The sequence below is a fragment of the Cricetulus griseus genome, chromosome 7 (genome assembly GCF_003668045.3).
Source record: "Cricetulus griseus strain 17A/GY chromosome 7, alternate assembly CriGri-PICRH-1.0, whole genome shotgun sequence".
NCBI classification, from domain to species: domain Eukaryota; kingdom Metazoa; phylum Chordata; class Mammalia; order Rodentia; family Cricetidae; genus Cricetulus; species Cricetulus griseus.
The window spans coordinates 30,038,512-30,110,600 of NC_048600.1; positions in this window are offsets into that span (position 1 = coordinate 30,038,512).

The window sequence follows — 72,089 nt, forward strand, 5'->3', positions numbered from 1 at the left end:
CCTCTCCAGCTAGACAAGCCTTCTCCAAAGAGAAAGCTGAACACAGAGGCTCCATTCAAACCCCGCAGAGACTCCAAGACCCCAAGATGAAGTCAGTCTCCTTAATGCAGCTGTCTGGGGCCCACTAAACAGAGGCTGTCTGCTGCCCACTGGCCCTTAAGCCATCTTTTCACAGTTCCCTGTGCTTCCGAGCAGAATTTAGTCTGAGTGACCAGCTGCAAAATGGATTTCATGAGATTACCAGATACACAAATAGCATATGTTCTGCAAGTCTGAGACTACAACAAACACAGCATCCTTTGGTGGGAGAGGACTGAGGCCAGGCATCAGTGAGAAGACCTTAGAGAATCATTTGGTTTTTATGTGCCTTAGAGCTCCTTGTGTGCTATAGAAGGAGTCATGTATGAAATAACTCCTCAGATATTGGAAGAAGCCATGCCTCAAAGCTCCGTGGCTGCTGTGGTTCAACTGTGAAATATGCCCCATAGGCTCATGTGTGTGAACATTTGGTCCCTAGCTAGTGGCAGTGTTCTGGAAGATTATGGAAACTTTTGAAAATGAAGTGGGTCATTGAGGGTGGGCTTGAGGGTTGACAGCCTTGTTCTACTTCCTGTTTTTCTCTCCAATTCTGGACCGCTGACAGAACATGGTGACTTGCTTGCCTTGTGACCCTGCCACTGTATCATCTTCGATAGACTGTATCCACTCTGGAACTATGAGCCAAGACAAACAATTTTCCCTTAAGTTGCTTTCATCAGGACATCCTATCACAACAATAGAAACCTAACCAAGAAAGGACTGTGCATCCATACGGTGCATTGTCACTGAACACACATATTTGTGTCACACATGTCTTGTGCACTTATTTCTGCATGCGTGTGAGCACATACTCCACCAAGGCAAGCAGTACACTATTGGGGGCAGGGATCAGAGGTGCACAGGCCAGCACTGCCCCTCTGGAGCTCCTACTGCCCCCCCCCCATACCAGATGCTCTCACAGGATCTGTTTCCTGAGCACCATTGCCAAGTTCAATCCTGCCTTCATATTGTGGTAGAAGAAAAATAGCCCATCTCTTCCGAGTGGTTACCTCAATTTAATGTAGGAAATTATAGTCACAACGAGGATTCAGAAACATAATGAGGACTTGAAAATTAAGAAAGAGGGGCCTGTGAGCTGAGCCAGGATCCTGGAGGTGCCTTGGCCTGGGGCAGCTGAAATCAAGGGGACTTGAGAGACACTGTCAGTAGACTCATAGAAGCCCTTTACACTGCAAGTAGAAGGGAGATTCATTTCTCACAGGCTGTCAGTATGCCAGGAGAGAGAGTCAGCATGTTTCTTTGATTCATGGTGACACCATACTGTGTTGTGACAGGTGGTGACACAATCAGTAAACAAATGACATGCAGGTCCCTTGGGGGTGGTGATGTCATGGAGACCCATGGAGGGGCCTGGGAGTTAGTCAGAGAAGAGGTGAGATGGTGTCATAGGAGTGGAGGGAAGTTTTACACTTCAGCCTGACATTGTTTTTACGTGTTTCCTAGGGCATTTGTCTGCACTCTTTGTAGAACCAGGTCGCTCACCTCCTGAAATTCTTAAAAAATGAAGGGGCATCCAACAGGAAGTAGCCTAACTACTAGTTCTTCATTGCATGTCATCATTTCAATCCTTAGGGCTTTTCTCTCTCCTTTCTCCAGGTCAGTACCACTTCTTCGGCTTGCAAATGAATTATTATGTTCTTTTCAGTGATCACCTCCAGAAAAATAATGCCCCTCATGTTCCTAATTTCTTAGGTTTTGTTTTAGGCATCGCTGTTGCACCAACAATTTCTCTTAATCACATTCAGCACCTACTGTCTGCTGCACCCAGATAGGGTGTCTCATGCGCCTGTTATTACTCAGAGCTTGCTCTTCCTGTGAGCACCTCTGTCTCTTCACAGGCATGGAAGTGAAGCAGAAGAGATGGATCTTGCCTCATCCCACACCACTACAAAGCAGGAGAGCTAGAGTCCTATAAGCAACACAGGCATGGGAGATAAAGACAGTCCAGGCTGAGGCTCCTGACCAGGGAAAGACAGGGATGGTAGAGGGTGCTTGGAACTGGCCCATAGCAGGGAAGAGCCCTTCAGAGTGTCTGGAACCCATTGGGACCTTTGGATGCCTCCTAACCTTTAGCTATGCACACTGTGTTAGGCTGAGAGGGATCTACTCTACATGGAAGGGTCTCACTTCACGTCCTTCCTGCTGCAGCCTTGGGGAGAACAAAGGTGAAAGTGGGGTGAGGGATGTTCCTCTGTGCACATTACAATTTAGCAACAATGCCAAAATGAGGGACAGCTGAAGTGAAGCCATGCACCCAGAGGAGGTCATGTCAGATAAGCCTCTCTGAGCTCTTCTTTCAACTCCAAGCATCCTCTGCCCAAGGCCCATGCTCCATAGTGCCACCAACAGAGTGAAGCTGAACTTGAAATCTCCCATATTGACTTTGTAATTGTTTGCATGTATGTATGTGTTTCAGTTTGTGTGCACTTATATGTATGTGCACATGTATGTAAAAGTCAGAGGTCCATGTTGGGTGATTTCCTCAACCTCCACCTTTGTTTCCATTTAACCTAATTTGTCTGGACTGTTAAGCCCCAGGGATGATCTTGTCTCAGTGCTATAAAAGACACTATTGCTGTTCCTGGATCTTTTAGCTGGGTGCTGACGATCAAACTGATGAACCAAATCCCACTTGTGTCACAACACTCTACACAAAGGTAAGATTAGATCCCACAAGGGCAGAAGAAGGGCCTTTAAGTGCCACTATGATGGGCACAGGAATCTTGAAAGCTGTTCATGTGCAACTATACGAAGAAAAGAGGTGTATTTATCTCAAAATTATGGAAGTACAAGCTCATGGGACAGACAGGTTTTTTTTTTTCACACTGGCAAGACCTTATGGTGGATGGTGTCACTATGGTGGGAAATCCTGCAAGATGAAGGAGAATATGAGAAGCCAGAGAGACTATTAATAACCAGGGTTTCTACTTTAATCCCTGCTAAGAGTATACTGCCAGATACCAAGGACTTGTTTCTGTCCCTTCCTTTAGTATCACTATACTGAGTACCAAACTTCTAAGGCATGGAACCTTCCAGGCAGTCTCAAGTAATATCCTAGCTGTAGTCTTGGTTCCCAGTCATCATTGTATTCTGCCTCTGTACTCCTCTTGTTTGGCATACACTATGGAGCTAAGTGAGTAGAAATCTGTTTGTCAGTTTCTTAAACAACATTAACTGGAGCAACTCTCAAGTGTCTGGACCACCTAAAGACCACGTTGGTACCCTATCCGGTCTCTACTTCCTGTTCTACTAGGGTGGGAGGAAGTGAAGACCATAAGCTGCCTGCTGTCGCTCGTGCTTCCTCACCATGACAGACTGGGCTATTAAGCTGTGATTCCCAAGTGAGTCCTTCCTTCCTGAAGTTGCTTCTGTGAAAACTTTGCTCACTTACGCCCTGTGGAAATAGAGAAGAGAGACAGAAGGGTGGGACATGGAGGGCAGTCAGTACAGAACTGATGCCCTCAGAGGGAAGAAAAGAATGTGGAGAGGAGAGAGAGAGAGAAGAAAGAAAGAAGCAACTGGAAATGGGCCTCTACTGCAGGGCACACTGTTTTTTGCAAGACTTTCTGGAATATATTTCTACAATTAAACATTTCCTCATCTGGACCCAGCATATTTCAAAAAGTTCAGGTTAGTAGGAGTGGGTTTTTTTTCCTTATTTGTTTTTTGGGACAACAATACAGTCAAAACATAAGTAAATATCAGAAAGACACTGTAAGTCCAATTATATTTAAAGATTAAATACCTTTAAGCAACCCACTAACCAATGTAGAAATTATAATGGAAATAAAATATTATGAGTAGAATTGTAATGAAAACACCGTATATCACAATTTTGCCTTGCCATTGAAACACAGCCCAGAAAGGAAATTTTATACTTAAAATAAAAGTCAGAAAATAATGAGGCAGGCTTTATCTCAAAAATCAGGACCCACAAAACTTACAGTAACAGCAGAAGAAAAGACTGGCATAGTAATAACAAAGGGGAGAGAATATGAAGGTGAGATATAAGCTCAGAGACCATGACAGTTTCTCAGAATTAGCAGTAAAGCAAAAGGCCCTGAGCCATCGAGAAGGATTAGTCATCTGGACCAAGCAGATGTCACAAGTTAGGGGACAGGGATCAGAACATCTCTAAGCTAACAGGTCAGAAAATTACTTAGATAGACAAAACATCCTAGAAAATGTACTTGGCAAAATTGCATCCCCCACAGAGAATGTCATTGTTAGAGAGGTGGTCAGATTTCTAAACAAACAGAAACATCCATGAAGAAAAAAAATCTCAGCTCTAAATAGTTTTACTTACAATATAACTGCCGTAGTTCATGAATTGCCTTCACACAAGGCAGTCCCTGTCCCTGTTAAACCTCCATCAAAGTGGTGGTCAGCACTATGAGAACTGTGACAGCATGAGTGGAAATCACTGCATATTCTCAGACAAAACAGGAAACAACCCCTTCCCCCAATTACTGTTGAGCTACGAAGCAGTAGGAGCACACTTTCTGATGTTGGCATCTGGGGAGCCTCACTAGTGTGTAAACTTGTACATAGCTCAGCAATAAACGCACTTTGTAGAAAAATCCCCAAGCAAGTAGAAGTTGGAAGGTGGGGGTGGGGTGTTGGTGGATAAGACCATATTTAATTGTGTACACATATAAAATCCTCAAAGAATAAAAAGGGGAGAGATCCAGTGTAGGTATAAGCTGAAAAATGTACAAGGGCACTTATTGTGGGAATGTTCATAAATAGCCCCAAATTGGAAAAAGTCCAAATAACTGCCATCACTTCAATGGGCAAAAACTTTGCAAAAATCTCCAGACAATGGGGCATTGTTTACAATGCGTCCCATGAACGATGGGCTGACTAAAAATACATCCAGAAAATAAAGATATAATTCATGTTGGTTTGGCAGCTTAAATAAACTCTACATATGAGTGAAACTGTAACAGTAGGGCCCTGTACCTGGATGGTGACTTCAGGCTAAAGGACAAGGAGGATGCTAAACAGTGCATCATAGTCTTTTTAAATCAAGAGTTTTCTATATAAGAAATCTATTTTTCATTCTATCTTTTCTTTTTTTTTACTTACTATTTGACAGTGTCATACTTGTATACCATTCCTTGGTTGAAGTCGGAGTTTCTTTTCTGCCAGGTCACATAGTCATTTTGTCCCAAATAAACACACAGAGACATATTAATTATTAAACTGTTTGGCCAATGGCTTAGGCTTCTCATTGGCTAGCTTTCTCTTAATTATTAACCAATTTCTATTAATCTAAGTATGTCTACATGCTCTTGGCTTACCCAGCAATGCCCCGGCAGGTTACTCCCTTTGTCTCTACATTGCATCCATCTGTCTCAGGTGGCTCTCTCTGCCTTCCTCTCTCCAACCTTCTCCTGGTCTGGTAGCCCCGCCTATGCTTTCTGCCTGGCTATTGGACAATCAGTATTTACTCACCAATCAATAAAAGAAACATATATACAGAAGGACATCCCTCATCACTTGGTCTTCATATTTGCCCAACTGTTCTCTCCTATCATCCAGGCACTTCCAACGTTCCCCCACCCTTTCCCCTCCATTCATGTTCTCTCTCTTTTTTTTTTAAAAAAAAATCATTTTTCTTGGTAGCCTACTGAGGAGTCCAGTTAGTATTTTTGACTGGAATATTGAGTGATCTTGATATGGTCTTGTTCAGGTTTTCTGTAGATAATTACAGCTGCAGTGACTTCATGGACATGAAGGTCAAGTCCTGAGTGCAGAAGAAACACTTCAGCATACTTATCTCCATTCTCTATCCTTTAAGTCATTCCCTTCCTCCCTTCATGTGAAATTTTGGTTCTGGTACTTGGGTTTGCTGGATGAGTCCAAAAGTTCAGTTTCACCTCCCTTAAGCTGCCAATTTTCTCACCACTTTCAAGCAGGGTGGCATACACACTAGTTCTGTTGCCTTGCTGTGAAATGGAAGTACAGGGAAATCCCAAGGAGGGCTAGGACAGCCTTGCAACAGCCAGGGTTCCTGACTTCAACACACTGTTCTTACTCAGACACCTATGCCACAGACAGGGACTGAGGGCTGCAAGTGTTCAGGTTTTGTGGGGCTCTGAAGATGGTTGCTTGAAGGTTTTCTGCATCTGACACAGATACATATGATATGATTTTTATATAAGGGTCATAGGAATATCTAAAAATCAGTTGCTTTTGTGCGCGAAATACATCTTCCAAAGTTAGAATGCTTTCTTCTTTTAAGTTCTGCCTGGGTCCTTTGAACACATATGTACAGTGGTATTGATAAGAGTGGGGTAGGAAGTGTATGTGTCTGGAATGTACAAATCTTCTAGAAGTTTATTCCCAACCTTCACAATACCTACCCATCACTACTGTTGCCTAAACACGTGCATTTTTGGAATTTCTGACTGACTTTCCTTACTTTGTAATAGAAGGTGTATTTCACACAGATCCAGTAACTGTGGGAAGGATTCTGAGGGCTCAGGACTATGAGGGGCATGGTGTTGCCAGCCTGTGGCTGCAGGCTTTTCCACCCTCCCTTAGCATGAAAGCATTGCCGCATAGACATGGAAGGCTGTCTCTTCCTGGTGTAATGTAACCAGGTAGTTTGGCTCAGCTGTGTTCTTCTGTGCAGAAGAAAAAACTACAGCAAACATAGGTCAGGAACTTGTAACTTTAATATCATAGTCATGAGACTGTATGGTTCCTTTGAGATGATCAAATGTTTTATGTTGAAATCATTTCAAAAGATGAATAAAAATCTGACTTGTCATGTAGAGTTACTAGCTATGTTGATCACCATCAAATCTAGTGAAAAGATCAGAAAAGGTGTTGAAATTCACAAAACTCTAAAGCACCATTTTCTTCTTTTAAGGATATCACATTCAGAAAGCAAGCAAATTTAGTCACTGGGTTTAATGAATGGAGGTATCTGACTTAAAGAACAGTTACTTGTAGGTGGAGACCTGCTCGCAAAGGACATGCTTACTACCCCCAGTAAGAAATTCCTGGGCTGTGCTTGTTATTTGGGATCAAATAACTCCCTGAGCTTAGAAAGGAGTGCTATAAACTTGGAAACCATTGTCCAGAGCAGGTGTGTCCCTTAAGTGCCACCTACTTTAAGACGCAAAACATCATCAATGCCAGGATATCGTTTCTTTTCAAAATTTGTCTGCTTACCAATTCTGTTGGTGGGGATAGATATTTGAGCAACACCTCCCTAAATCGACTCACTTTTCTAAGCCAGCCTGTGTCTCCTGAGCCTCCCCAGTAACACCAAGGGGAAATGAGGAGGCTTGATGAACCTGTAAGAATCAGATCCAGTGTTGTCTGGAGAGATTTTGAAGGAATATATCTCCAAAGTCCTTTGGTGCCTCAGCTGAGACACTGAATCTGGGAAGGCTTTGCAAACGATGTCAGAAATGACCTGATTCCTTTTGCTCATTTGTATTTCCACAAATCTAATTGGCTTTTGTTGCACAGCACATATTTGTGAGTTCATATATACCCAAAGCTTGACCTAGAGAGAACACTACCTATGTCTGTGGTCATTAAATAGGTGATTTCTTTATGTCTCTAGGAAATTTAACTGTGATATGTTATGTGAATGTTTTATCATACTGCCTGCTACTGACTGGCACCCCTAGCCCATCAATGCTTGAAAGATCTAGAAAGCTCTATGAGCCAAATGTTCTCTGAGGTGTCTAATACTTATATTTTTCATGGAACGTTCTGAAGGTTGGAAGACAAAAGGTGATAAGCTCATAGTAAGACACAAGGAAGGTAGCAAGAGATATTTGTCTGGATCCTCTCCTTGGCCATAGATAGCAGTTCTTGCTCCAAAAGAAGACAGGGCAACAGCATCCCAGGCAGGAACAGGAGGAGGTGTGAGGATGTCTGTTCTGCTGCTTAGTGTTTTCCAACTTTCAGCTTGAGACAGTAACTTTGCCAGTCTGCCAGTGTGGGACATTCTGCACAAAGGTAGAGGTATCAACATGTACAGTGCTCACCAGGCATGGTAGCAAAGGCCTGTGATCCCTGCTTCTTGAGAACCTAAGGCAGAAGGGTGGCAAGTTCTCAAAGGTCTGTCAGACTGTGAGGTAAGAGTGAGTTAGTTCATGGTCAGTCTGTCATCTAGTCCAGACCCTCTCTCCAAATAATAAGACCTAGAAAGAAGTGGGATATGGCTAAGTGATGGAGGGTTGTCACAGCACATGTGAGTTGTGTCCCCCAGGGCCACCAAAAATATGTAAAATAAAAGTGATATAGTCGTCTGTAAAAGCAGAAATTCTGGTGTAGAGGAAAATAGAAAGTTTAAAGCCCCACTCAAAATAGCCATGGAAACTACTACCTACTATGTAGATAACACTGAGATAGTTAGAATTCCATCCTAATTTCAACCCACCAAGTATTATTTTTATGTCATAGTTTCACTATTGTTTTGTTTTATAGGCTTAGTATCATTGTTCATAGATGTTTGTCAGCCCCTTGACTTTTATTATCACTTCAATCTCAGAATGATTGATTAGGACAGGTGTTAACTGATTAAAGGTGAACATTAACCATGCATTCTTCCAAACTGAAAAAAAATAGGTATTTTGCTGAAATTTTTGAGGGACAATATACATTGGACTAAGCCATGTTACAACATATTCACTGATTCTGATACTATAAAAAATAGTATAGATTATTACTGATTGAAAAAATCACCAGGAGACATTGGAACATCACTTCCTATGCAGAAGGCACTGTTGATGCTTATGTTGTTGCTTTAAATAAAAACGTGTTTTTTTGTTCTACTCTGTGGACACAGTGGAAAACGTAACAAAAGCCCAGAGTATGTTTTGAATCTGCATATCAGTGCCAATCAGTAAAAAAAAATTAATAAAAATGTATATTTAATCAAGTAGAACCAAACTCCTCAAATCATGAATTTTTAAATTACCTTAAAGTCCCCTCCAACTCAACCCTGGCTCCCTCCCTGCACAGCTGGCTCTGATTTCCCTCTGGTCCAGGTACCCAGCATTTGTTCCTGATTAGCTGGCTTGTGGTAAACACCAAATCAGAGCTGTTCTCCTGCCTGGAGAGGCCCTTCTCCACAGAGGGAATTCATCTGACCACATGCTGTTTTTTTTTCCACAGTCACTTGTATTTAAATCATAGTCACAAGCCTTTTTCTTCAGCTCCTTCCATCCCCGCCCCCACCCCCCACCTCTGCAGGCCTGGTATATTTCCCTTACCATTCACAATGTTAATTGGAGTTACATGTGTGTGTTCAGAGCTGATGGAGCTTCCAGATGTGACTTTTGTAAGCAAGGCTTTGTGGACAGGACTCCCCACCCCCCATCCCATCATATTTCAAATGCTATTTCTTTCCTCTGCAAAAGGTATCTTCAATTAGGGGGATTCCAAAGGACCCAGGCATTTTTAGGATCAAACATAACATGAAATATAAAATTACATCCGTGTTCACTCAGATCATCTGAGTTTGGTTCTTAGTTTCCCCCTTATTTTCTGTTTAACAAATCCAGCGGAGTCTGAGGAGGTGATCTCAGAGAAGGTCTCTGCTCTTCTCTTTACAAACTACACAGTCCTGTTTGGCTTCACTGTAGATTGAGGACAGTGCTTGAAATCATGTAAGGGTGATAATGTGTTCTGAGTTGTGTGATCCGCCTGACATTAATTTTGTAACTTTACCCAGTGTGTGTGTGTGTGTGTGTGTGTGTGTGTGTGTGTGTATGCCTGTGTGTTTGTGAGTATGCATGTATATGTGTGTATATGTTTATGTGTATTCATAAGTGTGTATGCCTGTGTATATGTGTACATGTATATGCATGCATTTGGATGTATATGTGCCTTTGTGTATGTATATGTATGTGTATATGCACAAGTATATGTGTGTATGCCTTTGTGTGTGTGTGTGTGTGTTCTATGAGTGTCTGGGGAAGGAAACACAAATTAGACAGGAGACGGCTCTGTGAAAGGAATGTTGGTACAATTAAACCTCATTTACTCCAGGTCCATGCAATAGCACAGATGTATTTCTGTGGTCTGGGGCCAGGGCTCTTTTATTTGTCAAGAATTCTCTCATCTCTTAAGCCAATGGATCTTGAGTTTCTTTACTGGAATTTCACAAAGCCCCACTCTCAGTAACAAAGGGCACCCTTGGCTTTTCAGGACATGCATTTCTATGTCACGTGGCCCAAAAACAGATTTCAAATTCATCAGGTTTGGTGAAAGAAAATAGAATAAATAATATCACAAAACGAATCATGTCGTACTTACAATCCAATGAGACGCCAACAGGGGAGTCGTTCCTTTCATTCAGTCAGGGAGGCTGGGAGAGAATTCTCCATCAGGCACCAGACACCCTTTCCAATCATACTGTCAGCTCAGTTCTCAGCCATTTGTGGGCTCATCTGTAGCTCTGAGCCTGGTTCTACTTCACTGGCAAAGGCAGATGCCAAAACAAGTCATTACCACGATTATTTTGGTTCAAGATTAAATCCTCTTACGGAGGGCACACTTACTCTGTTTTTGGCCTGGGTTTTTATTCTACGTGTATGTTGGAATAAAATGTCTATAGTGCATGTTTACGAATACTTACAAATACTACCCAGATGCTGATTTGATATATTCTTACCCTCTTTTTGACCCTTTCCTCTTGTTTTTCGATCATTATCTTTCTTTACATTTCTGTGTGGAAATATACATCAAGTAACATGCAGATTATAACTTCACACATTTTAAAGAAAAGCAGTAAATTTTCTCCCCCCAGCATTTTAGTAAGAAAATATTCAGCCAGGAAAAATCCAGTTTGAAATCCAAAATTGAAACCAACTCTGTGATAGTATATTTTATTTTATGAGCTTGTTTTGATCCATTAATCAGCCCTAGACCAGAATTCTTCAGGTCCATATTTCAACTCTAATATTGGTGTGAGCTGTGAAATTCCAGGCTAAGACACTGAGAGGGGTGCCTATTCCATTCTTATTAACTGAAATACTTTAAAAACCAAAGTGGTTAGACGTAATAATTTTATTAGTCTGTAATAGTTATTTTATTAACATTTTCCTCCAAGGATTCCCCCACCCAGTGATGAAGGTTCTGCAATTTCAGACAGTATGATGGATGCTGCTTTTCTATGACAAGAATTTTAACAGCCCTTCTTCAGCACTCGGTGCACACCCAATTATGCATCTGAGCTGGTAACCTTGAATTTATGTTGCCATGGTGACAAACTGGTCATGCATTATGGATTATCATTGAAATTCTACACCCCTACCTAGCATAATGGGAGTTGGGGACTTAATCAAATCAGCCATTCTGTGCGGCACACACTGAAGAACTACCCTTATTGTTCGGGGGCCAGGCAAGGAAGCAGGCCTGATGAGATGGCAGCTGTAGCAGGCAGCCTGATAGATGGCCCCTTCTATACATCTGCGAACGTATAGACACATGGTGTTCAGTGCCTGCCATTTCCAGCTTAGGCAGCAGCTGGTCGGATAACCTCTGCCGTCTCACCCTGTTGTCACGGAGCACTGAACAGGGACTGAGGCTGTGCAGGGACGATGACACTGAATTTATACTGTGTAGTAGAGAGGGGAGGATGAATACAGACAGAGTTGGGGCAGGAGGGATGGTGAGGGGCTGGGAGGGGCTGGGAAGGGGTTGGGAGGGGCAGGTGTTCAGATGGGCAAGGGTGGCCGGAGCCTGGGACTGGACTAACACGGATTCCATTATGCAGGAAAGACAGATGCATGAGTGGGGTAAGCTTTGCCTTAGGCAAACCAGGTTGCTGCTTTTGTAAAATCCCAAAATTCCAGACAGAACTGATCTTATGTAGGCCAAGAATCCTCTTGTCCTGAAGGTAGGCATCATCACAGTCAGTCTCTGATTGTTTTGCACAAATACACACACACACACACACACACACACACACACACACACACACACACACACGAGATTGCACACACACAGAGCTACTCAAGGTCAAAGAAGCAAGTTGCCTATGAGCAGCATTGGACCAGGAAGGGCAGGTAGGTCCACATGGCTCATTTCTTTCCAGGACAGAGTGAGTGTAGACTAGTGACACACGGAGATAACAGGTTTTTGTTGTTGTTGTTGTTTTGAGGGAGGTGAATTGACTTATTAAATGTTACTTCTACTACAAATTATTGAATGAATGCAGTGGTTAAAAAAGACAGGGGTCTTTGAGCAGAATGTGAAGCTCCAGGAATCTCAGGGTCGGTGTGGATGTTTGGCAACCAAAGATGGAACAATTCGAATCATGCTATTCTTTTACCTGCCCCTTTGTCTTGCTACTTTATCCCATGCTTACCAGCAAGACAACTTAACACCCCTGGAAGCCCTGTCCTTGCATAAGCAAGTGCTCTAGCTATTTTTTCCTGGGACATTTTCTACCTCTTGGTTATATTATCCCATGATTTTATTTTGTTTGTTTGTTTGTTTGATTTTGCTATTTATTTTCCTTAAAAATAAAAACTGGCTTGGAAGGCTTCTTCATGTGTGCAGGCAGAGAGGTCTCTTTTCAATTTTTCATGAGACATTGGGTGACTCTCCTGGTGCAGTGGGGCTGGCTGACTGCAGAATAAGCAAAATGTCTTATCGAAGAAACATGTCTTGACCCAACAGATGAGAATGGCTCGGCAGAAGCTCTTGTACCTTCCAGGGTCATGATCAGCTGACTAGAAAGCAACCCTGTGAGGTCTGTGGATAGGAAAAAAAATCTCAGGAGCCAACCAGGTCTGTGGCCAGGAAGGGGCTGTCTCTTTAACAGTCTTAAAACCAGGTCAATATTACACATCTAAAATCCCTCAGGGATCAGTGATAGACAGGGTTTGATGCATAGAAAAATTTAAAACTTGATGGGTTGTTTAAAATTATTTTCTTAGTGCTCTCATAGGCTGCCTCTACCTTTATTCTCAACAGAGATATTTATTTGAGGATGCAAAATGTCATTAAATGATACATTAAAAATACAGGACATGAAATTATGTATCTGAATGGGAAAGACAGATGGGTAGTATGTGACTGCTAGGTGCCTTAAAGGGATAGAGGTTGTGTCTGGATAGGGAAGCTATTTATTTCAAATGAATGGAAAACAATGTTCTTTGGAAACCTCTCTCTCCACGCATGTACAGGCAACAGAATTAATAGATTATCACAGAATCTGCTATATTTCCTGTCTTCCCTCTGAGGTAGCGCTTAGTGATTCATTTTTTTTCCTTCAGAAGTGTAACAGCGGAGAAGCATGCGAGCATCTGTCTAGTGCTTCAAGTTCTAAACATGTATTTAAATTCCTGACAAAATGAGGCAATGAACTCAGTCATTTCCATAAACATATAATACCATTACGATGTAGGAGATCAAAAGAAACATGTTTTCTCCAGAAATAGTCTTCAAATGGTCCTCTTAACTCACAAAGGGTCTCTAAACCAGAATACTACTCATATTTTATGAAAAGTAAACTTGTAGTTTTTGTGAAATTTCAAGGAAATATTTTGTTTAATTATGTGATAAATAATCTATTTACTCTATATACAGAAGAAAACAAGCTAACCCAGAAATTTATAGAAGTTAATAGGGACACATTCCAACAAAGAAGGTGTGTATCACCACATGGCTTAAACCAAGTGTCTTGTCAATTGTGAAGATTGAAACACCGGCCTGACAGTCACTTAGGACCGAAGGAGCCGCTTCACTGGCTTATTACAGTCTTGGCTATGCCCATCCATCAACTCTGCTAGATGGTCCAATGAGAATTAACTACATTTTCCTTAGTTTAAAATTCATTTTTAACTGATACATAAAAATATAAAAATGTAAATTTGTGGGGCTCCATGTGGCATTTAGAGACATACACATATTCTGTGAAATTTAAATCTATTTCTACAAGTATTTATTGTTTACCTGTGGTGAAAAAAATTTAAAACCTTTTCTTCTAGTTTTACTTTTCCTAGATTTATTTGCATGTGCATGAGTGTTTTGCCTGCATGTATGTATTGTACCATGTGTGTTCAGTGCTAGCAGAACCAGAGGGCAGTGCTGGATCTCCTGGAACTAGAGCTGCAGATGGCTATGAGAGGCCATGTGGGTGCTGGGAACTGAACTTGGGATGGGCAGCAAGTGTTCTTAACTGCTGAGCCATCTCTCCAGCCACTCTTCTCATTTATTAATTTATGTTTTAATGTATATGACCTTAGTTTCTATCTACAGTCACTTGCTCTGCATAGCACCACCCCAGCTTCTTGATCCTGTGTGAGCATTGATTAGCACCCATTGACCAATATCTCCCTACCGCATCATCCACCTACCGCATTTGGTCTCCACCATTTTACTCTGAACTTTGATGAAGGCAAATGTTCAGATCCCCCACAGTTAGCCTATGTGGTACTTATATTCCCATGCCTAGGTTATTTCAGTTAGCATTACAACTTCCAGTTTCCATCTTGATGCCATAAATGACACAATCTCATGGTTGAGTAGTAGTCTACAGTTATCCAGCTATATGTTCCATCCTTTATTTATCTATCATCAGGCGATGGGCATTTAGGACATCTCTGTGTCTTGGGTATTTTAGGTGGTATTATCATTCTTTTGATGCCCTGGTTTTGCTTCCACTGATTGTACAGCAATGGAGTACCAGTGGTGGATCAAATAAAAATTTCATCTTTGACTCTGTGAGGAAAATGAGCTTTTTCCAAAATGACTGCAGGCATTTACTTTCTCTGGAGTTCTTGGGGTTCCCTCTCCATGTGCTTGCCAGCACTTATCTTTATCTTACTGGTAAAGCCCTTCAATCTGCATTGCAGTGATATCTGCTGCCTTGAGAGGATGTGTTTATGGAATAATTTTGAGTAGGTTATCACTGGAAAATATTAGTGATGAGCATACCTGCAGATGAAAATGTTTTTCGGCAAGTAGACTCTATTCTGTGTGACTTTGTTACTTCTCACAGCCAGGGTCATTGCAACAATTGCTTCAGTAAAGCAGATTTCTGGAATGCAAATATATGTAATACTAAACATTATTTACTTAAATTCAATAAGCCTGTAGGAATAGGATAAAGAAAGAAAACAAAAGAATCCTTAAATTAAATACACGAAAAAATTATTTTTCCTTAAGTGACATAAAATTTGGAGTTGTTGGGGAGATAAAAGGTGCCTTTCCAGATCTATGTTTGGTATCTTTGTATGTAATGGGAAACTGGAGAAAATACACTCAGAATGTCCACCATACACACCCCATTTCCAGAGCCCTGTGATCCCATTTAAATTCCGCTGCCAAGAAGGCATAAGCACCTGGTCACTGATCTCTAGCAGTTCTGGGACCAGAGTATTTGCCTGCACATCAGTTACATTTTTGAGTGACTGTTGGACAGTGACTAAGAATGCTTCCACATTCCCAGAACTCAGAGTTTCAGCAAGTATTCTTCTGCACAGGGCTCTGCATGCTGGCTGGATATAATCACCCAAGTCTTTGAGGGGCCTCCTTCTCACACGTCAAAGGCTTAACATTTTCCCCATGTGGTAAGGGAGTCACCACAGTTTCATAAACCGCTTCTTTTTAAAAAATATTTATTTTTTTTGTTTTAGAAGCACTCTTATTTACATATCCATCCCCTCATTCCCTTCCCCTCCCATCCTCTCATGCTCGCTACCAACCCCCCAACCCTTCCCCCACCCCCTCCCCAGGGATAGTGAGGCCCTCCACGGGGACATCAAAGTCCTCATCATTTGTGGGAGGGGGCCTTCTTTGCTGTATCTGGGTTGCAATAGTATCCCTCCATAGGGAATGGGCTCCCAAAGTCCATTTGTGCTCTAGGGTTAAAGACTGGCTCCACTGTTAGAGGTCCCATAGACTGTCTTGGCCTCCTAGCTGGCACCCACATTCCAAGGGCTTGGTTCAGTCCAATTCTGGTTCCCAAGCTTTACAACTAGGGTCTCCATGCTCACACTAGGTCAGCTCAACTGTTTCTGCCAGTTTATCCAGCATTGTCTTGGAGAAGGACATGAGCAAAGGATGAGCGTCTTTGCTCATCCCTCCTCCCTCTCCGCAACTGGATTTCAGGAGTATGGCTCAGTGCTTAGCTGTGTGTTTCTGCTTTGATCAGCTACTGGATGAAGGCTCTAGGAATGGTAACCAAGGTAGTCATCAATCTCATTATAGGGGAAGGGAATCAAAGGCAGCCTTTCCACCACTGCCTAGATTCTTAGTTGGGGTCATCCCTATGGATCCCATAACATTTTCCCTGTGCCAGACCTTTCTCCAAACCAGTACTGTCTCCCTCTATCAAGACATCTCTTTTCTTGCCCTCCCCTAATCCTCCCCTGTCTCAGTCCTCCTGTTCCCCTCCCCCTCTCCTCCCCCCTCCCCTACCCACCTCCTTCCTCTCTCCCCCAGTGCTCCAAATTTGCTCAGGGATTCTTCTTGGAGGACAGTTTTGTCCCCAAAGGATGGGGACCACCAACTTCATATTAGTCACCATTGGGCAGCCTAGGCTGCATCATTGTTACTGAAGATAGAGCTTAACTAAACCTTTTAATTCAGCTCCAGCTTCTACATTCCTATTTATTTTTGAACTTTTGAGACAGAGTTTGTCTATATAGCTGTGTCTGTCCTGGAACTCAATGTAGACCATATTGTCCTGAAACTCACAGAGATCTACCTGCCTCTGTCTCCTGAGTGCTGGGATTAAATGTGTATATTACCATGTCCTGGGTGTCTCCTGTCTTCTTTAAAACCTTCTGAACTGTGAGTTTCAACTTGAAGGTGATGGATTTGTCTACTATGCAAGATACCTCTTAGAAACCAGCATGCCACTGAGCAAGTAAGAAGACAAAGTAGAGACCCAGAATGCTCTGCAGCATCCTGTGGACCACACCAGAGTAGCCTGGCCCTCAGGTGGCTCCTTCTCATTCCCTGTTTATCACATTTACAACAACATGATGGAAACTGGAAAGTGTAATGGAGGGAGAAGGCAGGGGGTAGATGTGATCAAAACTCATTCTATGTATGATAAAATTTCAAAATAATAAAAATTATACCCTCAAGCCACCATGTTATACCAGGGGGAGATCAACTGTTTTCATTTATTTATTCATAGGAATTGTACTTGGTTTGCATCGATCAGCTTAATTGAAAATGATTGCCAAATACATAAAGCATAACTGTGGAGCAGGTTGATGTACCAAATTGATTTCTCATGGTACAGTTCATTTTCACGAACCTGGCAGGATTTTGCAAGTGTGCTTCAATAGCTGATGATACGACTGTAACTCCAGGTGTTTCCAGTTTCTGACAATGTTAGCGTTCAGAACCTGATAGGTTTCAGTCCTTGTAAAGAAGAAGCCGTTGTGGTGTAAGTGGGAAATGCCCCTTAAGCATTGAACACTTGGGCCACAGCCAGGGTTTGTAATTCAGGGAGAACATGGAAGAGTCCTAGAAGACACCTAGACACATGGCCTTATGGGTGTCATTTCAGGGTTGTAGCCTGGCTACATTCCTGGGCCAAACTCTGTTTGTCTGTTGAGATGTGAGCAGACCCATCATAAACACAGTCCCTTTCATGATGAGCTGTATTCCCTGTGCCATGAGCTAAATAAACTCTTCCCCTTAGGTGGATTTTGCCAGGTATTCAGTAACGGTGATGAGAAAAATGACTAGCAGAGATGTTACTTTAATTTTTGAGGAATGAATAGCAGAGAAACTGACAACCACATGTCTGGACTTTCAGAACTTCATCAGAGATGTCAATGAGTCTCTGAAAACACAAGTAGCATATTGAAGGGCCAGCAAATCAGGAGACTGTCTTGTTCATGGGTAGGAGGGCTGGGTATAAAACACTAAGCATAACTGATACCTTGCATAAATGATATGTCTTTATCCTTTCCCCACCGCGGTGTGTGTTTGTGTGTGTGTGTGTGTGTGTGTGTGTGTGTGTGTGTGTGTGTTTATAGGTAGAAGGGCTAGGTACAAAATGCTAAGCACAAATGGAACCTATATATATATTCATATATATGTATATACACATATATATGTATATATACGTATGTACATATACACACAGATGTGTGTGTGTGTGTGTGTGTGTGTGTGTGTGTGTGTGTGTGTGTGTGTGTGATGGAGGAGGCTGGAAGAACGGGTGTCAGATCTCCTGGAACTGGAGTTACAGGCAGTTGTGAGACACCCAGTAAAGGTCCAGGACCAGAACTTGAGTCCTCTGGGAAAGCATTACTGATTCTTAACAGCTGACCCATCATTCCAGCTTCTGTTTGCTCAATTTTTCATGTGTGGTTTTTACTTTTTTAGTAGAATTGAATTCACTGTGGGCACCAATCAGCAGTGATACTAGGAGGAGAGCCGTGCTCAAGCCACATCCCACTAACCTTGAGAGCAGCATCCAGTGTCACTGGCAAGGCTGCCTCCAGCTCTCTAACTATGTTGCTCCAGCTGGCAGGATGGCCCACACAGCTCAGCTTCTTGATCCTCTAGCAGGGGGAAGCACAACCATTGTCAAAGCCAGGGAAAGTTTACAAGCTTCCTCAGCCACGGCAAGTGCAGCTGGGGCAGTTAGAACACAATCCAGCCAATTGTGCTCTCTCCAACAATAACCTTCCTCATGAATAGGGTGGCCATATGGTGCCATTTCCCGGACGCGGTTCTGGTCTATTCCTAGTGACCCTGCATAGCTTCTGAGAGCATTTCTTTTCACCCCCAGACTATGCTGATCTGGATAATAAACATTACGGTCAACCTGCTCATAAACATTATTGTGTGCAGTAATTAATTTATATCATCATTGTAAGTCAAGATACAAGATAAGTGCCATTTAAGTAACTACCATTTGGTTCACTGCAAGAGCGATGCTAACTCCGTTTATGTTATTAATTATCACTGCCTAAATTAATTAAATATTCCTTATCTGAGCTACCCAGAAACAGCACTCTGCCTCCCAATACTCCTTCAAAGCCCTCCTTTCTCTCCAAGTCCCTCCAGGGATGCATGGCTTCTGGGTCACACTGAGGCAGGTGATGGCTTCGAGGCATGTCCCTGCAGCTTCTGGTAGCTGCCCTCAGCCATAGCCAGACAGCCACTGGCCTCAGGGTTTTCTGCTGTTATGGCACTAGCTGAATCCTGTTATTTCTTTCTCTGGAGTTGTAGAATAGACAACATACTGAGATACTGTTCAGGGGAAGTGAGAACAGAAGAAGCAGGGGTCTGGCTGTAGCAGTGTGGCTGAGGCTGTAGGAATGTTTTCTGAGCTGTGTACCCCAGCTCCTTTACAGCATGAACTTAACTCCCTAGAGAATGGCCAGGTTCTGGTAGGACACAGCATCCTAGAATGAAGGCTGAGACTATGTACTAGTTACTTAGTTGTACCATGTACCAGATAGCTGTGTCATGTACTACTCAGTTGCTGCTAACTGCCAGTTTGAGTTTGTTAAGAAAGGAAGAGTGGGGGAGGGAGGGAACTAGAACGAAGAAGGGGGGATGTAGGAGATGCCACCCACAATCCATGTTTGATTTGCTGATACTAACCAAATACAATTAAAATTTCATCATTGAACAAGGACATGTTTTGGGTTGCAATACATTTTTTTAAAATTACTTTTGGTTCCTACCAAGCCATGCATTTCCATGATCAGTTCTCTGAAGAGAATGTGTAGTGTGTTTAGGGTGAAGAACAAAGGCAGAAATGGCCCTCACAGGAGGAGAGAGGAGGAGAAGCCAAGGCTGAGGGTCTGGAGGTCACTGTGAGTTACTGAGGGGCACAATTAGTGACATCCAATAGCAACATACCCAGTGCACAAATGACTGTAAATAGGAGTGAGAGGAATCTGCCCCTGGTCAGATGACCCTATGACCTCAGAGCAGTTATGGCAGGGTCAGCTCAAGAACTGACATGGCTCTGGTGGGGCAGGGGTGGAGGCCAGGGAGCACAAAAGGAAAAATGAACATGAACAAAACCAGGACCATGGAACAGAGAGCTGAAAAGGCCCCGGCGCCCACCCCAGTGAAGCTGCCGGTGTGTCTAGTAGCAGACTCTGCAATTGTGGAATCCATTCTTCCTTCAAAAGACAACCCCACAAGGGGGAGGGGGGAGAAAAGGAAAAACAATAAGCTGGTTAAGTTTATGCATGGATTCTTGTTATTGAAACCAAGAGAAGGAGGCTTTTCTTTCATAGGTGTGGAAATATTAGGTTATCAGTCTGAAATTTTCACCCCCATGGGGTGTGTGTGTGTGTGTGTGTGTGTGTGTGTGTGTGTGTGTGTGTGTTCATGTGTGCATGCTTGCATGCTTGTTTGATGTTTTCATGCTGCCCATGATTGGGGAGGAAGGCATACACCTGTCCCTTTCATATGTGTCCTTCTCATGGGGTCAGGAGACATCACCCAGGACCTGTGGTCAGCCTCTGCTGTGACTCAGACCAAGGGTCTCCCCATTGGAGTGTGGTGGAGCTGGCCAGGCACACTTAGTCTGGATCAGGAGTCAACTATTCTGTCAGCTAGAAATGTCCAGTGTCCCATTTATTTTTTATAACTGAATCTCCTCATTGGAGGAAGCTACTGCCTGTTTATCTACATTCAGCCTAGCTGCTTTCTTTACAGTGTAGGTTTGAACAATTGCTGCAGAGGCTAGGGTCAGGGTGAGGGTGAGGGTCAGGGTCAGGGTCAGGGTTATAATTATGGTTAGGGTTGTGGTTGTAGTTGTGGTTGTGGTTAGGGTTAGGATTAAGGTTGGGGTTATGGTTATGGTTATTATAGTTGGGGTTAGAGTATGGGTTGGAGTTGGGGTTAGGGTTTGGGTCAGGATTGGGGTTAGGGTTAGGGTTGGGGTCAGGGTTGGGGTTAGGGTTAGGGTTAAGGTTGGGGTGAGGGTTAGGGTTAGTATTGTAGCTGTGGTTGTAGTTCGGGTTAGGGTTGGGGTTAGGATTAGGGTTAAGGTTAAGGTTAGGCTAAAGTGACTTGCCTCTCACCTCTAACTTCTCCCTGGATGTGAGACAAGGTCATAAAGCTCTCTCCTGGTTTGATAGGGTATCTCCCAGTTAGTGTTCATCAACTTGACATAAACTAGAGTCACCTGGGAGGAGTTGAGTGCTTGCCTCCATCTGACCTGCCTGTGGGCATGTCTGTGGAGTATTTCTGACTGGTGATTGATGTTGGAGGGCCCACTGCATTGTGAGTGGTGTCATCCTTGGGAAGGCCTGGTCTCCAGTTTCCTTGAGCTTCCACCTCAGCTTCTTTTGATGATGTACTGTGCCCAGCAAGTCAAACAAACTGTCTCAGCAACAGAAAGCAAACTAAGAGAAGGTGGTTATCAAAGACAATCCAGTATGTGACATGGTGATGCTAATAGTACAGGTAGGTCATTTGTCTTTATCCAAAAATCAGGCATAAGGCAAGTTAGGTGAGGCACTCCAGAGTGAAATTTGGTCATCTCTTAGTCACCCAGTTTTTGTGGAACCATATCAAGAAAGCAATCATGTGCAAAGTCAGACTAGTGGAGAGAAGGGTTACAATGTCAGAGGACTCCAAAGCACCACTACTTAGATACCAAAGGTACTGTAGAGAAAGGAAAAACGTTGAGATGGGTAAGTAACTTCCTGGAGTATTTTCAGGTCCTTGATGTTCTGGAGGGCTCCAATTCATCTTCTGCATCCTCACAGAGAAGATAGATGCTCAGTGGATGGAAGAGCTGGGAAATTAGATTGGAGGCAGCATTAGATGGAATTTCTAACAATACAAAATTTCCATGAGATTAGTGGCTTCCCTTCATTGAATATTCATGTGCTATGGTCCTTTTTAGCATGTGGGGCATGTTGTATTGTTCCCTCCTCCCATTACTTAGGGGTAGCATCTTCTAGGGATCACTAATCAAGAAATGAGTCCCAGAGTGACTTTTACTGATCATCAGATCTGATGGCAACCTTGTTCTCTGACTCAAGAGGATGACCTGTATTGCTTTTATCAATTCCATGGCTCCTGTCTTTTCTCTTGGAAGTGGGAGGGAAGGGATGTTTAGGGTGTGAGGTCATTGTAGACTGCCTTTATCCTTGAATGACCATCACTGTTACTACGAAGAAGTCTGTCCTGTCTAGGTTCCAGTTTGTTTTCATAGCTCCCCCTCTGCTTGTCCACCAGACCAGTGGTGGTCCTAGGTCCCTGCATTCTCCCATGTTTGTTCCTTGTAGCCTGCACTCTTCAAACCAGACCTCCTATCATTTCAACTTGAGCACAATTGGCAACTTCGGTTTCTGACTGCTGGGTGGATACTCAATGCTAAAGTACAATAGAGGTTTTCATATCATGGGGACTCAAAATGTGTGCACCCGTGTTTCAGAATCTTTTTATAGGTATGCCCTGGAGTGCTTCTGTGTTATTTGGAGGAGAAGATTAATATGAAGTGCTTGTGGTGTTTTCTGTGCCATTGACATGAACTGGCCCTTTGTTACCCGAGCTCCATTGCCCAATCTTAGTTACAGGATCTCTTCCACCAAAACAGCAGATGCAAGGGAAGCCTGGATGAGTGCTTAAAAGGAAGTTGGCTTTAGTGAGTGACCTGATGGGTGCTGAGTATGGGTGGAAGCAATCATTCACTTGGTCTGGTATGTGAGTCTGCTGGAATTACTGAATCTGATGGGGGCACCTGGAGCCTCCTGTCACTACATTCAGGTGTCATTGTGTTCCTTACCACTTAAAGAAAAAGTAGTCAAATTGGCAATCAGGCTTTTGTGAAAGGTTGATGCTGTGTCTGAACAGTTTCTTCATCACTGGATTCCCAGCTCCTCTTCCTCTCAATCAGTAGAACCAATTTGTGCCTTAATATTCAGGAGGAAAACACAGGCACTAGTTGTCAGGAAACTACTATTAATAATAAAAAAGGATCAGGCTTCATGTCTTGAAGCATCCTAAAGGATGTCCTTGCAAATATATAAGGTAGGCTTCTGAGAACAAAGATAAGAATGGTACCCACTGCAAAGCCATCACATCATGATGGAGAAGTTAAAAGTGTTTCTACATAGGGAGTAAGAACTGTGAAGAAATCGACCCATGTAAACCAATCCAGACATCTGACTGATGTAGAGCTAGTGTTGTGGTGACAGCTGGTCCTGCAGGAAACTCTGTTCCTGTAAGACAATGGTATGAGGCTTAGCCAAAAGATTCCTGGACAGCACCCCAATGCCCCACCAGGTACCATAAATCCAAACTCTTGGGTTAAGAAGAGAGTAATTCTTTTTCTTTCTCCATGCTGCAGAGGCTGTGTAGTATCAAACAAAGCTCACACTCACCAGGAAAGACAACTGTGTTCTAGATCCTGGCTCCCTCCAGTCTTTCCTGAAAGCAAGTCCTCAAGGAAGTATTGAATGAGGCTCTGCACCCAGGAACCAGGTCTATTGTAGCAAGATGCAAAGACTACAACAAAGGGAGTAATAGCAATCTGACAGAGACTCTACCCTCCACACCGCTCTACAACCATCACAGCTTATATAGTACAAGGTGTCCAGGGGTACCTTAGCATACCTTGCATGACCCTCATAGACAGTCCAAAATACCAGTGACCCTGGATGCAGTGGATTAGGGAGCTGGAACAGAATGGGTATTGTTGACTGTCAGCAAAACACCAATGTTAGGTTCACCTCAGATTATGTTGACTCTGATGACCCAACTCAGGAGAACGAGGTGTATTCTACTCAAAAGATAAGACAGGGAATGGAGAAATGTCCAGTGAATGAAGTGCCTGCTGTGTAAGCATGGGGGTGTGCATGATAGCCTACCTGTAATCCCTCTGCTCAGGAAGCAGAAGCAGTGATCCCTAAGGCAAGCTGGCTAAGCTAGACTAGTGAATCTATGAGACCTAGGTTCAGCAACAGACCCTACCTCATTAAAGAAAGTGGACAGAAGTCAAGGAAGATACCCACTGTCAACTTTGGTACTTCACATGCACCTGCACACACATGGAGGCACTTACATACTAGGCACACGTGTGTATACACAGAGAGGTAGGGCAGGTTGAGAGCAGCAGCTGGGCTGAGGGATGAGAGCAGTGAGCATCAGTTCACACATCATGTGCATCTCTGTGAAAGACCTTGGGATCCCACAGACATCAAGGAGAGCCGAGATCCCACTGCTGAGTGAGGGAAGGCTGTATTTCCAGGAAGATAGGAGCAAAAGCTGAATTTAACACCATGAGGACCCATGACACACAGGCTCATGTACATGATAAATAATGTGTGGGCAACTGGTGGATCATGTTGGAACCCCAATTTACCCTCTTGAGGCTTTGGAACTAAGTCAAATGCCTCTCTGTAGAGCAGACAGGAGTGAAGAAGATTCGGAACACACCCCTACCCCCAAGTGCTGATTTCCCATTGTCTCTGTTCAAAAATGAGCTAAATCCTGTTCACTTTCCCTGTGGGCCAGTGTTGCTCTAGGGCTTGAATTCCAACAAAGCAGGTAGCTCAAGCTTAAGGGCTGGGAGGTAATGAGCTGGAGGTGACAGTGAACTATGGGACACAAAACCATAGTGATTGAGTGCAACTACAGCACCGGCTCACTATATGCCATCCGGACCTTTCTTTTTAAAAATCTGTTTAAATATGAAGCAGTTCAACCACTTTACATGGTACAAGAGTGAAGGGAACCAGGTAACCATCTGTGAGTACTTCTTGTGTGGGATGTAAATGGATTTCTGTCCTTTTCCATTTTGGCAGAACTTCTGGGGTTAATCATGATATTGAGATGTGGTGAAATGGCAAAGGACTGATGATTGGACTGAAGCCATCCTTGCCCCATGCTGTGTATTAGGCTGGCTTGGTCAGCCTGTTCTGTCTCTGGAGGTTCAGAAAATCTGCATGTAAAACGAACTAAATCTAAAGGTTGCAGTGGGTAATTTTCAGTGTAATTTGCCATGACTGTGATATATCCAACTTGGCGGCTTGCATGCCAGCTACAGACATTTAAATGCACCCCATGCAAAGCCTGGTTGAGGGCTCAGAATACAACACTGCTCCCTTTTCCTTTCATTTCCCAGATTCAGTTTCACATGGGCAGGGTGTGCCCAGTGAGGGAAGTTCACTTGCTCAAGTGATCCAAAATTACGCTTAGGGTCTACACCCTAAGGGACTTGCACATTCTGAATGTGCTGGTCTCCCACCTCTACGCATCTATAAACTCCTTGAGAACACAGGATTTGACTGCTCCTTCAAACTTGTGATGGTTAGCCTTGAGGACAAGCTCAATTGGAGCTTGGATCTTGAGTCAGCTAAGAGGCATGCCTTTGAGTAGGACTATGAGATACCTAGAGAGGAACTGATGAGAAAGGGCAGAGTCTACGCAGAGCACCTTCTGGCTCGGGTTCAGATATGAAGGAGTCTGAAGGGAGAGCAGTGCCCTTCATCTGCCTGCCTCACTCCTTGCTGGTGGGTGCATCTGCTCCTGCTGCCTCAGCTGCTGCTTCTATCTTCCTCTGACTTCAGAATGCAGCTTCTTTTGCCTTCCACCAAAGACTTGCAGTTCTTCAGGAATGCTCCAGACCTCCATTACCAGGTTGGGACTGCTGAGGCATCTAGCCTTATGGGTTGAGAAAGTGACCAGGTTGTCAGCTTTGCCACCAAGTAGCCAGACCATTGGACCACTCAGACAGAATCATGGAAGCCAATCTAATAAATCCCTTTTATACTCTATGTTCATTCGATTGGCCCTCTAGAGAACTCAAATACAGACATCCAGGCACATCTATGCTTCCTATGCAGACTGAAGAGATGAGTAAAAGAGAAAATTAGAATGAAAAGATTCAGAATGAGTTGGGAGGCCTAGAGGAAATCTTGAGTGGAAGAAAAAACAAGCACACACAACACTTTGCGCTTAAAGTTTGAGTTATCATATTTTATGTGTATGTATGTGCACCATACACCTGTCTAGTGCTCACAGAGTTCAGAAAATGGTGTTGGGTCACCTGGAACTAGTGCTACTCACCTTGGTCAGCTGTCACGTGGGAATCAAACTTGGGACCTCTGCAAGAGCAGGACCATTGCTGCTGAGCTCTCTCCCTGGCCCCAGAAATATGGTTTTCATACTGTGAAGAATTTTATTCATTCTATGGATTTTTTTGGTTTTTTTGAGATAGGGTTTCTCTGTGTAGCTTTGGACCCTATCCTGGCACTCGCTCTGGAGACCAGGCTGGCCTCAAATTCACAGAGATCTGCCTGCCTCTGCCTCCCGAGTGCTGGTATTAAGGGCGTGCGCCACCAATGCCCGGCCTCATTCTATGGATTTTAAAAGGCCTATCTCTGTATCTGTCTATCTATCATCTGTCTATCTATCATCGATCAGTCTACCTATCTCTCTATCCATCCATCTACCCACCCATCCACCTATTTATCATCTGTCTGTCTGTCTATCATCTATCTATCTCTGTGTGTTTCTGTATTAAATGTTTTAACCTCATAGAAATGAGACAAACTCATCTCTGTAAAGTACTTTTGTAAACACAATGGCTTATCACACACTTACCAATGCTTACCTGAAATGATCACAGCTGCTTTTTGCATAAAAGAGCCATAAATGGAAAATATCTAAATAAGGGGAGAAGTTTTATGGGTTGAGAGGTAACTGAGACGATAGACAAAAAGAGTGTGCACAGGGGCAAAGCAAGCAAAAGAGGCAAATGCCAGATGGTCCCCAAACCTCTGTAGACAAGTTGGAAAAGAATGAATGCAGAACTCCAGCACTCACAAGTCAGAAGTCCAGGAGTGCTGGAGGCCTGAAGTCTGGCCATTCTGCCTGGGGTGCCATGCTGAGTCAGAAGAAAAGAGGAGAGAGGCAGTGCTTTATAATCTCATTTCCCCCCATTACCAACGTTTGTGATTTAATTAATGGTTTCTCTGAAATGGAGTTTAAGGAAAAACACATATATTCCACTCTGGAGATAACTGAGTGTGATCATTCCGTTCGTAAAGAGGTTCGTGAACTCAGCTCTGGCCTTTTCTGGGAATCTGCTGAGCTCTCAATCTTCCCTGCTTCTCTTGAAGAGTCAGGCTTCCTCCTCTGCAGCCTGCTTTCCCAGAACCTGCTGCCAGTGCAGTCAGCTCCTGCGGGCCCTTCTTGCAGCAAGGTTTTTCATGAACTGAACAGGATGTCTCTGACCTGGTATACAAGACTTGCTATCTGCTTAGTGGCTATTCTTTGCAGCTGGGCTTCAGTTGGGCTGGGTGGAGGAGCAGCCCACTGTGACCTCAGATTGTCCCATCTGGAGCAGGTGCTTGAAATGAGCTGTTTCTTTGAGGAGAAAATGAGTGGCATTCTGGCTGGCTGCTGCAGCTGCCACTGTTCTGCTTCTCCTGACCTGGCCTTGGTCGGTCTGTCCTCTCTCTTAGATACTTCAGTGACTCCAAGGCAGTAGGAGCAGAATCTCAGCTGCTCTACATTCAGTTTCTGTGCCAAAGGTGTGTTAGTTCTTGTTTATGAACTCCTTTGTGCACAGGTCTCCAAGCCAGACCTGTCCTTAGGAACTCATACATCAAATGGAACCATAAGACCTCAAGTCCACATACACATGGCACCACCATGCTACCACCTGTAAATGTATACACACCCACTGGAGTCAAAGGATGCCTTTTGTCCTTTTCTTTTTGTATATCTTTATGTGAGGTATGCATGAGTTATCCTTGTTCGCATCCATATGGGCACATACTGTATGCAGGCACACAAGTAGAGGCCTCGAGTTGATGTTGGGAATCATCCTTGATTGCTCTTACGTTTTGTTCATTAAGGCAGGGTCTCTCAGTTAAGCCCAGAGCTTGCCTGTACAGTTAGTCTCACAAGCCTGATTGCTCTGCGGAGCCCCTGTCTCTGCTGTCTGGGACTGGAATTATAGGTGAACCATAAGCCTACACAGTGTTTTTATGTGTTCTGGGAGCCAATCCTCAGCTAAAACTTTACCCCCATCCCAGCCCCTGATCAAACCTTTATAATACAGCACACCCAGTTTAAGGACGATCTACTCCAAAGGTTTCCTGGAACCTAGAAAATACACTCTTGGAGTTGAAGAGAGGCTTCAGCTGGTAGCTTTTACTGATTGCTCTTACAGGATTCAAGTTGGGTTCTAATATCCACATAGGATGGCTCACAATGCCTGGAACTCCAGCTCCAGGAAATTAAATTCCCTTTCTGGCTTCCTTGGACAATTGCACTCACATGCACTCCCTCCCCAACCCCCACAACCACCCCATGCACACACACATAATTTAAAAAATAAAAATAAATCTTTTTTTAAAGGAAGAAAATATGCTCTCAGTACAAGTATAAAGAACAAAGGGGCTCTCTGAAACTCTGGCTTCTATTACCAGGATTGGGAGAACTTCAGTTCACACTGATATGTTCCCCAAGTGTTTCTACTCCATGTAGTTCGTGCACAAACCCAAGGCCTTCATATTTATAGGAATGACAGACTAACAACAAAATGACACTGATTCTGCTGGTTCAGCATGACTTGCACCCTGCAGAGTTGCATGTTCCTTTTAAGGTTCATTTTTGAGACACGGTCTGTTACTATTTACACTATGGACTACCAAGCTGCCCTTGACTACACAGGGATCATGCCTTTGCCTCCTGAGTCCTGGGATCATAAGCATGAGTCATCATGCCCTGAACTATGCATTATTTACTAATATGCATTTATATATAAAGCACATACATTATGTATGCACATTACAACATACTCTTTCTGTATATACTCTAACTTACTATTTAAGAATGTTATTCCCCTCCTTTTCCTTGTTGAGGAATCTACACAAAAATTAGGTGCAGTGACGATCGAGCAAACCCTGGGCCCTCCTGCCTTCTGGTGCCACAGCCTCCTTATCCTGAGTCAGTGGCCACATTTTTGCCATTCCTTTGTAGCTCCATGTCACAGTAAAAGTGGATGCTGACCCTCACATGAGCCACCCACCGGGTGATGCATTACCCTAAGTGTCTTACCTCATCCTGTCTGTGAGTCAGCGTCATTAGGTCTGGATGAGATCATGTTTAAAGGAAGATTTGGAAGAAAGAGGCTTCTGGGAAGCTGTGGGGCAGAGGGAGCTTCTGCTAATGACACTTTGCCTTCATTCAAATCAGTGACACATTGAGCTTTGTGCATTTCGAGTTTCTGGGATTTGCATGCTAATCGATGCAGATTCATTATGGGATCAAGACTTGGGACACTCGCCCTCAGGACATATCACTGTGTCTGTGATGGGCAATCCTGGAAAGAAAGGCCTCGAGTAGCAAATTGCCTATATTTTTTTTTCCAAAAGGTGGTGGGGGTGGGGGGGGCCATTTAAAAATGTAATAAAAGAAAAGAAGATTCTGGCACTTGCTTATTATTTGTTTGCTTGTTTGTTTTGACAGTTGCAATGCATGTTTGGCATCTAAAGGCTGTGTGGCTACTGGAAGGTCTCACTTAGCTTGCCCATATGGCAACTGCTTCCTGGTGGACCCACTACATTCATCGGTGTTGGTTGTACTTTACCAATCTCCAGCATAATTCCCCCTTTCTATTTCTAGATATACTCATCAATTTACTTAGTATGTGTGGTTGTTGGTGTGCATATCTGTACACATATGCCTTTGTGGGTGTTGTTCCTGAGGATACCGTCCATGTTTTATTGACATAGGCTCTATCATTGGCTGGGGCCTCGCCGTTTTTGCTTAGAATAATTGACCAACATACCCAGGAGATCCACCTGCTTCCCCTCCCCAGTGCTGAGATTGCAAACGTAAGCCACCATGCCCGGCTTTTAGACGTGGATTCTTGGAACTGAACACAAGCTTACATGCTTGTGCTGTAAATACTTCACCCACTGGGCTGTCTCACCAGCCCCTCTTTCTAGATACTTGTTAGGAGTTCAGAACTAGCTATGGGTTATAAAGTGTTTTCTGGGATCTCTGTGTGGACCAGGCCACTGCTCAGGACCAACCAGCTTCCTCAGTACCTGAGAGATGAAGATGTTTCAGCGGATGGCTGTTTCCTGTCACTTACCAGAGTCTTTAAACTAGGTTTCCACTCTCAGAGAACATAGACAGTGGCCACCAAGTGCTCCATACACTGCCACTATTGAGCAGGTTGGAGGATGGCAGCCTTGTTCAAGGTTCCTGCTTCTTCAACAGCGATTCCACATATTCCCATGGATGCTACAGCTAGTGACGCCAACTCTGAGGGGCAGCCCTTGTGCAGAGCGACCCCGATGAGTGGATACCCAACAGCTCTGCTCTGAGTCACCTGATCAGGTGGCACATTCCACCTGGGGATGGAATATGAACAAACTGCTCGGCCTCTCCATGCCTGTCGTGGAATATTATTTTAAGATGTGCTACATTTGTTTATGCTGTGGAACATCTGTTTAATGATGCAAAAATGTAAGAATGTTTGTTTAAATGTTTTAACGATGTAAAAATGTTTATTTACTACACTTGCTTTAGTGATGCAAAGATGCGCTGCATTGTTTTATGTTGCACAGCAGAGTGACCTTAGATTTGGATAGAGGACTGTGTATTTAAAATGTGAAAGGAGAAACGCAGATGCTCAAAGCCTGCAGAATGCTCCCTGCCTCGATGCTCTACCAACATTTCTGCTCCTTCAATTTGAAGGTCTCCAAGGCAGGGACTTGGCCCTATCTTGGTGTTGCTTGTCCTCAAAGGGACAAAGGCATCTTTCATAAACTCCCAGAACTTTCCATGCTCCTCTTCCTGGAGTTCCTTTGCTAAGTATTGGTCCATATATATATATATATATATATATATATATATATATATATATATATATATGAATGATCCTTGATCTTAGAATTGGTGATCCTGAAGACATTTGGTTTTGGCTTAAAATGGATGGCTCCTATAGTTCATCAACATAGAGTTTATTTTAAAATTCTCCCACATCCTAATATATTCTGACAATAAACCATGATACCTATGTAGCAAACTGAAAGAAATACTCACAGAATAGGCAGTGAAAGGAAAGTGTTGTCTTGAGTAGTGAATCATATAAACTTCGAAGATAGTTGATCAGTTTATCAACATTAAAATCTCAAGATTTTTCTTTTTCTTTTCTTTTTTTTGCCATGAATTCTTCTCCTGAGTATGTATTTAAGACCCAGAGGTTGTGCACTGATACATTAATTCATTTTTTCACTTATTCTTTTAACCCTGAAGGTTCACTTTGTTACATACACTTTCCTGGGTGCTTGGCACAAAAGGCAATGGCAGCCAAGGCCTGTTTCTTGCTTCAGGATGTCTTACTGTAACTACTGACAATTTAGGAAGAGAAGGACAGGGTGAGGTGAGGGCTTGGAAACAGCAAATGAAAAGTTAGTTTTCCCCAAGGGAGTCTCACTGAAGAAAGAAACTACTGTTAAAGGTAGGGGTGGGCTGCCCGCCCAGCAGTTGAAGGCCAACAGAAAACAGCTCAATAGCTTCTTTTGGGTTCTTTACTTGTCACGCCAGAGCTTTCCTCATTTTTTGTTTTTGTTTTTGTCTTTACATTTTTTGATCTGTTGGCTTTTTCTTTTTTTTCTTCTTATTTCTTTTTTCACCATGTTTGTGTCAGGGTTGGAATCCAGGCCCTCAGCTGGGTGAGAAGCCCCTTTGATCAGCTATCCCTTTGTGGTTTTTAAACTTTGGTCTTTGGGGACAGTCTCATGATACAAAGAAGCTCTAGCTGCCTCAAACTGGCTACACAGCCCAGGCTGTCTTTGGGTTTACCATCCTCCTGCCTCAGCTCTCCAAGTGAGTAGACAACCATGTGATCCACCACACCTGGATGGCAGCTACAGCACACAGATGTCCAGGCTACATTCTGAATTGGGGTAGTGGTGGAGTGAGCAGGGGAGGCCACTCACACTCTACAGAGCATGCCATGCACATCTGGGCTCCATCCCCAGCATCAATGCTGTTTTTAAATTTAAATTTAAAATTTATTTTTATAGTTTTTTCTCCTCCCTTTTTACAGAGAAGTCCTTTGCGTATATATCCAGTTTAGTGTTCTTAGGGGATTTCTGGGTGTGCAAGAATGGGTCTCTCTTTTTGTGCCTTCTCTTGTTTGTGCTCTTTTCTTTCTGTTTATTTGTTCTGTCCAATTTTAATGTGTTAATTTTTGCTTTGTCTATTTTATTTTATTATTATCCCTTAGAAACCCATTTCTCTCTTCTCTCTCTCTCTCTCTCTCTCTCTCTCTCTCTCTCTCTCTCTCTCTCTCTCTCTCTGTCTTTTGGTTTGGTTTTGTTTTTCGAGACAGGGTTTCTCTGTAGCTTTGGAGCCTGTCCTGGAACTCTCTGTAGAACAGGCTGGTCTATAACTCACGGAGATCTGCCTGCCTCTGCCTCCCTAGTGCTGGGATTAAAGGCATGCACCACCAATGCCCGGCTGAAGCCTGTTTCTTTTCTAATGAAAGACAGAAAGGGAATGGATCAGGATGGGACTGGACAGAAGTAGGGAGTAACTGGGAGGTGTAGAGGGATGGAAACTGTAATTGGGATGTATTATGTAAGAAAAAGCATCTATTTTCAGTAAAAGGGTAGAAAAGGCCAGAAGAAGGTGATGAATACAGCTTTGCTTTGTTTCCATGGAGCCTCAGTGGGGAGGGGGTGCCAGGGGTGTTCCCTTTGACAATTCCACACAGGGTCTGTGTGCAGAATTAGTCTCTGTGCAAATGTCTCAGGGCAGAGCACACACCTGCAGCACTAAGAGAAGAGGAAAAAGCTGCTTCTGTGGGGATCAAAGTGGCCTGGCTAACTAGCAAAAGGGGCTCCAGTGGCAGCAGGAGTGTGTGTGTGTGGAGGGGGTGCAGTTCATCAACATTCCATCCAGCTCCAGGGTGACCAACCTCATGGCAGTAGATCAAAAGAGGTGAGCTTGGCACACGTAGACAGGCCCACTGCATCCCGTGAACAGAAAGAGAGCTGGGATATGCTCTGAGGGCCGGTATTCCCCCAGGCTCCCTAGTGTCTCAGAGCCTTAAAATGCTTCCTACAGAGGCACAGTTAATGGAAAATCAGTGATTACCCACGGCCACCATTTTAACAAGCTCTAGCATCCCCCCTACTGCCTGGTCATACTGTGGGGCTGAGCGTGGGCTGAACCACAGGTTTCCAAGTCTTAATCACCTGACTCCAAACAGACCTTGACTAGTGATTGACATGAACAGTGTATGCTGAGTGGGACCCTCTTCCCAGCGTCTCTGTTTATTGCATATCACCTCATAACACACACTAATGTATTATAACCATGCATGAAATTACATGGCTGCATATTTATTTACACTAACTATTGTATCAAACTGCCACATGGTATTTTACATCACCACATTGTATTATTTCACAAACCAATGAGTAGAGAAATGCCATGAACGTCAGCTAAAGCCAGGCGTTGGTGGCACAGGCCTTTAATCCCAGCATTAGGGAGGCAGAGGCAGGCAGATCTCTGTGAATTCAAGGACAGCCTGGCCTACAGAGTGAGTACCAGGATAGGCTCCAAAGCTACACAGAGAAACCCTGTCTCGAAAAAAAAATGAAAGAAAGAAAGGAAGCAAGTAAGGAACAAAGAAAGAGAAAGAAATAAAGAAAGAGAAAGAAAGAAAAGGAAAAAAGTCAGCTAAATACTGGCATTCTCAGGGCTAAAATTATGGAAGGATGTGAGTGCCACCCCTCCTTCACACCAGCTCACTGGGCAGGATGGAGAGTAACCAGGGAGAGAGGAGCTGCTAGGTCCTACAGTGGGATAAGAGCCTGTGAGGACCTTCATCTCCAAGGAGGTAGACCCAGGTTGCAGGGGCCTGGTGCCTATGGATGCTTGGTCTATTGTTCATTCTCAGGGCCTGCTGTTGGGGAATGTGGTACCCAAGGAAGCCTGGTCTGATGTTCATTCGTATTTTATCAGTTGCAGATGGAAGGGAGCAGGAGAGACTCTGGCTCCTATTAAATGATTTGTTTGGGAGCTGGAAGTCCTCGGGAATTTACCTTGCTTCCTTCCTCTTTGCTTCCTTTCTACTCTCCTACCCCCTCCCTCATTGCTCCCAGCCCTCTCCTTCTTGCTTCACCTTTCCTCTCCCACCTTCAACCTTCCCCTTCTTGGTCATCCCAGGCCCTTTCTTTAGGAGCTTGCCACCCCTATATTCTTTTAAGCAGGCCTGCATCCAGCTGTCTTGGGAGATGGAGATAATATTTTCAGAAAAGCTCTTATGCTTTGTTCCAGAAATGCAAATTCTTCCCAGAGTGCTCTCTCTGATTGCCGTTATCCTCATGGTGTGGCATGCTGCACCTGCACCTCACGGAGTGTCACTCACCGCACCTCACTTGTGTGCCACCGGCACCTGATTTTCTTTGAGCCATTTCAACTGTCACATGTACAAGCTAAGCAGAGGGAGTTGGCAGGGATGAGGGGGAGAATGAGAGAGAGATCAAAGAGATTGAGAGAGAGATTGGAGAGTCTAAGCAAGTGTGGGGGACTTCAACAGTATGTTTCGGTTCAGCTGTAATCTGAGGTCTTCTGTGAGAGACAAGAGCACATGTATTTTTATAACCCAGTACTGTAAGATTAGACTTAAATTCTCTTTGCAGAGCTGCTTTGGAAGGCTATGGGCTTCCTCATGAGAGATGGAGTCAAGTTTTATGCAGCCTGAGATCCCATTACTGTGCTCAGTTTTATTTTGACTTTGCCAAGACTTTAGTTTATCTTGATTTGAAAGTCAAAGAGGACTTTCAACCACTTTATACATAGAAACCCTCTACAGGATGGCTTTTCATTCAAGACAGCAGCAGGAAAAAATGTGTTTTCCTAAGAAATACATGACAGGTAAGGACCTGCAGCTCATCATAGCTGCAGAGGAAGGATGTGGGTTGGGAGTCTGCTTTAGCAGATGACTTTGTAGCCCTTTGGAGTTATGGAGGCATCCTAAAGGCTGGTGCCAACCTGAGCCAATTCAGGAGCCCCCGAGGGGCACAGAGAAGAGGGGAGCATGGACCAGGGCTGCAGCCACACTGGCCAGAGCTGCAGTCTCTGCACTCACCTCAGGTTGTCTGAGGCGTTTCTCATCTTGTGGAAGGAGAGTAGGGTTGTGGAGAGACAGGCCTATAAAAGAAACCCATTGACAACAAAATTGAAAACCATTCCCCAGGTAGGCTACACATGACAGGCAGAGCCTGTGCCAGGAAAGCCTTTGCTGTACAAACAGAAGAGAAGGCTGCGGTGATGTAAGTGACCTATAAAGAAAAGGTTAGGAGCCTCCTGGCCCAGAGCCCTTGAGTGGATGCCTTTCCCCTGCTTAGTTGCCTACTCCTGTTCTCAGTGCTTGCTTTCCTAAAAAACAGTCTCCAAATTTCCTGTGTTAGGATGTGTCCCTGGTGCAATTCTGCCTTGAAAAACAAGAAGCTGGGATTCCCAACGGGTGCCTCCCAGACTCTGATCCATACCTATTAGAACCTGAGATCTTCAGACGTTCAGACAGGTGCATAAGCCACAAACTCTCCAGTACCAGGTCCGTTGCTTTTTCCTGTTCACTCCCCACCTTCACAACCATCTCTAAATCACATTTCAAACCAATCAAAGTAGCTTCAAAATACTTCCTCAGGTAACCATCCTTCTAAACTCTTTAAAACACCATGAGCCACCTGTTTGTTACAGACTGCATCTCTATGTCCATGTTAACAAAAAGTTATTCCTCCATTTCATCATGCCATCTGTGTCAGGCATCCACATCTCCTCTAAACAGTCTGCACCACTACAGCCTACACCACTCTACTTATGGATGGGGAATTTTAAAATCCGATGGCAAGGAGCATATTCTAAAGGCAATCTGGCTGCCTCTCCTTAGCAGTCACTGCTCGTGTTCAACTCTACTTTTCCCCTCAGAGTAGACTCAAACCTGTCCAGGGCTTAGCAGAGACAGTCATCTACAAACGCTTTTCATGCTAAATGGCAGATGGGGCCCTTGCCCTTTCCCAAATCCTAGCCCCAGGCTGCCTTAGAGTGAGGCAGATTGTTGCTTTGGAGAGGAGAAGCATTCCTCCTCAAGGCTTTGGGCTCTCTCCTTTAATCCCCTCTCAAATGGCACCACTTGCAAGGACTGCCCCCTTTTGCCTAAGAGCAAGCTCTTTCTTGTCACAATGAAAAGCCTGCTGTGAGGATGGCCCAGGGAGGTGCTGTGGGTTGGGTAGGAGTGACCTTCAGATGTTTCTGATTTTGCAGCAAACTTTGGCTTTCAAACACAGCCTTGAGCTGGCAAGTCTGGCATCTCAATGCCTGCTTCACAAATGAAGTCGACAGGAGAGGAAAACGCTACATTGCCAGGCATAGAAAGATATCTCTCTAACCCCAGCTAGTGGGGAGGCCGAGGCAGGAGGATGGATCTTCAGTTCAAGGTGTTTCTGGACTACAAAATGGACTCAAGGTTGGAGCTGATGGTTTAGTACCTCAAAGTAAAATGAGTCCCAGATCTCAGGCTAGAACACCTGCCCAAGGGTCCCGAGGCTGTAGGTTTACCTACTACAACTTTAGATAATGAAGAGGAGACTGACCTTCTCCCAATTGCCAAGTAAGGATTCTCCAGCAATTTTGGATATAAGATTCTCAAAGAAACTCTGTGAATTGTTTTGCACTGCGTTAAACTAGACTCAGGCTAGGCAGGTCTGACAGTGATCCAGAGACCATTCAGCTGAGTGAACTGGGCAAGGCTTTCTCTGCCCTCATCTGTGTCGTCCTCTGGGATACCCTGTTCTGTAGGGAGTTTAGTTCTCATGTGTAAAACAGGGCAGACAAGGTGAGGTAATGTTCTAATGTCCTTATAGTGTGCGAATGGAATCGGTGTGTTTTAGAGAATATTCGGTGTATACTCTCAGAGAGAGAGAATGGATGGAACACTGAATTCTTGAATTCCCTGCCGGTGAGTGTGAACAGACTTCGAGATGTAACTTTAGGGACAGTATGAAATGCTCCGAAGAAGTCAAGACTGCTTTCTTTCTTTTCTTCCCTCTAAGGGATCATCAGAGTTCCATGACCTCAGCCAGTTTTTCATAACAACTGATCCTTAGCCTGAATTCCAGTGAGAAGTCTGTATTTCATGTTGGACAGTGTGAAGTGTGTCCAACATGAAATACATGCCCTACCATTCAATTTCCAGCTTCAGATTTTAAGTATAAAAGTAGACCCTCCTTAAAGATCCCTCTCCAGCACGTGTGGGGAATTAGAAGACAAAACTGTCCTTCCCTGATTGCCATCCCTAACTGGGCCATCCACCTGCTTCCTCTGTCCACCAGGGGGCGCTCACTCCCGCTAAAAGCCAGGGCTCCCTTCCAGTCATGGGACAGACACTGGCCCACAGACAGGACTGACAAAGTATCCTTCTGAAATGTTAGTGGTTTGGTTACACCAAGAGAATAACACTTCTAAAAAGTTTTAATACACTTTGATTCAAAAGTGGCTGCTTTTAAACACAATTTCTTTCAGTTTCACCACAGTCACAGCAGTACAGTCAACCACACAACCATTATAACATATGAGGATAGAAGCATTTAAAAAGTCTAGAAAATAGAGGAAACTCTAGCCAAAGTAAACTGTCAATATTAGATTATTTTCTTCTTTAAAAACTCTTTTCCCCAGCATAGTCCATCAAAATTACCCACTGGCAGTCAGTACATAAAGCCCCGGCTTACCGAGCCTTGCTTATATTTCATCACAGCTATGGAAGAGAATACAGCAAATTTATCTATTATTTTCTTTTGAGTTAGCACATACTAACTGTATATCTATGCAATACAGTGTTTTATTTCAGTATCTGACTACAGTGATTCTCCTTTGAGGAATATCTTACACAGATTAATAAATTTCTCATTATAATTAGAAAGAAGACTTTCAAATGCTTAGTTTTCTCTTAAAGATTTCAAATTTTATATGTTTCCTCCAACCAAGTGACTCATGGACAGTTCATTTTTAACTTCAATGAATTTGAAGGTAGACTTAGACTTTGTTTGATCAGGGCATAGTATAAAAGGGCCATTTGAAAACTTATTCATGTAGACATTTATTTATTTTAATGTATTTAAAACATTTTGTGTACATTTATTTTTAAGTTTCAATCTTGAACTCACAAGAAGCCAAAGAACCCATTTTGAAATTATAGATGTAAACATCATGAGATTTTAAAATAGATTGCTTTCTTTTACTTCCTAACATTGTTTCAGATAATTCGTTGCACTATGCCCGCCTGAGATACTCTTTTTCTTCTCTCTCATCTAGCCCTGTTTTGGTGTGTGTGACAGTATGCTATAACCATGTGTTGAAAGGTTGGCAGTGTTCCAAGGAAAAGGCCCACAGCAAAGAACAGAGAGTTGGAGTGTGTGTGTGTGTGTGTGTGTGTGTGTGTGTGTGTGTGTGTTGGCTGGTTTCAGGTCAACTTAACACAAGCCAGAATCATCTGAGAGGAGGAATCTTCAATAGAGAAAATGCCTCCATAAGATCCAGCTGTAGGGCATTTTCTTAATTAGTGATTGATGGAGGAGGATCCAGTCCATTGTGGGTGGTGCCATCCCTGAGCTGCTGGTCCTAGGTTCTATAAGAAAGTAGACTGAGTAAGCTACGAGGAGCAAGCCAGTAAAGAGCACCCTCCACGGCCTCTGCATCAGCTCTTGCCTCCGGGATCCTGTTCAGTTTGAGTTCCTGTCCTGACTTCTTTCAGCAGTGAACTAGTATGTGCAAGTGTAAGCTAAAGTGCAATCCTTTCCTCCCCAACTTGCTTTTGGTCCTCGTGTCTCATCACAGCAACAGAAACCATAACTAAGAGGGTGTGTGTGCTTGCCTTAAAACATTCAGGTCCTCATTCCACTGATACAGTGCAGTTAGACCTCATTTCCTGTTGTTCTCACTGTACTCCTCTTACAAACTCTCCCTCCCTTCAGTTGCTTGTCAGGTCAGTCACAGGAACTAGAAAAGTAACTAGTCCCACTCACCCCAAGAGTTGAGTTTAACTAGTCTCCTTCTGGGATCCATGTCACTCTCATCCCTCCAGCTCCACTCAGATGTGAAGCTGATACCTTCTCCTCGATACCCTTCTGATTGGGTTACCAGTTTTTCTTTCCTGAGTAACCCACATCAGAACAATCAAGACAGAGCACACCTCTTACCTCACAGTCACCTCTGCAGAGCTCACCTTAGAGACTGGCTCACACTCCCTCGATCCATCTGAGACCATTCCACAAGAGTGTCTTCTCCAGCCTCCACCCAAACATCAAGGTGATCTCCACACTGGAGTCCTGCACCAAGTACTCAGACCCCACTTAACCCTAGTTAGAAGGTGTTGGATTTCACTGATGCTTCATTTGTGACAAATTGCCCCTTGTTTCAAAACACAGGTAGAGTTCAGGTTTTTGCCAGGTTCTGTCCCTTTCTGTCTCTCCTGCAATGGCTCCAAGAGAAGATTATAGTCCTTTCCCATCTTCTCCCAAGGTGGTCACATGGAAACTGGGGCTGTGATTTTTCAGTGTTGAAGAATTCCCTCTGTGATTCTATTACTCAACTGGTTCCTTCCCAGTCTTCTGCATCCCACTTGGTGTCCAGCATGGACTTTCAGCATGAGGTTGACCCCATCACAGACACCCCTGTGTGGAGCCCCTACCCCATGACCTCCTCAGCATTCTTCCCACTTCATCCTGTTCCACTCATGAAGTTGTTCATGACAGCAGCTCTGTGTCTTCTTGACTAATTTCTTTTCTCACCACCTCCAACCTGCCACAGAGTCCCAGCAGTCACTTTTCCTTCTCATTTAATTCTGTGGTTGAGTTTTGCTCTTATAGCAGATAATCAGAAATGTATCTCCTTTGGAGTTACAGAGGAGTCCCGTGCAGGTGTGAACAAAATGATGCTCTCTATGGACTCCACCTAAATTAGAATAGTCCAAAAGAAGTACACATGCAGGATTCCACATGCTCTATTTGTGAAAGTCTTGAAGCACACTCTACTCATATTTAACTTGAAATGACAACTATTTCTTGTATGGAACCATGCTCTTTCTCTTTCTGTCCTGGTGCTTCTGTAACAGATCCTGTGATCCGATCAGTAGCACCTTTTCCAGGCAGGCAAGTGTAGACACCTGCATGTAGACAGACTGACACACTACTGCTGCATGACAAGAGATCTTCCTTCTCAAATTTGCCCCCCCCCCCGCCACCCAATAGAATCAGTGACTGTTGTTTCTGTTGGATATTTTTACAGATGGTGGCATTGTTCATGAGTGTGAAAGGGTGAGGGAGAAGAGTTAGTCTAGATAATCTGCCCTGCAACATGAACTCTTGGGGACTTTGTGTGACAAAAGCACCCTGTCCTAGTCACCTACCAATTTGAGGTAATGAGCCTCCCTGAGGGATACAGATCAGCCCTCACTTTGTGATGTTAGATTTAATCAGATTAACAGTCAACTCCCCTAGGGGACCTTAAAAGTTCTACTCACCCAACTATTTTTTCCCTTAGATAAATTTTATTTTTATCATGCATGTATCTGTGTCTGCCTGTGTGCATGAGGATATATACAAAGCTACCTGAAGAGGCCAGAAGAGGTCAGTGTGTCCTCTGGAACTGGAATTACAGGCAGTTATGAGTTGCCTGACATGGGTGCTGGAAACTGAACTCTGCCCACCTCCCCACCCCGCCTTTTTATTCTATGTGTCTTTTAAATCATGTATCTTGATCCCATTCATTTCCCTACACCCCCTCCCCATTAAAACAAAATTTAAGAGAAAAAAGGGAAAAAATAAAAAGGAGAAAAAATTTTAAATCTTGTCATGGAAACTGCAGTGTGACACAGTAAGTCATGTTTTAGACCCCTTTATCCATATCTTTACTTCCAAGTGTTTATTACAATGAATCATCAGTCTGGTTTGAGCCTCTGGTTCCTACTACACTATTGATGCTGGGCCCTCACTAGGACTGCTCCTGGGTATCCTATTGTAGTTGTGGAGATCCTGCAGCTTTGGGTCTATGGGTCAGGTCACTTCATGTGCTCCAGCAGTTCATAGATGGAGTGGATATTGGGTCAGACCAAGTCATAACCTTGGGTCTGGGTCTGGGCAACTGTAGGGTTGGTCTGCCGGATGAGAAATGGGAACATCTCTCCCATGCTCACATATTCTGGGCTGACTCACCCACACTGTGCTAACAGTGTTGGCTCTATCATGTTGTACTGTTGAGGTGCAGGGCCTGCTCTCCTGAGTGATGCAGCTGGTAGGGGTCAGGTACAGCTCTCCTGAATTCTGGCCCTTTGTAAGAGCAGTGGGTAATTGTAACTACTTAGCTTTCTCTCCAGCTCCATCACTCCAGGACTGAAGGTGATGATCATGTCCTCCTTGTTAGAAGTTATCATTATATAGGAGCCCAAAATAACTCAGCTTTCATGTTTATCTGTTCAATTTTTGTGGGTCAGCCATGCTTACATTTCATATTATCAATATGTACACACTGAAGACTTGGTCCCAAATGCAATGCTTGGGAGTACAGAATTAGGACACACCCAGAGCTCACTGATGTGTCTAGTCTTCCTAACCAGTTCACTCTGGGTTCCTATGTCTCTGCATTTCAAGGCTGGAGTTACAGGCTGGCCATCATGCCCATCTGGCATTTATACAGATTCTAGGAATCTGAACTCAGTTCTTATTCCTATAGAGGAAATACTTTAACCACCAAGTTATCTCTGCAGTTTCAGAAGTAGCCAGGTACTTAAAACTTGGGCGAGAGGAATTCTATGAACGTCAAACTACATCATAGCAGGCTCAAGGGTGTAGACTCCTTTGAAATATTTTCTTGAGAAGATCTTTGATGAGAAGTGAGCCCCGGGGCATCCTGATCACATAAGGGCTATCCAAGAATTTGTTTCTTTGGAATTTATTTTCATACAATTTATTTACATTCAGTTTCTTGGTTTCCATCTACCCAGAGGCCACTACAGCTGTGGTCCAAATGGGACTGAATGTGGTAGGGCTAGCAACAAATCTTGGCATTGCTCATGTATTGCTTATTTTGCAGGCATGAAAGATGAAAGAATTATGGGGTTATAGAGGCTTCCACTCATATTTCTAAGGAAGATCTGGGCTGCCAGGCAATGTGTGAAACTATGAGAGGGGATCCAAAGTTACAATGGAGCTTCCAGGAAGCAAGAGATGCCAAGAGCATGAATGCCTGCCAAGGAAAGCCAGAGCTGGTGGGTAGCTCCTGGCCAAGACAGTGGTCACGTGGTATGCTACCAGCTAGACCACAGGAATGTAGCTGTTCAAGCCCTTAGAGAATTATATCAAAAGACCACATGTTCCAGATGCTGGGCATGGAGCTATAGGGACTGATGTTTGCCTTTCTGAGTTCCAGTCTTACTTTGCTTGAATTCTTCCTTGGTGTCATGTTCCTCCCTTTGGCTATGGAGTACTGGCTCTGTGCCATGTTGGAAGACTATAATCTGTATTTTGATCTTTGCAGGGCCTCATAGTTAAGTGATCACCTCCAGTTTCAGTGGAGACTCTGAATTAGGACTATTGAGGAATGGTGGACTTCCCAGGACTTTGGGGGGTACCTAGAGATAAAGTACCTGCTTTCTGCACTATGGGATAGACATTAGTCTTAGGAGCCAGGGAAAGAATCTATGGTTTGCATATGAAATTCCTCCCCGCTTTAAATCATTCAACTGAGGCTCCTCTTGCAATGTCTAGAGTGGGATTTTTGAAAAGTGACTGAATCAGAAGGGATCCAGGACTTAGTTGATGTGTTAATCCATGGTTGATGAAGTCAAAATTCCATGCGGTTTTGGAGATGGCTGGAAACCCGTAGGTAGAGCTAATCTGTTGGTCACTGTCACAGAGATACATTTGGAGGTAGATTGTGGTGATATCTTGCTTATAATCTGACAAATAAAGCTTGCCTGAAGATCAGAGGGCAGAGCTAGCCACTAGTTAACCATAGAGGTCTGGAGTCTGTACAGACAGACAGGAAGTGATATGGCTAGGGGGAGAGAGGAATATAAGGTGGGAGGAGACAGGAGCTCAGCCTCTTTTGGCTGAGAAGTGAGCAAGGTAAGAATGGGTTGTGGCTGCTCCTCTGATCTGTCAGTATTTGCCCCAGTATCTGGCTGCGGGTTTTATTATTAACACCAATTAGAACTCATGTAACAGTAGACCTTACCCAACCCCTGCCTTTCTCTCTCTTCCTTTCCACCAAGAGATGAACCTTGTTCCTCCCCCCCACATGTTTTCTATGATTCTCTACCTCACCATGGCGAGAAACAACAAAGGAGTCAAGTGTCCACAGTGATGCCTGTGAGGCCACGAGTCTAGAGAACTCCTCATATCTTTTAGTTATTGTTTTTCTCCTTTCAGGCCTTTTACCAAAGACTCATAATGTGGACAGACACATTCCATACCTTTTTCCTCTTTTGAAAGTTTCATGTGAGAAGCACCTGTACTCTAACTCTGTCACTTAATGGTACAGATGAGTTTTGACTTTGAAAAAGAATAGGTGGGGGCTGGAATGATTTCTCAGAGGTTAAGAGCACTGGATGCTCTTGCATAGGGCCTGGATTCACTTACCAAAACCTACATGGTGACCCTTAATCATTTGCAACTCCAGTTCCAGGGGATATGACATCCTCTGCTGGACTCGCCAGGCACTGCATGCATGAGGTGCACATACATGCATGCAGGCAAACACTCGTACACATAAAATAAAAGATACTTAAAAGCCACCCATAAACGCTGAGCTCTGAGAAAATTCTCAAGATACATTAAAAGTTGAGTCATCTCTCAATTCTTTAATTACATCCAGGTCCCCATGCTGTGGAAGCTGTCATCGTATGTCTTCTAATCTAGGTGGATAAGGAAGATAAGTGTCCATTATTGTTGAATCTCTTCACATATGTTGTTATTGGACCATCTATCAGCACCATGGTGTCATGGTTAGAGCTTTTGCTGTCAACTTGATGTAAGCCTATAGTCACCTGGGAAGAGAGAATCCTACATGAAGAATTCCCTTAATCAGAGGATGTGCCTGTAGGACATTTTCATAATCACTACTTAGTGCAGAGGTGACCTGAACACTGTGGCATGTGCCATTCCTAGGTAAGTGAGTCTGTATACAGTATGTAAGGAAGGTAATTGATTAAACTAATGGGAACTAACCAGTAAGCAGCATTCCTATGGTTTCTGCTTCAGTTCCTACTTCCAGGCTCCTACCTTGGCTTCTATCAATTGTAGATTTAAGCCAAACAATTCCTTTCTTCCTTAAGTTGCTTTTGGGCAGTGTTTTATCATGATGACACACTGCATAGGTAGCTCTAGAATTTTACTTTATAACAAAAAACCAAAATGTTTAGTCATGATAGAAGGCCCTCCCCCAAATGATGTGACAGACTTTGATAATCCCCTATGGATGGCCTCACTATCCTTGGGGAGTGCGTGGGAGGAGGGTTGGGAGGGTTGGTGGGGGACATGGGAGGATGGGTGGGCAAGGGAATGGGGGGATTGATATATAAAATAAGACTGATGCTAAAATAAAAAAGAAAAATATAATATTTAAGATTCATATAGCCAGAATTTAAAAGCATTTTATGTACTAAAAGCAAATTAACATTAGTAGAAAACCCATGATTTAAGCTTGTTTGATACATTTAAAAAAGAAGTGTTTAAATGACAATTTGTTTTCTGAGTCTATAAGGGAGAGGACATTATTTGAAGTAGTCTTATTGTAATGAAATTATAGAAATATTTTTATTTACATAATTAGTTATTTTAATTATATTTTTATAGTAGAATATGTGGAATTGCTAATGCATACAAAGTGACCAGAAAACCTGAGGGTCAAACAAGTACAGCACCCAGCTTTCTTCCCTCCACACCTGTTATCTGGGTCTCAACAAACTAGAAATTCTAGCCACACAGTTAGCTCTGCTGGGAAAATCTGTTAATGCTCCAGGCGCCAAAGGCCATGAATGTGTAGATGTAGTCAAGGGTGAAACCGAATCCCCTGAGCGTGGTCATGTGACCACGTGCTTCATGTCACCAGTCTTGTGTTCTAACAGGAGCTTATAGTAAGGAGTATGAGAGTGGATTGGGTTTTCTTTTTATCTGTGGACTCTTTGCCTTTGGGGTCTATTCAAATATCTGGCAAGATGCTGGCCTGGACATGAGCAGACCAGACGAGAAATGGAATTTGCCATGCACTTTGACAATACCAGCAATGGACTCTCTATGTGTCATATTAGGTCACTGTTGACCTTCTCATTGTCTACAGATATTTTACACTGCATGTTAGTGCTAAAGTCTAAATCCCACATCCTCCCTCCAGCTCTGTGCAGTGATTGTAGTCTGGTCTGTGGTCTGGATCCAGCTGCTCAGGAGCCACTCCAGGCTTAGGAGACCTTCTCTATAAGTTGCTGAATAAAAAGAGTTTAGTTAGAGTAATAAATCCACCAGAGAGACACATAGGCTCCATCAGTCAACAATGTGTTTCCTAATAATGCTCCTGAATTTCTGTGTAATGATGAAAATCCATTTTTAAAAGATGGATAACAAGAAATACTAAGTTTTCAAAATGAGGACACAGCACAGATACTGTAGGTGATGCATAGTTGGGCTGGAGTTATAAACATGGTCAGAACAGCTAAGAAAGAAATACTGCATACAATTACCCCTTCTCTGTAGAGTCCCACCGTTCCCCACAGGAGGATCATCTGCTCCACACCATCTGCCAGCTGTGGAGTGAGTGAGCCCAGCACGTTCAGGTCCTGGAATACACAGTGTAATTAGAGCACTAAACCTTAATTTATTGGTGAGATTGTAAATATAAAAAACAATTACAGCTTAGCAAATCGATTCTTTCGCTGCTGTTGCGAATGCTCTGTGTGGGATTTTGTGCACTGCTCTCCTTTTTATATTGGGCTACGAGATCCTTCGTGTGTCACAGAGACAAGGAATGGCACTCCATTACCTGTCCACCTCTATCTTCCAACCATCACCAACATTCACTGCTTCATCGCAAATGTGAAAAGAATGGCCAAGTCTGTGCCAAAGTGGCATTGATTTTGAGGCAGCTGCAGGCTCACTTCTCTGGTAACTTTTCTGCCTTTGGACAGAAGGAGTCACTACCCTTCCTGTTCAGTGATCGGTTTCTCTAGATTTTTTCCTCTACTTTTCTTGTCGCCCCACATTCCTCTCCTAGGATGGTTTGTCTTCATTGTCAACTCCACAAGATTTAGAATCACATGGAGACTTTACAATGGTGTTTGCAGGTTAACTGAGGTGACACGACCCACCATGCTGCAGTCCTAAACTGAATAACAAAGGAGAAAGCAACATAGTCTTCCCTGCTTCCTAACTGTGGTTGCATTATGACCAGTGACTTCATGCTCCTGTCTCTGTGTCTCCCTTATCGACATGCAAGCTAAAATCAACTCTTCCTTTCTTACGTTACCTTTGTTAGGTATCTTGTCATAGCAACAAGAAAAGCAGCAGCTAGTCCATCCTCCCACACAACTCATCTCCCTTGTCCTCCTACACTTTAAAGCTGATGCCAGTGGCCATTGCTTTGCACACCCTCCTAGGCTATTTGGAACTCCCTGCACAGCCTAGACTGTCCTTAGACTCAAGACCTCATCCTCTCATTTTCCATAGTCCAAAGAATGATCTACTACAGCTGATAGCCAGACTTTCAGCTTTGAATGAAGGAGTTTGTTACGTATCAAGTGAGCAAAAGTAGAAGAGCAAATAGAGAGTAGCAGACAGACAGAAGCAGCAGACAGATGGCAAAACATCATCCAATCAGGAGCTTACAGCATCCAGCAGAGGGCTGGGGGCATGCTGACTGAGAGAATAAACCAAGGAGACACTATTAAATTGAAAGTTTACAGCATCAAGCAGAAACTCACTGAGGAAGAAGAGGCAGCCAGCTGGAGTTCCCAGTTGAGCTTGTATCTGTAGATGAGCTTCCGGCTTCTCATTTGCACTGCAGGGACTTTTATATTATAGAGTAAGAAATAGTAATATGTTATAAATGGTTTGCCATATAGCTGTTCTTAAGGATTCGATGTTTTAAATTTCACTAGTTGCGCTCTCTCTCTCTCTTTCTCTCTCTCTCTCTCTCTCTCTCTCTCTCTCTCTCTCTCTCTCTCTCTCTCTGTGAATGTATGTAGCTCTCAACGACAGCTCCAGTCACATGCGTGCCACCATGGTTTCCCACATGGTGATAATGGAATAACCTTCTGAAAATGTAAGCAAGCCCTTGATTAAATGCCTTCTTTTACAAGAGTCACCTTGGTCATGGAGTCTCTTCATAGCAACAGAACAGCAACTAAGATAATTGGTTTTGCTGAAGAGCCTGCATCAATTTATGCATGCATGAGTGTGTGTGTACATGTATGTATGTGTGTACAGGCACACATGGGAATAGGTATACATGTGTCCACGTATGTGCAGGCACATATGTGGGTGAGGGTGCATTTGTACATGTGTGAGTACATCCCGAGGCTAGAGGACCACCTCAGCTTCTGTTTCTCAGATGTTGTCTACTTGCTTTTCCTAGAGAATATCTCACCAGCCTGGAATTCACCAAGAACTCTGTGTTGTCTGACTCATAAACCTCAACAATATGCCTGTCTCTCCCTCTCCAGAGCTGGCTTTGCAGGTATATTTGACCATGCCTGGTAGTTTCTTTTCTGTGGGTTCTGGAGACTAAGGCAGACTGAAGCCTCTCTCTCTTTAACGGATCTAGATTCCCAGTGACATTCTGCACACTTTTTGAGCTCTCCTGGCTGTGCTGTGTAGCCTGAGAACATAGGAATTTTCTTAGGGAAGAGAACTTTTGTGTCTAAATGGACCAGAATCTCCTCGGAATTCGGTCTGTTTTGATAACATATGGAGACTGACTTGACACCTCACAGCAGCATACATGGATGTGTTTCATTCATTTTCCAAGGGGATGGTAACCTTTTGGCTCCAGCAACACCCATCTGTAAAGAGGAGGCCACATCCCTCAGAGTGACACCCAGTGCAGAGCAATGTGTTGCTTGGCACCAGCAGCCTGAAGATCAGCTATGTCCTGGCTTCAGAGAGCATGTCAAATATGGGAACAGATGTTTACCCATGATGACTGTGAGCATGTCACTGGGTGGCTCCTAAGCCCACAGGCATGCCCCTGGTTTGAAGAATTAGACATCAACTCTTAATCTGGAAAAGGTCTGTGTTTCATGGCTCTTCGGGTGAGCTCCTACAGATGTGGGAATCATTGTGGTAAATTTGGCACTCCCAGCTCAGTGCAAGGCCAGACAGAGCAATTAATGCAAAATGGCCTTTGGGAAGGGAGGAGTCACACATGGTGTATAGACAGTGCACATTTTCTGGTGTCCTAATCCTTGCTTCATTCGTTATCTTATTCAGTTAACTAACAAACATTCATGGAGAAAGTAGGATTGCCATGAAACCTGTTGGGCTTCAGGGATATAAATAGGAAGGAGACATAGCCAATTCACGGCAGAGTCACGGCCCGGGAGAGGTGAAGTGGCACCTCACCACAGTTCAGTGGGCTTCCTGTGGCAACACAAGGTTCAAGGGGAACAATAAATGGATGACATCTGCCGTACACATTGTCATGCTTGCAGATGCTTGGCTGCCTTCACCTGCTTCCATGACTCGAGTTTGGAAGCACCAGCAGCTCCTTTGCAAGCTGTTTTCGACAAAGAGAAAACCTCACAAGTGAAAAATAAGAGCTGATTTCTGTAGGTTATTCTGACCCTGTCCCTGAAATAAGAGTTATCTGAAAATGTCTGCAGACAGGTGGGTTGTTGCTGGCATCTAGTGGGTAGATGCTTGGGGTGCTGCCAGATACCCTACGATGCACATGCTACCCCTTCACACCCAAGGCCACACTGCACTGAGTAGGGCAGTCACCAGCCCATGGATGCTACTGGGCATTTGTGGGGTTGAACCTCTCTCTCCCCCATGTACAAATTTCTTCTATTTTCACAGCTTCTTGAAAAAAAATCAGACCTTTGTTTTAGGCTCTTGGGCTCCTCCTGCTTGATGCCACCTGTGGCCTTCTGTGTGGTCAGTGTGGGTTCTCTCTGGTCCTTACCCGGCCCTAATAACCCTCTTCTGGCCTCCTGTGAGTCAGACCTCAGAACAGGTGCAGTTTGTCTCTCCACTGAATCTGTCCCCTTGTCCTGCTCCCTGACCTTCTGCTGTCTTATTCATGTTCTCTGTGGACTGGAAATTCCCTAACCCTGTCACCAAATGGCAATGACTCCTATGGCCAATCTCAGATGGCTTGTGTTTCATGGAAGATGGTTCTTTGGGAGAATCAGAAGATAAGTTTTGCCTTTATAGCTTTTAGGGGTTTTTGTTTGTTTTTCCCATCTTTTGCAGAACCACCACCCTTAGGTCAGAGTGTGTTTGATGGATCCCACCTAGACCTGTGGTGATGGCTTCCTCACTCTCAGGAGTTTCCATTTTTAAAGAGGATCATACAGACCCTTAGACTTTCCCTACTTAATGACAGAATCCTTCTGGAATGTACCCCATTCATAGTCAAGTGGCTGGAAAACACTTACTTCATGAATTTCCCTGGGATTCAGCCAACCATTCCAAACTTGTGTAATTATTCAAGTAGTTTGTTTTGGGTACGTTTATGTGTTCATATACATGTGTGTTTTCATGTTCATGTGGGTACACATGTGGCACACACCCACAACTTTGAGTGACCCTCCTCAGTCACGATCCACGTTGTGTTTTGAGATAAGGTCTCTCACTGGCCAGAGACTCATCAAACAGGCTATAAAGACTGGCCAAAGGCCCAGGGATCCCCTGACTCCAACTCCCTAGTGGAGGGGATTATAGGCACATTCCACCACTCCTAGTTTTCTTACAAGGTACTGAGGATCAAACTCAGCACATAATTCAATTTAAAACAATAATGACAGTTGTTGTTTGCATACATAATACAGTGTAGGTGTGTTGGGCCCTGGTGGAAACATTATCAGGATCTTCTCTGGTATGTCAGACCTGCAGTTGACCTTTGTCATTACCTCCAAGGTGTTGTTTGTATTTTCTAGTCATCCCAGACATAATTATTTGGTGCACTGTGGTAATAGCTATGGTGGTGGTGGCTAATGTTTATTGGCCTATTATCATGTACTGGTCATTTCGCAAAACGGCTGCATGATGCTATTTTTTAATCTGATACAACAAGAGGGGTGTTGAGGTGGCTGTCTTTATTAAGTTCAAATATAGAATAAGGACATTGAACTTTCAAAAGTGGTTTAACATGTTCCAGGAGAGAAGCTGGACTTTTTTTGAGTTTTGAGTTGCCAGTGTTGTGTGGCACCCTTTGAGGCCTTGATAGTAAAGCATGCCATCCTTGTTTTGATGGCACCAGAGAATAAATTGAATGTTGACATGTGAGATGTAAGTTCTGAAAGCTTATAATGATTGTTGAGACAATATTCAGAATCTCTGACAAAACTACTGGTTCTTTAATTCCCAATTAACTGAAATGCTGCTTGGTTTTGTAGTGCTGTGAAAATGGAGAAGAGGCATGCTGTCTTGTCATCATAGATCATGAGACTTCTCAACATTGCCCTCACTTGTGTGTTAACTCTATGTGTAGCAGAAATTATGACTTTATTATCTATCACGAAATATACTGTTCTCTATAAAATACACACAAGTTTATTCTTTGTTTATATAAACATAGCAGAGGCATCTAAAGTCTCGGCCATGCCATTATTTGTATAAAGATGCATTATCTGGGTGTGTAGGTCTTAACTAGCTCAGTAAGTAAGAGCACCAGTTTAATCTGGTTTGATTCCTAGCACCAACATTGGAGCTCACAATCTTCTGTGGCTCCAGTTCCAGGAGAGCTGGTGCCTTCTTCTAGCCTACACACACACACACACACACACACACACACACACACACACACACAGATGATACAAGGACATACAAGTGAACAAAACACCTACACACATAAAATTAATATTTAAGATTTTAAATAGTTAACTGCTATTAACTTCTGACCTGAGGCACAAGCTACCTAGACTATGCCAAGTGTGTTCACAAAAGAGTCTTTCTCTGATTATTGAACTGCCTGTCTAGCTTCTTTGGGACATGGGTGGATACAAACTTCTTGGATGGCATGTTAAGGACTTGCATTTAGACTTCAGGGAGGAAATTTGCAAAGAGCTCAGCACCTTTCTTGATTGGATTGGCTTGAGGCAAATCCTTCCTTTTGCTGAAGACCTTTCTTCACTAAGCCAAATCTTCAACCAGAGGTCTCCGACCTTACAGTCTATGTCTGCACAACAAACTCTAGAGTGTGTCTAACTGCTCAGTGATATGGAGTCTTTCTCAGGCCACACTTCCCAGATCTACTTACTCATTTAGTTCACACCCCCAAGCTGGTCAGATTCTTCACCTTCCCTTCCTTCAGGTTTTTTTTTTTTTTTTTTTTGCCTCCATTGATAAAAACTGGTCATCAGCCAGGGCTGCCTGTTGCTTCCTATGGGCTGTTCAGGATTTCTTTTACAGTTGTAGGTTCAATTAAACCATCTCACATCCCATGTACATGATGAAAGAATACAAGTCCAGTGACAGGCCGAGACATCTTTGTCCTGAACATTCTGATTCACACTGGATTTCTTTTCCAGTTTCACTTTGCATTCAGTGTGCATGTATATGTGTGTGCATGTGTGTGTTTGTGTGTATGCATGTGTGTACCCCAGCATGTGCACACGCTTGCATGTAGATGCCAGAAGTCAAGTTCAGCTGTCATTCCTTAGTTGCTTTCCATCTTTTTTTTCCTAAGACAAGGTCTCTCACTTGCCCGGGAGTCGCCAATTCATCTAGGCTGCCTGGGCAGCAGCCACAGCAACCTTCCTGTCTCCACTTCCTCGGTGCTGGGGTTACAAATATTTCCACCATGCCCTCCCCTTCTCTTTTAGCATGGATTCTGTGGATCAAACTCAGATCTTCAGTTCTGAAGAGCAGAACAATTCCACTTCTGTTACTACTAAGGTACCACTTGACCTGGGCTTTCTCAGCCTGTTCATGAGGCTTGTATCTAGTTCTCTTAGCCTAGATCCCATATCCTTAGAAGGAAATACAGCTGTGGCTTGGGAGATCTACACCCTTCTGACCCTTGGTGATCACTGTTCTGCCTCTGTTACTAGCAAAGCATGAACTGCCTTGTTCATGGGTATGGCACTGGCCTCCCCAGAGCCCCTTTTTGTCTCCATGCCACTTTAAACTCTTGCCATGATAGACTGTTCAGGATAGAGGTCAAAACAAGATAGAAACCAGAGAGGCAAGTCTTCAGTTAATTGAAAAATTGGCATAAATAACATGTGAGAAAATTGATACGTTGTGTCTTCAGTATCTTACTATCACAGGAAAAGATAAAAATTCACACCCATTTGCCAAATGCTGATATACCGCCAAGATCTCTCTGAGTGGAGATTGGCTGAGTGGTGCATTATCTTTCTTATACAAACTGAAGACGTATGACTTATATACAATTTCCAGATTTGGTCTTTAAAATGGAATGCAAAGCAATTCATCGAAGCCCTTTCTGTTTGGTGGCCCCTTCCTCCAGACTCCTACAGTTGTTTTGCTAGTGTTTAAATTTCCATTTTTCTTCTCTTAACTGCTTTTCTTGACATTTAGTCATGTGATCGATCATTCAATAGGAATGGCTCCCATGAGCAGGCTAGGTGCCACATGGACTGACACTTGCCAACTGAATAACAACAGGCCAGAGTAGACACAGAATGTAGGGAAGGGGATACTAGAGAAGCCTGTGGGCTAAGAAGTAAGCACACAAAAGCTCCACAGGGAATGGGCAGGACAGTAAGTTGAGTGCAGTGTGAATGGGAGGTTTCCTTGCATCTAAGTGATGAGGGTCATCCTTCTGTATGTGTTTATCTTATTGGTTAATGAATAAAACACTGTGGGCCAATAGGGACGCAAGATAGGTGGGTCTAGGAGATGAGGAGGATTGTGGGAAGTGTAGGCAGAGAGGTGTCATCATGTGAGCCTGTGAAGAGTGGACAAGAGTCAGGCATTCTCAGGTAAAACAAGACCATGTAGAAATACATAGATTAGTAGTTATGGGTTAATAATTAAGACAGTGCTAGCCAATAAGAAGCCATAGTCATCGGTCAACAGAACTGTAATTAATATGAATCTCTGAGTGTTCATTCGGAGATGACTCAGTTGTGAAACCAGGCTGGCAGGAAGAACCATCTGTAACATCTAGGTGCCACAGGATGTACAGCTTTTCCTGGGGATCTCAGACATCTTTTATCCCAGAAAGCTCAATAATGACAGACCTAAGAAATTACTCCGCCCAAGCGCAGCTGAGTGAACCTTGGGTTTTCTGTGGTTACTCCCAAGAGCACGTAATGATGAATACAAATAGAATCTGAGATAGATTTTTGAATCCCACTTCTGACACCAGATAATGATGAATACAAATAGAATCCAAGATAGGTTATTAACTGGTAATTTATTGGGAGTATACTCACACGAGGGAATCAGTAACCAGAATTGGTGCTCCAAGCAGTCCAATCTCAAGTGCTTCCCAAGGCTGGCTGAACCCTAGAGGGAGAGAGTCACCCCAGTTATCTACCTCCTTCTATATACTTGTGACCACACCCATTTGGTTGTGGTCAGCAGGGCAGGTAATCAGGGTATCTCCTTACAAGCACGGGGGTCTCAAATCAAATTTCTGCCTAGCACAGGTGACAGGTCATGGAACCTGCCTATCTGGATCTTCCTGCATACCTTGAAGCCACCTCTCTCCTCAACAACTGTTACTGTATGTAATCTTGAGCAGGGTCCTAAAATCTTGTAAGTCTCAGTAGCTTCCTGAACTTATGATAGCTTCTTTTCTTGCCAAGTGCTGTGAACCCTCCTAGTCCTCCCAGGAGGGACTATTAGAACACAGGGGAAACAGTTACACTACAATGTTGCCTTATGCTATTGGCTTACCCATTCCTTCTCTCTAGAATGTGCTATCTGGTCTTTCCTTACTGCTATAGTTTGTGTTATTTAAAAGCTCATGTTTGAGGATCACATATGAATGCAATTTGGGGGTGGGAAATTTGGAAGGGATTTATAGTCATAAACCAGGTGAGGTCCAAAGGGTCAGACCTCATCATGCCTTCGGGTATTCTATAAAAAGAATGGAGTCCTGAGCTAGCACACGGAGGTGTCTGGCTGTGTGATGCCTCTGCTATATGGTATATGCAGCAAGAGCTCACTGGATACAGAGCAGACACCCACAACCTTGGACTCCTCAGACTTCAGTTTCAGTTTCTGACAAATTCCAATCTCTAAAATGGCAAAAAATAAAACCCAAATCGATTTCCCAAATGCATGCTCACTCCAACCACTCCAAGTACAGAGTCCATCTAACCTCTCGATGCTCACAAATGACTTCCTCACTGTCACAGAGACCAGAGACCACGACAAGTTTCATTCTCTGTCTCTGTTCCCTATCAGATGCAGGATTGTCAGGGTGGAGCTGCCCCTTTATTTCTGTCTCTCATCACCAAACATAGGAATGGACACATCCTGTGAACTTGATCAGTTGAATGAAGGAGCAGCAGTCCAGTTTGGTTGAGTTCAACACCTCTCTAATCAGTATCCTGATTGGTTTCCTCCAGTCTCAAGTGGCTCCTGGAATTTTAAGTCAATCACACTAAAGTACAATGAGGGGCACCTCTCCTTCTTCACTCCAGTTCACCTCAAGTCACACGCATTTCTGGTGGCTGTGCAGAGCAGCATGTCTGTCCTCACCACAAAGGCAAAGGGACAGCATGGATAGTCCTTCCAACTGCCTGAGCATCTCAGGCTCATCTGGAAGATTCTATCTGCCACTCATGAAAAGATCTTAGTACCTCATCACAATGTAACAATATAGCTTATTTCTTCAAACTACTAAATTATAACTTCTGTTTGCAATCTTGCTGATAGATTTTTTTCTAACTGTGACTCCTTGGCTCCAGGTTTTCTCAGCATAGTCTTTATGGGAAGTCATTTGTTCTAAGGACTTTGATGATGTTGGCTACTCAATATAAAGGCTTCGCCATACACATTCTCAACTGCAAACACCCTATCCATGGCCATCCAGAATGTAATAACAGCTTCACATCCGATTTGTCTCCATGATGCTAACACAGAGATGTCCTCAGTTTGAGGATCTTGGTGAAATTGAACTGTTTGTGGTATTTCAATAAGAACCTTAGAGTGAGCTGTGCTTGGAAAATAATCAGCTTTTAAGGAAATGTTCCATGCCCAAGATGCCTTGCTGAGTCCATCTCCTCAAGAATGGATTCTAAACTTATCCATTGGGAGTTCTTACTTTATTGTTCTATGCTAGCAGCTCTTGACCTGTGGGTCGTGACCCTTTTGAGAGGTCAGATATCAAATATCCTGCATTTCAGATATTTACATTATGATTCATAACAGGAGCAAAGTTACAGTTCTGAAGTAGCAATGACAATGATTTTATGGTTGGGGTCACCACAGAGTGATGAACTGTATTAAAGGGTCACAGTGTAAGGAAGGTAGAGAACCACTGCTCTATGAGATCTTTCCATGTAGCCCCCCCAGCTGTCCTATCTAGTCTGGCATTCACATCAACATTAAAGTTCCAGCTTTGTTTTGAAAGTCTCTTGCTGTTAGCTTCCATGCTTGCTCATGAGAATCTGGAGATTCTCCTGTCTCTGTCCACTCTCATCTTCCTGTGAGGGCACTGGAATTACAGGAGTGCCTTACACATCTGGCTTTACGTGGAATCTGAGCAGGGGTCTTTGTGTTTTTTGAATGCCAGGCATTTTACTCACTGAGCAGTCATCTCCCCAGCTCCAGGTTTCATTTATTAAAAAGGTTGTTTGTTTTCCCATTAAAATTAGGTCACATCTTACCTATTTAAAAGGGGGGAAATGACTACCCCCCTTTTAATGGTCCTCAGTGTGAGCTGCTGGTAGAAGAATTAACCATCAATTTGAGTGTTACACATAAAACAGCAATAAATATGATATTCATAATCCAAAATGAACCTCATCAACCATTTCCAAAGAGCACCCCGTTTGTTTAATGGTCTCGCATTAATACGTTGCTGTGAAGATAATGGCTCCAGACTGTTCAGATAATGAGTGGCTTGCCACAGGGTAGACATTCAGCTTGGAGTTGCAAGCCTATTGAGAAGGTAAGAAAATGTAGGGTTTCTCCTTCAGACCAGGAAATAAAAGTACAAATAAGTTAAACCTCTATCTGATTGGGGTGGGTGGTGTTTGCTTGCAGATTCAAAATTTTCACATCTTTCTGTTTTTCTCTGAGATTTGTAGGTGAGAGGGTTCAGTGGTGACATCCCTGCCCTGGAGGGGAGATCAGCGAGCAGAGGGCAGCTGAAGGGTCTGCTCTGTGATGCTCTGAGTGTCTGTCTGGTCCCATTGGCTCACGACAGTCTGTCAAATGCTCCGTTTGTGTACTATAGAACCCACCAACGGCAAAGCTCCCCCGCACCTTCTGGTATATTTTTGAAGAGATTAGGAATCTTTGGGGATGTAGTTAATGACAGAGTTTGGCTCTGCTGTCCCAGAATTATGAAGGTTAAAGGCTGAAAAGTTGGTGATGACAGCCTCTAAGGATGGCTTGGTCTTCTCTGAGTCCTCTCAGTTTCTTCTCCATATCCACGTGGCTGCACTAGAATTCCCCCGCGTGTTGATTCTGGAGTGGAAGTAACAATTAGCCACGAACTAATGTGCTGGCATCTGTATCACAGGTTCAGATAATGGCAGTGTGAGCTTGGAATATCTTATTCAATTTTTATACTTTGAGGAAATAATTCCCAGGAAAGAAAATGGATTTGCCAAAGGGAAACGAAATATATGACATATCAGCAAGCATAGACGTAGAAAACAGATAACAGCACACGTGTGTGCACACTGGGCTTCCATGTTCTTAAGCAACATCAGCAAATATCCTTTATTGTCCACCTTCCTGCAATATCTATGCAATATCTAGGACTTCAGCCTACCTGCTCCTCCTTCTCACTTCACACCTGTCACTTCTCATCCGTACTGCAGCTCCTCAGCTCCACTGCCATTACCTCCAGGCTGAAGGACTACCTGTTCTTAGACTTTCTCTTCCTATTATTTGCAGTATCCAACTCAAAACGATGGTGTGTGTGTGTGTGTGTGTGTGTGTGTGTGTGTGTGTGTGTGTGTGCATTTGAGGAGGTCAGAGGTCAACACTGAGTGTCTTCTTCAGTTGCTTTCCACACCACTTTTTTGAGACAGGGTCTTTCACTGAACCCAAATTTTGCTCCAAATTTTGACTGGACTAGCTGACTAACAAGGTCACAGGATCCACCTGCCTCCACCTCTCCAGGCCTGGGATTAAAGGTATGCATGTGCTACCAGTCCTGGCTTCTTCCATGAGTTCTGCAGATCTAGACTCAGGTTCTACAGATCCTCGAGCTGTACCCATTGCACTCTGCCCATCTCCCTAGCTCCCTAGTTCTCAGAAAGACCTTCTACTATACGAGTCCCCAGGTAAAGAACTCAGGTTGTCAGGCTTGGTGAATGTTTACCTGCTGAGCCATCTTGACATCCCCCACAGAACTTATTATTGATTCTGGCTCTTATGCCTTGTCTCAAGCTCCCTTCCTTCCCTGTTTGCAGCACCCTAGTGGATTCCTATCAGTTGAGAATAAAGCCCAGACTTCTTGCTGGCCTGGAGGATGGAAGGAGCTGCCTCCCGCCCACCATTCCCTTTTCTTCTCTTTGAGCACCTAAGTGAGCTGGTGTCTGTTAAGCCCCAGCTCTTCCTCTTAAGTAACCCTTTACTTCCCATCTTCATTATAATCCAACCTCCTTCACACTGACCCTGGGCTTCAGCCCTTTAATTGCAATTGAGCCAGGGACCAATGCCTCTGAAGCTGAGGATAAAAACAAGTCACTTTTTCTGATTTCCTCATGCATTTCACCACATCAACAGAAAACTGAGTGACATTCTCCTGGGGTTCCTTGTGAGCCCCTTAAAGAGGCTTAATCTTTCTCACTATTTTCTTCTAAGCTCAGTATACTTCCTAAGGTCCATGGACACAAAGACACAAAACACTTGATGGGGGAGTCATTTCTTTAAGCACCTATGGGTTTTTTTTTCATAAACAACTGTTATATTATGGGAGTTAGCCCCTCTTGTTAAGCCTTTGGAGACCTCTTAATTGTAATTTCTGCTGTTTATGCTGCTGCTGCTGTGTGTGTGTGTGTGTGTGTGTGTGTGTGTGTGTGTGTGTGTATGTGTGTGTGTGTGTGTGCGCGCGCGCCTATACTGCTGATAATTGTTTAATTTTACTGACTGAGATATCAGACCATCAAGTTCATTTTCATGTATTAGGCTGCTGTGTAGAAGCTAACAGCAACTTTCCCTGGGGCAGTTGATGAGTCTTAGACTTCATCTAGAATGTGACTGACGTGTCTTTGGAGAAGGAGAGAACTATAACAAGGAAGGTTGATGACCTCATAGACCTTGAAAATGTACTTTCATCACTTGAGTTGGTTTCTGTCATCTTAATTTTCGCTGAACTTCCTTCACGCTGAGCTGCAGGTCTACACACAAGCATGGTTATGGCACTGAAACCACAGTGATGAACCAAGACTATGAAGTTGTAAAAAACAAAGAAATAGACAAAAATAAAAAGTTCTTGGAATCATGTTCTGTACAGGAGACTGGGGGCAAGGCTCCTTTGTTCAGCTACAGTGAAATTCCAGGAAGGAAGCATGGCATTCTACACCATTGTTTTGCTTTAAGGAAGCCAGACATCAGAAGAAAAGAGAAAGGCTGCGAGATATTCCCATTACTACATGGCTACAGCACATGGAGACCTGAGTTTAGAGCCTATGAAAAAAGCCTGCTATGGAGACATGCCCCTATAGACCCACTGCAAGGAAGGCAGAGACAGGAGGAACTCTGGGGTTTAACAGCCAGGCTTTCTGGCTAAATTAGTGAGCTCTAAGCCAATGAGAGATTTGGTCCCAAAGAAGACAGACAGTATTGCCAAGAATGAAATCTGAGGCTGTCCTTTGATTTCCACCTCCACATGCATCATGCAGGCACACTTGAAAAAGTGTGTGCATGTACACACACACACACACACACACACACACACACACACACACACACACACACACGCACGAACACATTATACAGGCACACATGCAAAAGTGTGTGTATGTGCATCACATACAAACACACATACACACACACACACTTAAAAAAGAAAGAAAGGCTTAAGGTAAATTTGTCAAAACATAAAGAAATAAAGAAAAACCAACTCCTGGAAATACATATTTCTTACAAGCAAGCTTGGCAAGCAAAAAACAGTTGGTTCAAGTCTCCCCAAACAGCTCAGGCTGAATGGCAGATGCTATGAGAGGCTGGTGACAGGATTACAACCTCACACGTTTTCAGTTGCTCCATGGGCCTGCTGTCTCCAGGCCCTGGTAGACTCTCCTCCAAGGCCAATCCTGAGTCCAAGCAGTGTTCTGCTTCCTTCCAGAGAGTGGTGTCCCCAGGAGAGAGGTACAGAGCAGGGACAGATGGGCTCTAAAAGGAAGGAATTACCTGCCCAAGTCACAATTATTACAGGTCTCTGGGTTCATTGTCAATTGGAGTGGCAGTTGAAGGCACAGCAGCTGGGACAGATGGCTTATCTCCAGCTAGTGATGGGATCTCAGCCAACTCAAATCTTTTCCTCCCTCTGGAAAAAAAAAAGAGAAAAAGAAAAGTCTCACACAGTTGTCAATTCGTCAGCGTTAAAGGGGAGGAAGCACCATTCCCACAAAGGGCTCATTTGTCTGCTTGCTTCTCATCTCCATTTGCAGTTTTTGTAAAGCAAAGATTATGTTTATTTATTGTGACTTCAAACATGTTTGGGGCGGGACATTCAACCTAGAAGACATTCCACACCAAATCTTTGTTCCATGAAAGTTTACAACACAGCTTCTCACAACTTAACCATTTTAATCAAATGGTTAGTATTTTTATTAGTCAAGACTTATCTTGCCCCTGCCCCCTACCCCCCACAGTGTTAATTTGTAGTATATGCTTCTGTTTACACAGTACATGGGATAAAAACAAGAAAGGGTTACCTCTTGGACCTGGCTTAGGTACATCAGTAAGCAGAACCACCTTAAATACTACCATCTTCATATGCCACACTGTGCCCAGAGGGCAGCCTGTACCGAACCATAGGAACTCAAGCCCTCCATCAGAGCAGACAGCAGCACTGGCTCAAGGGCTGTGTAATCATGCTTATATGATGTTCTGTAAACAGGAAGTGTCCCAATGTAGTGGTTGACAGCTGACAAGTAACTCTGGATTTACAGAGATTTAAATTATGGCTTCATTTGCACTCCATCTCAGTTACTTAATACCGGTGAAATCTGAAGGGTCAATGCTCTAAGTTACAGGTTTTGTGCTCTTACAAATCAAAAAGTTCTAGTGTTTCTGGCAAGTGAGTATGTGTAATGAGCTTGATGCTGCCACAGTGGAGGGACTGTACCACAGGAGCAGGTAGGATGCTTCTCTGTCCCCGCCCACATGCACTCTGACACATCTCCTGTACACACCTTCCTGTTAATGGCAAATAGATGTAAATGAGTCCTGCTCCCTTTCTATTGCCTTCACTTTAATTTTGAATACATTCTTTTGCACACATGTTTTGCCCACACACTTCCTGATGGTCACTGCACTGTGGTCACGTCAAGCACCTGTCTGGGTCTCCTGTATGCCATTCTCTATTCCCATATCTTTGCTGTATGTTTAAAGGTGCCATTCACCTGTTGAAAGGACCACGGTGACCATCAGATGCCCATCATAATTCTCTGGAAGATGACCCTTTGCCCTCCTCTCCCAGGGCTCCCTCACTCTGTCTTCCTTGGCATATCCTCCAGAAGTTATACCTGTCTGACTTGAGCTTTACACACACTGGTGTCCTCTGCTTGCAACATTACTCTCGTGAGCAGTTCTAACTTGCATCATCTTGTAGAAATGACTTTTTCCTGTGCACCAAAATAAAAGGAAAATCACACGACAGCTACACATCCAAGACTATTTTTTAAATTTTTATCATGCAAGACTTAACTCCTGCATTACTTCCTCACAGGGCACAGAGTCGCCTCGAGTTTATGTGAAATGCTTTCACTAAATGCTGTCATAGGTGTCACCTGTTAGCCAGACTCAGGGGCCCTCAATCATTTCTCCTCAAATTATGTACTTCTGGTCTCCTTCTACCCATCCTGCTGATTAAAAAATGAACACTTATATTCAGCATGTGTGTAAACACATGTGTTTGCATGCTCTAGGGTTAATAAACTGACTTTGAAGCTTACATTTGCACAGCTCTTCTACCTCTGACCCCAGTGACAGCAGGCCTTTTACAGGCTGGCTCAGTTTTCTGCACAAATGATTCTTTCCATGGTCTCTTCAGAACAGGTTTACAGGTGGCAATAACTTATTAACTGCTTTTACCTTTTTAGACCATTTATAGAAATATTTCTGATATACAAATATCATCAACTCAGTGAGTCCAATATAAGTATGAGCACCATCAATCCATGAACATGTCAATCACTTCCCCAGGATCCATCCTATCCCATCGGTGTTGTTCGTGTCTTTGTCATTTTGTATGTTGTTGTTTTTTGGTAGTTGGGATAGTCAGAGCACTAAACATTGTGTTTGTGGTCTGCACAAAATTCCATTATAATACAGCACTGTTAGCAAGCCAGGCTCTGTCCCCAGCTCATATGTATAAGGGCAGGCTGCTTTGACAGTTGGTGTGTCACCCCATGTCTGCCATGATTGGCTCAGAGAAGGACAAATGTCCCATTTCTGGGCCAGATGGGGTGGTAGGTTGTGAACAGCTGTCCAGTGGTCTTAATGTGTTATGGTGTGTAATTGTGGAGGCTGGAGATCACCACCTGGTACTGCACAGGAAAATCAACCAAGGGACAATCATCACATGATGAATTATAATATATATTTAAATATCATTTTCACATTTAATTATGAGTGTGTGTGTGAGGAAAGAGAAAGAGAGAGAGAGAGAGAGAGAGAGAGAGAGAGAGAGAGAGAGAGAGAAAACAGTTCTTGTGGAGGCCAGAAGACAGTGAGGGTCCCCTGGACCTGGTATTATAAGTGGTGGTTATCTTGCAGATTCTGGATGTTTATTTTCTACAAGATCTCTTAACTGCCAATCCATCCCTCTAGCCCCAGAAAATATTCTTAGTAGAAGTGAGGGTCAAAGCTGAGGGCTAAAATCTCTCTGATACTGCTGAGCCCATCGTTCTACCATACCATGCTGCAGCTATATATTATAAATATTGTTGTTGAGACCCTTGCCCTGTGCCACCATTTCTCTGGCTGTTGCGTGCTGTAACACCCACCATTTTCAAAAGAATAAATTCCAGAGGAGGAATAGTTGGACAGAGTTTGAGACAGTGCTTAGGACTGAATTTCTGATAAGAAATGTAGTTTTAATGCCAAAATTTATGTGGTGTGTGTTTAGTGGTAGCCTAGCAAGTATCACTTAGTACTTCCAGACAGATATGAATCACACACGAGTTCTGAGGGACTTCCAAGAACGTACATGCCTAATGGCCATCCATTTCCTCACTGCTAAGGTAGGTCCTGCTGTGTGTCAACGTGAAGCTGCGTGTTTACAAAGACACAGTCACACTTGTCATCTCCTGTGCTCCCAAGCTTTCTTCCACAGACTTTCTGGAGACCCTGGTCCTGGTTGCTCCCTGATGTTTTCCTCGTTGTCCCCACTGGGTCCACTTCATAAAGGAAGCAAGTGTCATCACAGTACTAACCAAAGAGCATGAGAGAGTGCTACCACAATAGACCTCATTTTCTGTGACCAAATAATAAAATGTCCTAGCAGAAGAGGAGCCATTTCATTCTCTGTCCTCTCTCCCTTCTCCTGGCCTGGCTCAGAGCCAGAAGTGTTAAGGGAAAGAACTTGGACCAAGCTCTGGCTCCAGCTCTGACTGTCGTAAGTGAGGTGGGGACCCGGGGAATTACTTTGTTTTAGTTAGCCAATCAAAAGTCACTGAGTAGCTGGGTGCGGTGGTGTGTGCCTGTAATCACACACACACACACACACACACACACACACACACACACACACACTGGAGTTATAGACATTGAAGTAAGAAGACATGCTGGAAAGACAAAAGGCTCCTAGGTTAAGAGAGTATAATGGAGATGCAGATCCAGATATGTATGAAAGTACAAACTAATATATTAAAAAATGAGACTTTATGGAAATGCAGCCTGATCTGGTCTGACCCTTTTGAGTTAACCTTGTTTATTTTAAATGTGGGTATGTGATGGGGAATGTACTGTGTATGTTTATCTTATTGATTGTTGAATAAAATACTGTTTGGCCAATGGCAGCAAGTTAGGCAGGACTAGGAGTCAAAGAGGATTCTGGGAAATGTAGTAGAGAAGTGGTATTCCAGGCAGGAAGTGACATAGCAAGGAGAAACAGGAAATGTCCCGCTTTCCCCTTAGCCTCCTCCAGCGGCAGGATGTGAGCCACCGGCAAGGAAGGACGCCAATAAGGTGTCCGATAAGATAAGTCTTATAAAATATATAGATTTATGATAATTAAGACTGAGATAACAGATGAGAATCCTAGTCATTGGCCAAGCAGCATTTGAACCTAATATAAGTCTCTGTGCATATATTGGGGCCATAACTCGGGCGGGCGGCTGGCGTAAAGTGCACATGTGGCGGTGGGGCTTGGGTGGCTTTTGGCGGAAAGATTTATTGTAACAGGTATGCGTGTGGACAGGAGTGTATCTGGGTCTGCTCTTGATCTGATGCTCACACTCCCACATTATTTGTGATGTCTGTCAGTGATGGTGGTCACAGAATCCATAGAATCGTCTCTGATCGTGGTAAAGGGAAAAACCCTTGAAACACATGGCCAGGCAGGGGCAGACCACATGTGGTCACGAGAAGCTGAGATCCCCACGTCACAGACTTGACAGTGGAGTCAGAACTCTGATCTGACTTTTGAGCCAGGGCAATCCCCGAAATACAGTGACACACACACACCTAGATGCTCATAATTCTCTTTATTTTATTATATGAGCATGGTTTTCACTATATAAAAATAAATATGTGTATAATGGATTGCAGAGTTTGAGCAGGAATGGTCGCTTTCTGTATTACTGAGTTTCTTCTATCTTATTGTGGGTTTTGATAAGAGCCACAGTGTTTTGTTTGTTGTTGGGGCTTTTTTTTTTTTGGTGTCTTTTTTTGTCTTTTGTTTTCTGGTGTGGGGCTTGGCTGTAGCAATGCCCTTGCTTCCTTTACCCTTTGCCCAGTTAAATTATCCCATGACTTCCAGAGTGCCCTTGAATTCCAGGACAGATGGAGCTTGTGTTCCTATGAGATCCTGAGGTCTGGACAGCTGCTCAGTGCTGGGCATGTCACACCTGAGCTGGAAAACGTGTGGTTGAAGTCCGAAATGGAAGTCTAGAGAGACTCATCCATTCAAAGTGTTCGCCCTCCAAACGCCCTGTGCCTCTCTGATGCTGTCTGCTTTCCCAGGGTGAGAGCTGAGGAATTATGCAGGTAGAGATAATCCTTCTAGTATAAACATGTCTCCACTTTTCTTGCTTGCTTCTGAATTCCAAAGGGAATGGCAAACAATTTGAAAATTTGGGGAGAAACTAATTATCTCTGACTTGCTCCCCATAAAGGCAGTTGCATCAAGACCCAAAATAGCCCCAAACCGCCATGTTTAGAAGTGAAAGGGCAGGGACGTTGGACCTTCACTCTACCTTTGTGTTTTCAATTAAGGAAGCTCCTCTTGCCACAGGTATGGAAGGTGTTTCAGCTACCTATTCACCACACGCTCCAGTGAGCCACAAGCACTCCAGGTTCTAGTTCTCTGGGTCTGGGGCACAGCCATGCCAGCCCCATAAGAGTTCCCCGGGGACTTTGGCCTCCATCCAGAGTGAGAATTGCTAAAGATGGGGGTCTCTGAAAGAGGAGTGGGGAGAGGAATCATTCAAATTACAGCCCCATCATGTCCTCACTTAAGGTGAAGCAGATAGTTTCACCAGGTTGAATGCATGGCCATTGAGTCTGCAGTGAGGTGTTTTGTCCCCAACACATTGATTTGTGTCATCCCTGGATAGTCTGAGTGATGTCCAACCTCCTATCTCTATCACTGTGGACACAAGAATAGAGATGATGCCATCCACTGTGCAAGACAATGAGGAGCAGCATAGAGACCCAAGAAAATGTTTGTGGAAAGAAGAGCTCAGTGAATAAGTGCCCTCACTGCAAGCATGTACTCACATGCACACATGTGCACACACACTCACACGCACAGCTTTATTCTTATAAAAACAATTTTGTTTTCACTTTTAAATTCTGTTTCTTATATTTATCTAATTATTTTATTTAATGATTTTATGCATTTTCATTATAGGACAATCAGATTTTTCTCCTTTATTGTTAATTTATTTTTACATTCCAATCCCAGTTACCTCTCCCTCCTTTCCTCCCACTCCTTTTACTCCCCTCTCCTCCCATCTACTCCATGGAGAGGGGAAGGCCTCCCATAGGAAGTCTACTAAGTCTGTCCCATCTTCTACTTAAGGCAGGAACATGGCACCCCACACCCCTGTTTCTTGGCTGGGCATGGTATCTCTCCGTATAGAATGTGCTTCACTAAATCAGTCTGTGCATTAGAGTTAGATCTTGAACCCACTGCCAGTGGCCTCTTATATTGTTGCAGTCACACCATTGTCACCTATATTAAGGGAGTCCAGTTTGGTCTTAGGCAGAATCCCCATTTGTCAGACCTGAGTCAGTGATCTCTCACTAGCTCAGGTCAGCTGATTCTGGGGGTTTCCCCTCATGGTCTTGACTCCTTTGTTCATATTATTGCTCCTCCCTCACTTTGATTGTCCAGAAGCTTGGCCCATTGGTTAATTGTGGATTTCTGCATCTGCTTCCATTTGTTTCTGGAAGAGGGTTCAAGCTTCTCTAGGGTTATGGATTATAGGCTGGGTATCATTTGCTTCATGTCTGGTATCCAATTATGAGTGAGTACATACTATATTTGTCTTTCTGGTTTTGGGTTACCTCACTTAGGATTTTTTTTCTAGTTCTGCCCATTTGCCTGAAAATTTTAGGATGTCATTGTTTCTTACCGCTGAGTAGTACTCCATTGTGTAAATATACCACATTTTCTTTATCCATTCTTCAGTTGAGGGGCATCTAGGCTGTTTCCAAGAACTGGCTATTACAAATAATGTTGCTATGAACATAGTTGAGCAAATGTCCTTGTGGTGTGAACGTGCCTCCTTTGGGTATATACCCAACAGTAGTATTGAAGGGTCTTGAGATATGTTGATCCCTAATTTTCTGAGAAATCGCCATACTGATTTCCACAGTGGCTATCCAAGTTTTCACTCCTGCCAGCAATGGAGGAGTGTTCCCCTTTCTCCACATCCTCTCCAGGATAAGCTATCATTGGACACACTTGATTCTTTTATTCCACTTACAGTGTTGTATATAAATATATCTAACCATAAAGTATAAAAAACAAGTTTTATTTACCAAGAAGACAATGTGTTAATTAGGAGAACCACAAGCTGGGAGCATCTACACTTTTGAATTTTTCTGGTTTGGACACAAAGACAGCAAGAGTAGTAATGTTAGCTTATGAAATGCAAATGTTGTGAACAGTGTCTGCTGTCTTCAACCTCCAGACAGGCTCACAAATAGGTTGAATCCACCGACCAACCACTGTGATGACCCCTAACTGTGACTTGAGGGTGTGCCACAGTATGGGTCCTGGCTGAAGAAAATGGTCCTGTCAACGCTGCTTGTCAGGACCCTGGAATGTGCACTCTCTGAACACCACTTCCCTTAAGACCGGAGGATCTGAGCTAGCGATCTCTTCTGTGTGTCTAGTTCCTAGACACCAAAACAGAAATGAGCCCATGATCAGCACCTGCAGAGGTCCCTGCAAACCACCACATGGGGCTGTCCTATATTTATAGTGTGTTAATGGTCCTTTTGTGAAGAAGCACCCGCTTTGTGACTCCTGCCAGGCTGTGCTCTAGGAACAGTAGAGTCCCCAGTTAGATTCATTTAGATGGGAACAGTATTAATTCAAGGAACTGTGTTCTGACTTAGCCCTCCAATTTGGCCAAAACATTTCGAGAAGTTTCTACACCCCAATAAGCCTTTCTGCTGATGCAGCAATGCAAATCAGACCAAATAAAAAAAAAGCCCATGTTTAATGGATACAACGCTCCTGGATGGCCTTCCAACTCCCCCCATAGAGGAGACAGGACAGAGAGACCAGAAAAACCATGAGTCTTTTCACTGGGGGACAGTTTAAATACTCTGTGTGAGTGGTCTGGCATATCTCTGGGGGAGGAACCATCATTTGGTGGGCTTTCTGAGATGCAGCAGGGTTTGGAGGGAGACAGGTAGGGGGGGCCTGGGTGGAATTTCCACCATAACATCCAAGACTCTTTGGGTATATGGATGCCAGTGACTGGGTTGAAGCTCCCACCTTAACACATTTCTCCTTCCCATTTAATCTAGCTGAAGCAGGTATCTTTGGGTTCTGAGGGAAGATGATGTGAGTTTTCCTCATGGTGGAAGTCCTTCTCTGTGTCCTTGAAGGATACTGCCAGCCTTCGAATCCCCCAGCCCAGGCAAGACCCACAGCTGCTCTAAGCCTGGGCTGAGTGTTCATCCCAGGATCCTGCAGCCTCTTGCCCCAGCCCTGAGCAGGTAGAGAGTATGGAGAGTGTCCTCCAATGTTGCAGGCCAAGAGACTCATCAAATCTTGACACCTGGTTCCTGCCACCCACACAATCTACTGATATAAAGTCTGCCACTCTGCCTTTTAAGAATAGAGTAGAGCAAGAAAAGAGATACCATAATAGAGGGAGTCATTATAGGTTTAAAGAGAAATCTGGCACTAGGGAACTATCCAGAGATCTGCAAGGATGACCAAAACTAACAATCTAAGCAATAGTGGAGAGGCTACCTTAAATGCCCTTCCCCTATAATGAGATCGATGACTACCTTATAAGCCATCCTGGAGCCTTCATCCAGTAGCTGATAGAAGCAGAAGCAGACACCCACAGCTAAACACTCAGCCGAACTCCTGGAATCCAGTTGCAGAGAGGGAGGAGTGATGACCAAAGGGGTCAAGACCAGGCTGGAGAGACCCACAGAAACAGCGATATGAACAAAGGGGGAACTCATGGACCCCAGACTGATAGCTGGGAAACCAACATAGGAATGTGGGTTCCAGTTAGGAGGCCTGGGCAATATATGGGGCCTCTGGTAGTGGATCACTATTTATCCCTAGTATATGAATGGACTTTGGGAACCCATTCCACATAGAGGACTAGTCTCTCAGCCTAGACACACGGAGGAGGAGGGCCTAGGCCCTGCTCCAAATGATATGACAGACTTTGAAGCTCCCCCATGGAAGGCCTCACCTTCCCTGGGGAGCAGAAAGGGGATGGGATAGGGAATTAGTGGGGGGCAGGGGAGGAGGGGAGGAAGAGGGAACTGGGATTGACATGTGAAACAAGCTTGTTTTTAATTTAAATTAAAAACAATCACCATAAAAAATAAAAAATAAATCAATATGTGTTCTTTTGCTTCACATGGTGCTCTGAAGGGAGGTAGCAAGGAAGGGAACTGTGCTGTTTTGTAAATCTAATTCATTTCTTCACCCATTCACCCGAGTTCCACTGATGGTCCTCCATGCCAAACGCTGAGAGCCCTGTAATGCTTAAGGTCTTCCAGAATGCCTGTTCTCAATTTTATTTTTACCTCCCAATTAAGCTGTCATGGCCGAGCAGCCTAACCTTGTGTGCAGTGGTAATTGGCCTTCCACAATCTGGTGGTGTTGATTTCTCAGGAAACAGTAAAGAGAGTCGGTGTAACCCCTTCTGGCTTGTAAAAACCCATGCTTGTGTCTAGTAAATGCCAATTACTTACAGGGTTCAATATGAGACCATTAATCTCACAACAAATGGGGCCTCAAAATGAAGAAAAACAAGACACAATCAAGATCCCAAACCAAATACAAGCAAACGGGAAAAAAAAAAAAAAAAACTAACAAGACGGACAGAATGAGTATTGGATGTTTGGCTCTATATTCAAGACAGCCATGGACCCACAAGTGTGGAGTCAGATGCAAGCCTCTGAGTCGTGGACTTGCTATAGGGGGCCTTATGTGTTTTGGGTGTGAGGCCTGGGGTAGTGGCTGGAATGGAAGGTGCTAAAAGCACTTGGGTGAGCTACTGCATTTGGAGCATCTCCTCCTTTAGTCTTCCTGACCAAAAGGATGTGTAAGAAGACTGGAGGAGGATTCCTAGTCTGTAATTGCAAAGCAGTAGTATTTGCTGCAAGTTTGATGCAAATGTAGCTCCTGCTTTGCATCAGGACAGAGGATTGGTGTTGACACCTTCGGAGTCCCAGAGCTGGTGGTGTCACATGCCTCAACTAACAAACAAGGTTGTACAAGATCTGTTCCCAATGGCTCAGCTAGGGGTTTGCATCCCAGATGAAGATCAATCTCATACCATTTTCAATACTTCATGAGGCCTAAGAGATGTTGTAAGGGGAATAAAATTGCAAAGGGAAGTCAGCACTGTGTCCTTCTATCTATGAGCTGTAGCTCTGTGGGGTTAAGAGATTCACTTCTCAGGTGCTTACTATGTAGCATGCAGGACATAATTGCCTTAGTCAGTGTTGTCTTGCTGCAAACAAACATTGTGACTATGGCAAATTTTATAAAAGAAAGCATTTAATTGGGGATTGCTTACATTTTCAGAGGTTGAGTACGTGATTGGCATGGTGGGCAGCATGGAAGCACACAGGTAGACACAGTATTGGAGAACATAAGAGTTCTACATCCTGATCTGTAGGCATATAGACAGCATAGACCATCTTAAGAAAACTGTTATCTAGTAAAAATAAGTTTTTCTTTTAATCTAAAAGTTCTGGGTCTTCAAAGTACAGAGAAGAATATAAAGAAAAAACCCAAAGGCACTGAAGCCACTGAGGTGGATGAACATAGCCTTGGTCATATGACAGCTGGGTTGCTGGCTCTTCTCAACACACATTCAGAGACTGTCACTTATTTTGTTCATATGTGTGTAGGCCCGGGTACTTATGTGTAGACGCCAGTGGTCACCTCAGGTCACTCTTCGAGTGCAATCTACCTTGTTGGTGGAACAGTGTCTCTCACTCAGACCTGTAGCTCACCAATTAGACTGCTCTGGTTGGCATCGAGCTTTGGGATCCTCTCATCACCATCTCCTCAGCACAAGGATTCAAAAGTACTCCAGTAGTCTGGATTCTGAGGATAGGCTTGGGTCCCCATGCTGGCACAGCAAGGACTTTATCAACAGAGTCATCTCCCCAGCCCCCAAAAGTGTCTAGTTATGATGGAGTTCTGTCCCTGAAGCATTACTTTGAAGTGCCTTCAGCTTCAGTGACAGGTGGATTGAAATGGAGCTTCAGGGGCCCTTGGACTCAAGCAGAACAGCAGATTTCTCAGAGAAAATGACACTTCAAAAACTCTGATTAAAATGTATAAACATTGACACTATTTCTACTTGAAGAGACAGGAAAAGGGGAAGGATTTTCTTATTTCTGTGAATTCAATCCAATCTGTCAGTTCTGCTTTCTAAGAGTTCAGATACAGTCCAAGTGCCAGAGTCTACACTGTACATGGGGACAGAGAACTTGCAGAGAAACACCAAGTCCTGGTTCTAGTGTGGCATCTGGCCATGGCCCTGGAGCCGGCATCTGAGAGCCAGAGCATGCATTGGGCAAGTAAACCTGAGAAATACCAGGCCCTGGCTGGGTGTGGAAAGCAGTCCCTGTCCTGGAGTGGATGTCCAGCAGGGAACTGCCCTGCATAGGTAGCATTTATGCCATGGTGGGGACTGTGAACTAAGACTTTCATGAAACAATTTCAATGGGTATTCTAATTGTTAATAGTTCTCTACACATACCCACTTTGCAGAACTCTATTAAAATTTCATGTGAAAATATGGCTTTTTAACTGCATGGAGATACACATACTTCTGCAATATCATGTTTGAGGGGAAATGTGCCCCTAAGGAAATGATGGGTTTTTCTTCCTCTGTGAGCCAGGAAGACAGTCTGACCCTGGGACCCTGTGAAGGAAACCATACAAAAAGGCTGCCCTCTGCACTAGGGGGACAAGGATAAAGGCTCAGTCACACATCCTAAGAAATGAGTACTTTTCATGTTAGCTCCTAGTGTCAGGAGCTTCAGGCTTCCTTCCTAAGGGGAACTTGCAGACCCTGCCTCAGAGAATTCCAGAATCAGGTGGCCTCTGCCCTGGTGGTGACTGATTTATTCACAATGGCACCTCTGAGTTTGAGCCTTGGGAACCGAGTGCACTGGCTTTGGATAGAGGCTGTGGGGTCTCATATCATTTTTTAGAAGAAAAGTATTCATATGTAATTATCATACAAAACAATATGTCCTAGTGCAATGCAGTTTAACTGTAGTCACCCCATTTTGCCCTCTAGGTCCCCCTTCTCAAGTGGCCTCCTTTCCATTCTCAAGTGGTCTTCACCCTTTCACTCCCAATACACTCTTGACCCTGAGCTACTCCTTCTTGGCCACTGATGCCACCCTAGCTCAGAAACCAATGTGAAGGGAGGCAGGACCGACTTCCTGACTTTATGGCCAGGGCACCTTGAGTCTTCACACAGGAAACATGGACAAGAAATTTACATAAGCACTCTGAGAAAGCAGAGTGGAACTGGCTCAGGGTTTCTGTGTCTCAGGAAGGGC